This window comes from Podarcis vaucheri (assembly GCF_965113315.1).
Source record: "Podarcis vaucheri genome assembly, chromosome: 5".
NCBI classification, from domain to species: Eukaryota; Metazoa; Chordata; class Lepidosauria; order Squamata; family Lacertidae; genus Podarcis; species Podarcis vaucheri.
This window is the reverse complement of record NC_138763.1, coordinates 26,319,572-26,383,916: the sequence shown is the minus strand read 5'-3', so window position 1 is coordinate 26,383,916 and position 64,345 is coordinate 26,319,572. Positions and strand designations below refer to the sequence as shown.

Below are 64,345 nucleotides of genomic sequence, written 5' to 3'. Positions count from 1 at the left end.
CTTGCCATACATCAGGAAAATTCCTGACACATCCTGGTTTTCGGAAACAGCAGCTTAAAATCACTACTTTAACCATTTGGGTTAAAAAGCTCAACAACTTTGCAGGTGTTGCAAGTTAAGATTCCTTAGACTGAAATCTCACCAAACTATTGTATCACAGAATCTTGTAAAGATAAGAGTTTAGGATTTATCAATTTTCATTTCATGAAATTATATTAGAGGTCTATTGAAATCCTGCTTTTTATTTTTTATTCACATTTTAAAAAAAATGAATAGTATAATTGGGGGAAAAACTTGAAGTTCCAAACATTCAGTCCATCAGTAATTTAACTCTTCTCTTCTCCAAACCATTTAACCCTTCCTCAAAGAACTAGAGCTGCCTCTTAAATATCCTTCTACCCTCCAAGTATCTCAATCCCATGGAAGACAAAGTCTTGATTTATCAAAATACTCAGTCAGAATGCTAGCATTTCGCATTAAACCAGCAGAGGGCATCAACACATCAGAGTGATGCTCTGACTGGGGGGGGAGCATTAATCTCATGGCAAGCTGCCTATGGCTATGCATCAGGATATGCAGAATGGCTGTTTCAGAAAGTGTGGATTTGGTATGTTTGTCTTTAAATGTGAGCTGCATCGAATTCATCCCCAGTTCCTGAGAGAGAGAGAGAGAGAGAGAGAGAGAGAGAGAGAGAGAGAGAGAGATCCTTTCTTTTTTCTGAAAAAGACAGAGGAAAGACTTTCAAATCATAGAATCATAGAATCATAGAATCATAGAATCATAGAATCATAGAGTTGGAAGAGACCACAAGGGCCATCGAGGCCAACCCCCTGCCAAGCAGGAAACACCATCAGAGCACTCCTGACATATGGTTGTCAAGCCTCTGCTTAAAGACCTCCAAAGTAGGAGACTCCACCACACTCCTTGGCAGCAAATTCCACTGTCAAACAGCTCTTACTGTCAGGAAGTTCTTCCTAATGTTTAGGTGGAATCTTCTTTCTTGTAGTTTGGATCCATTGCTCCGTGTCCGCTTCTCTGGAGCAGCAGAAAACAACCTTTCTCCCTCCTCTATGTGACATCCTTTTATATATTTGAACATGGCTATCATATCACCCCTTAACCTCCTCTTCTCCAGGCTAAACATGCCCAGCTCCCTTAGCCGTTTCTCATAAGGCATCGTTTCCAGGCCTTTGACCATTTTGGTTGCCCTCCTCTGGACACGTTCCAGTTTGTCAGTGTCCTTCTTGAATTGTGGTGCCCAGAACTGGACACAGTACTCCAGGTGAGGTCTGACCAGAGCAGAATACAGTGGCACTATTACTTCCCTTGATCTAGATGCTATACTCCTATTGATGCAGCCCAGAATTGCATTGGCTTTTTTAGCTGCCGCGTCACACTGTTGGCTCATGTCAAGTTTGTGGTCAACCAAGACTCCTAGATCCTTTTCACATGTACTGCTCTCAAGCCAGGTGTCACCCATCTTGTATTTGTGCCTCTCATTTTTTTTGCCCAAGTGCAATACTTTACATTTCTCCCTGTTAAAATTCATCTTGTTTGTTTTTGCCCAGTTCTCTAATCTGTCAAGGTCGTTTTGAAGTGTGATCCTGTCCTCTGGGGTGTTAGCCACCCCTCCCAGTTTGGTGTCATCTGCAAATTTGATCAGGATGCCCTTGAGTCCATCATCCAAGTCGTTGATAAAGATGTTGAATAAGACCGGGCCCAAGACAGAACCCTGTGGCACCCCACTAGTCACTCTTCTCCAGGATGAAGAGGAACCATTGATGAGCACCCTTTGGGTTCGGTCAGTCAGCCAGTTACAAATCCACTGAGTGGTAGCATAGTCAAGACCGCATTTTACCAGCTTCTTTACAAGAATATCATGGGGCACCTTGTCAAATGCCTTGCTGAAATCAAGGTAGGCTACATCCACTGCGTTCCCTTCATCTACCAGGCTTGTAATTCTGTCAAAAAAAATCGAACCTCGATACACTCCACTGTTGTAAACAAGTTTTCTCTGGGCCCAGGTCTGATACTAGAAGTAAGGCAGGCAGGGTGGGGTGCAGAGTCTATTCTGATATTTTCAACAGATACTTGCAACTTATGAATTTACACCAGGCATTTCTTAGACTATAATACCATTCCCATCCAATGAAGTGATAAAGCAGATCAACAAGGTGAGACTGGTACCCAGGAGTTATTTACAACACTGCAGAGTAGACCTACAAGAGAAAAATCACTCCATTATACAGTGGTACCTCAGGTTAAGAACTTAATTTGTTCCGTAGGTCTGTACTTAACCTGAAACTGTTCTTAACCTGAAGCACCACTTTAGCTAATGGGGCCTCCTTACTGCTGCTGTGCTGCCGCTGCACGATTTCTGTTCTCATCCTGAAGCAAAGTTCTTAACTCAAGGTAATATTTCTTCGTTAGCGGAGTCTGTAACCTGAAGCGTATGTAACCTGAAGCGTATGTAACCCGAGGTACCACTGTATTATCAATAATCCACAGCCCATCCTGGACAATGTTTTATTACTTCCCGCTCATAGACTTTGAGTGGTAGGCCTGTCTTTGCTTACAGATACCTACTCGGTAGCAACAGCAGGTCACCTAACAGTAGCACAAAGGCAGACTCTTTCTGCAACAAAACCCAGGTGCTAACTCTGTCCCCATATCTACTAGGCAACACTATTAGAGGAACTAGTAATGTCAGCCCCAACACCAAGCATTCCTTCACCAGCTCATCTTCCACTATCTATGAGATGTATTATCATCCACCAGCCATGCTCTTCCACATTACACATAGAACAAACAAGTCAGTCTCCATACAAAAGATTAAACACACCACCAGTGTGGTGTAGTGGTTAAGAGTGGTAGACTCGTAATCTGGTGAACTGGGTTCACATCTCCGCTCCTCCACATGCAGCTGCTGGGTGACCTTGGGCCAGTCACACTTCTTTGAAGTCTCTCAGCCCCACTCACCTCACAGAGTGTTTGTTGTGGGGGAGGAAGGGAAAGGAGAATGTTAGCCACTTTGAGACTCCTGGGTAGTGATAAAGCAGGATATCAAATCCAAACTCCTCCTCCTCCTCCTCCTCCTCCTCCTCTTCTTCTTCTTCTTCTTCTTCTTCTTCTTCTTCTTCTCTGACCTCAGAAAGGGAGATATTCAGAAATCAATGGGATAACATTTCAGCCTGTGAAGACACTCTGCTGCTGATTTTAAGGGGGTTGTTCTTGATCAAGGGAACTTCAAAGGGAGACTCCAGCTTGAAATGACTCAGTAATAAGGTATAAAGTTCAGTTCTATCATCTGCGACCTCAATCACGATAAGATCCTTTTATCACACTGCATATAGACTCCTAATGCCTGGCTGTTTGTGGGACTGAAACTGCCTTGGTTGCGCTGGTTGATGATCTCCGGTGGGCTAGGGACAAAGGTGAGAGCTGTTTCCTAGTTCTGCTGGATCTCTCAGCAGCCTTTGACCCCATCGACCATAACATCCTTCTGGACCGTCTAGAGGGGCTGGGAGCTGGGGGCACTGTTATACAGTGGTTCCGCTCCTTCCTCCTGGGCCATGTCCAGAAAGTGGGGGGGATGAGTGTTCAGACCCCTGGGCTCTCACTTGTGGGGTGCCTCAGGGTTCTGTCCTCTCCCCCATGCTTTTTAATATCTATATGAAGCCGCTGGGAGAGATCATCAGGGGGTTTGGACTGGGTGTTCATCAGTATGCAGATGACACCCAGCTCTACCTCTCCTTTAAATCAGAACCAGTGAAGGCGGTGAAGGTCCTGTGTGAGTGCCTGGAGGCGGTTGGAGGATGGATGGCGGCTAACAGATTGAGGTTGAATCCTGACAAGATAGAAGTACTGTTTTTGGGGGACAGGGAGCGGGTTGGTGTGGGGGATTCCCTGGTCTTAAATGGGGTAACTGTGCCCCTGAAGGACCAGGTGTGCAGCCTGGGAGTCATTTTGGACTCACAGCTGTCCATGGAGGTGCAGGTTAACTCTGTGTCCAGGGCAGCTGTCTACCAGCTCCACCTGGTACGCAGGCTAAGACCCTACCTGCCCGCGAACTGTCTCACCAGAGTGGTGCATGCTCTGGTTATCTCACGCTTGGACTACTGCAACGCGCTCTACGTGGGGCTACCTTTGAAGGTGACTCGGAAACTGCAATTAATCCAGAATGCGGCAGCTAGACTGGTGACTGGGAATGGCCGCCGGGACCACATAACACCGGTTCTGAGAGATCTGCATTGGCTCCCAGTACATTTCCGAGCACGATTCAAAGTGTTGGTGCTGACCTTTAAAGCCCTAAACGGCCTCGGTCCTGTTACCTGAATGAGCGTCTCCACCCCCATCATTCAGCCCGGACACTGAGATCCAGCACTGAGGGCCTTCTGGCATTCCCCTCATTGCAAGAAGTGAGGCTACAGGGAACCAGACAGAGGGCCTTCTTGGTAGTGGCGACCGCCCTGTGGAACGCCCTCCCATCAGGTGTCAAAAAGATAAATAATTACCTGACATTCAAGAAGACATCTTAAGGCAGCCCTGTTCAGGGAAGTTTTTAATATGTAACGCTGTACTGTTTTTAACACTGATTGGGAGCCGCCCAGAGTGGCTGGGGAAACTCAGCCAGATGGGCGGGGTATAAATAATAAATTATTATTATTATTATTATTATTATTATTATTATTATTATTATTATACTTTTGGAATGTGAATGCCGCTATATATATATATATATATATATATATATATATATATATATATGCAGGTTTTGGTGTCCTCGGGTGTCTTCCCGTGTAAGAGTCGGGGTGTCTGTGCGACGTTTCGACGAGGTCTCACTCGTCATCTTCAGGCTGGTGCTTTCGGCTTCTTGTTACTGGAACAGAGCAGAATCTGGTGTTTGAGTTCCTATAAATACTGTTGAGGGGTGTGGTGTATAGCCTCCAACGTTCTGGGCAGAGAGGAAGTTCCTAGATTAGTGTGCCTTTTCTTCTTTTGTTCCTTAATTACTTGAGGGATATCTTGAGTGATTTCATGAGTGATATTCTGAATACCACTGGGTGGGTCATTAAGTGTAGATTAGTTGCTAAAGCTTTCGTGTCTTGACCTCTTGAGCTTGTGAAGAGTTTTTCTGAGAAGATGGCTGTGCTGCATTTAGTTGTGCTCTGGCTTGGCTTCGTGTATAGGGGCGAGCTGTGGTTTTGTAAGAAAAACTAGATAGCTTCCTCACACATCTCAACAGCCTACACCCCAAAATACAATTCACTATGGAAATAGAAGACAACAACCAACTCCCCTTTCTTGACGTCCTAATCTACAAAAAACCTGATGGCTCCCTAGGACACACTATCTACCGGAAAAAAACACACACCAACCGCTACTTACATGCACAATCACACCACCACCCTGCACAAATAAACTCCGTAGCCAAGACTCTCATCTCCAGAACCAAACGCCTGGCTGACAAAGACCACTTGACAACTGAGTTACAGAATCTCTCAAATGTGTTAATCGCCAATGGATACCAGAAAAACAGGGTTACGAAGCTAATCCAAAAAGAAACACCCCCCAAAAACCAAGACACAGAAGAAAACAATGGCATGGCCCTCCTTCCTTATATCAAGGGCACTACAGACAAAATCAGCAAAATCCTCCATAAACACAATATCAAAACAGCCTTCTGCACCAACCAAAAAATAGCCAATATCCTCAGAAACCCAAAAGACAAAATCCAGCTGGAAAACCAAGGGGTCTATGAAATACCCTGCAAAGTCTGCCCAGCCACGTACATTGGACAAACAAACAGACGAATAAATGCACGTATCGCAGAACACAAGAATGCCGTCAAAAAAGAAGAAAAAACTTCCTCTCTTTTCCAACACATGAAAGAAACAGGACACGAAATTAATTTTGCAGATTCCAAATTGCTCTTTAACATGGAACATCACCACAAGAGAATAATCATGGAAGCCATCGAGATAGAGAAACACCCTCACAACATGAACAAGCGTGACGACACGTCCCGCCTGCCAGACATCTGGAAATTAGCCCTCCCCACAAAAACCGACACCAGAACCAGAGGCACACAGAACGCCGTCACCAATCAACCACACCAGACCCAAACCCAGACCCTCTCCACAGACATATTACAGACTCCATCCAGTAGCCAAACTATAGTGGCACCTCCGGATGCTGCACCCCCCTGCAATCCCTACACAGATCTGGCTGGCACAAAGCACAAAACCACAGCTCGCCCCTATACACGAAGCCAAGCCAGAGCACAACTAAATGCAGCACAGCCATCTTCTCAGAAAAACTCTTCACAAGCTCAAGAGGTCAAGACACGAAAGCTTTAGCAACTAATCTACACTTAATGACCCACCCAGTGGTATTCAGAATATCACTCATGAAATCACTCAAGATATCCCTCAAGTAATTAAGGAACAAAAGAAGAAAAGGCACACTAATCTAGGAACTTCCTCTCTGCCCAGAACGTTGGAGGCTATACACCACACCCCTCAACAGTATTTATAGGAACTCAAACACCAGATTCTGCTCTGTTCCAGTAACAAGAAGCCGAAAGCACCAGCCTGAAGATGACGAGTGAGACCTCGTCGAAACGTCGCACAGACACCCCGACTCTTACACGGGAAGACACCCGAGGACACCAAAACCTGCATTCCTGTACCCGTGAAAATCTACGAAAGCAAATATATATATATATATATATATATATATATATATATATATATATATATATGCAGGTTTTGGTGTCTTCGGGTGTCTTCCCGTGTAAGAGTCGGGGTGTCTGTGCGACGTTTCGACGAGGTCTCACTCGTCATCTTCAGGCTGGTGCTTTCGGCTTCTTGTTACTGGAACAGAGCAGAGTCTGGTGTTTGAGTTCCTATAAATACTGTTGAGGGGTGTGGTGTATAGCCTCCAACGTTCTGGGCAGAGAGGAAGTTCCTAGATTAGTGTGCCTTTTCTTCTTTTGTTCCTTAATTACTTGAGGGATATCTTGGGTGATTTCATGAGTGATATTCTGAATACCACTGGGTGGGTCATTAAGTGTAGATTAGTTGCTAAAGCTTTCGTGTCTTGACCTCTTGAGCTTGTGAAGAGTTTTTCTGAGAAGATGGCTGTGCTGCATTTAGTTGTGCTCTGGAACAAAAGAAAGAAAAGGCACACTAAGGAACAAAAGAAGAAAAGGCACACTAATCTAGGAACTTCCTCTCTGCCCAGAACGTTGGAGGCTATACACCACACCCCTCAACAGTATTTATAGGAACTCAAACACCAGATTCTGCTCTGTTCCAGTAACAAGAAGCCGAAAGCACCAGCCTGAAGATGACGAGTGAGACCTCGTCGAAACGTCGCACAGACACCCCGACTCTTACACGGGAAGACACCCGAAGACACCAAAACCTGCATTCCTGTACCCGTGAAAATCTACGAAAGCATATATATACACACACACACACACACACACACATGTATTTAACCTTTAACATAGGGACGCGGGTGGCGCTGTGGGTAAAACCACAGTGCCTAGGACTTGCCGATCGTATGGTCGGCGGTTCAAATCCCCGCAGCGGGGTGAGCTCCCGTCTTTCAGTCCCAGCTCCTGCCCACCTAGCAGTTCGAAAGCACCCTTAAAAAAGTGCAAGTAGATAAATAGGTACCGCTTTATAGCGGGAAGGTAAACAGCGTTCCGTGTGCTGCGCTGGTGCTGGCTCGCCAGAGCAGCGATGTCACACTGGCCACATGACCCGGAAGTGTCTGTGGGCGGCGCCGGCTCCCGGCCTCTAGAGTGAGATGAGCGCACAACCCTAGAGTCTGACAAGACTGGCCCGTACGAGCAGGGGTACCTTTTACCTTTTTTTTATAATCATATTTATTAAAATTTCCAACAACAACAGAATAAGAAAAATAGAAAAGACAAAGAAAGAAAGAAAAAGAAAGACAAATTTAAACCCTTATTTTCATAACCTTCTTTCTGGGACTCCCTCCTTCCCCACCCGATTGTATTCCCCTTTCCCTAAGTTGGTTCCACAAGCTCTCATTCCCAAATTAAACCTAGTATATTTTACTCATAAACCAATTTAAAATTACACAATCTTAACATCACTCCTCATCTTATTAAAGAACAAGCTTTTCCCCCCAAGATCAGCTCTCATTTCCTTCCACGAGTTCCCCCTTTCTTAGAAAAAGAAAAAACAAAAACATATAAGATCAAAGTTGTAAAGAGTATAAGATAGAAAATATAGAAAAGTTCAAAAAGTTGGTTACATAGCCTTTGGATTCTAAGATTCCCCCTCCCTTCCCCGGTTTAGATTCCCTATGTCCATCTGTCTGTATGTTGTCGGCCTGGAGATCTTAAGTCCACAGCCAAATTTTTCTCAGTCCATCTTGCCGATTTCTTTAGATTTGGTTGTTTTAATAATATTTAACTTCAAAAATCCAGTCTAGTTAGAGGCCTTTAATTTTCCTTAATCGTTTGTTGCTCCTCCCGTTGTTCTTTCCGTGTCGTAGTTAGTTCTTTGCTCTTTTATTTCTTACTTTCTCAGGTTTCCATCTTGTTCAGCTGTTCAACCATTCTTGTTCCAAAGTTTAGTGTCTCTACAGAGGTTTGTTATTCAGGGACAAAGACTTACGTCCAGTTCCTTCCTTACTTCAATAGAAAATTCTATTGTATTATGGTCACCTCTGTAGACAAAATAATATTTCAGTTTTACAGCTTTCCCAGGAGATAAGACCTGTACACATCCCAGAGTAGTTTTCCACATACGACACTTGTAATGTCCCGAAACCCCTCTAGGGGGATTGCAGTAACTTTGTATCCTCTAATCCAAAAGTCAAATTGTTATTTCTTTTTCCCTCGACAGTTTATATCCATATTTGTATCAAATTGTAACAAAATTGATCAGCAAAATACTTGTAACAAAGTCCTCTTTATATTCTCTAGCTTTGACAGCTCTTTTGACAGCTGTCAAATTCTCCGTTTCTCTTCACCAGGCTCTCCGAATCACCCCGGTTCCCAGGGGGGGGTTGCCCTTTCCTCTCACCCTCTTCTCCTCCAGCACAATTCTTGTAGTTTCCCATCGTGGAGTTGATAGTTTTGTCATCAATAAACTTCTGGATCGATCTTGGTTTCCCAGTCCTTGTTTTAGCATGTTTACAATCAGGGGGGGACTGACTTCCTTTTTTGGATCCCCCCCACTCGTACCAAACCCAAAAAAAAAATTCCTTTTTTTTCCTCCTTTTGTACCCGGTTACCCAATTACTCACGGGTTGTCGCCAATTGTCCAAATTTCCAAAGGAAGAAGCCAGCGCTCTCCGTCGAATGGCATGCGGCTGCGCTCGGCAGGGGAAGCAGAGGACTCACAGCACCACGCCGCTCCCCGGCACCCGATCCGTAGCCTTTAAAAAGGCTCCTTCACAAGTCGGGAGGGCGCTAACGGTGCCAGCCGAGTCACCATGTCCACGGGCTCCGTGCCCGTGGTTTTTAAGGGTCCCCGCGTCGCCGGCGCGGTAGGACCCAGCCCCTGCCGAGCCGACTCCCTCCGGAGCTCGGAGGGAGTCCGCCATTCGGTGATGGCGCTAACCCGCTAACCTTTTTAACCCTTAACATAATTATCAGAGTCAGGATTATCTATCTATCTATCTATCTATCTATCTATCTATCTATCTCTATTTTATTCCCCTGTGACCTCACTGCTTTTAATCTTGCCCCCACTACCATACAACCATGTGATAGTGCAACTTTGGATAACCATGCATATGATGAAATGAACTCTAGTCCACAAAAGCCATACCATAATAAAAAATTAAGGTGCCACAAATCTCTAATTTTTGCAGCAACAAACGAACATGAATATCCCCTGGAAAATCTTTATTTTGCCATATTTTATAAAGCTCTTACCCAAGGATGAGGAATCTATGGCCCTCCATGTGTTGCTGGATTCCAGCTACCATAATTCTGGACCCTTAACCCCACTGGCTAGGGTAGATGGAAGTTGACCAGCATCTAGGGCCTACAGATTCCCCATCCTTGCTTTAACTATTTCTGAGAGTATGGGGACTTCCACACTGTCAGGTGCGATGCAATCCCATCCCAGCAAATTGACACTATGCTAATATACTGAGTTGGGAGGTCTTATACAGCAACCCAAAAGATCTGACTTTTTGCATTAAGTGATTGTGAAATGCATAGGAAAATAGTCTAGAATAACACTTGCTTGGACACAATGCTCTCTAAAAAGGTAAAGGTAAAGGGACCCCTGACCATTAGGTCCAGTTGTGACCGACTCTGGGGTTGCGGCGCTCATCTCACTTTATTGGCCGAGGAAGCCGGCGTACAGCTTCCGGGTCATGTGGCCAGCATGACTAAGCCGCTTCTGGCGAGCCAGAGCAGCGCACGGAAACACCATTTACCTTCCCACCAGAGTGGTACCTATTTATCTACTTGCACTTTGACGTGCTTTCGAGCTGCTAGGTTGGCAGGAGCAGGGACCAAGCAATGGGAGCTCACCCCGTCGCGGGGATTCAAACAACCGACCTGATCAGCAAGCCCTAGGCTCTGTGGTTTAACCCACAGTGCCACACATGTCCCACAATGCTCTCTAGCCTCCCCTAAAATCAAATCAGGATGAATGCTCAATAAAAAAGTCATCTTGAAGCACATCATGTCTGTGAATCCCTTTCTGCTGTGTGACACCAGCTTGTGAGGGATCAATTTATGTGGCAAAACACATCTTCCACAAACTACTCTCCAAGGAAATTATTGAGTGGCTTCTGAGAATACAGAGGTTGTCCATTCCTGCTCTAAAGGATGGCAATTCCTCTTCAGACTTCCGACAAAACTATCTGTTCCAAACTATATTGTATAAACTGCTGGACTAAGTCCAGTTCCCATCAGTAGATGCAAGGAATGGATGCCACTTAGCATATAGCCTGATGGTCTGTCTCCAGAATGACTGAACAGCTTTCTCCAACAATTGCATGACTCCAGAATTGTGGCTACCAGGAGACAAGACTCCTGAAAGCTCGCAGATACTTAAAAGCAAAACAACTTTGCACAGCATTGCCATAAATTTCAGCAACTTTGTGGAGATCGATGGAAGTGTCTTCCATAATGATGGATCCATATTAATTTGGGGTTTATCTAAAGTGTGTTCAAGGGGTGGTGGCCACAACTACAGGAGCATTCACACATTCTCATACTTCAGCATCTTCCAGGCACACATGATCCCTTAGCCTGGATTTAAATTTTGAGCCATGGCTGCTTCTCAGAAGCTTCTGCCAATGTCAAGGGAATGCAGAGTATTCTTTTTCTTTGTTTTATTCAGGCAGATCACTTACAAAGCTGGAAAAATAGTTTCAGTATCTAAGATGTTTATGATCTTAAGCCCCGGAATCAATTTCCGGGACTGGAATTGGGCCATGGAATCTGGGTCCTCCTTTTCTGTAGTAATCTTTTCCCCCACTGTGTGTTCAGGCTGGCTAGATGAAATTGCCATTTGAAGTTGCAGCTACACAGAGAGAGAAAGAAGAAGAAGAAGAGTTTGGATTTGATATCCCGCCTTTCACTCCCCTTCAGGAGTCTCAAAGCGGCTAACATTCTCCTTTCCCTTCCTCCCCCACAACAAACACTCTGTGAGGTGAGTGGGGCTGAGAGACTTCAAAGAAGCGTGACTGGCCCAAGGTCACCCAGCAGCTGCATGTGGAGCAGCGGAGACGCGAACCCGGTTACCCAGATTACGTGACTACCGCTCTTAACCACTACACCACACTGGCTGGAGCGGAGACACGCCTGTGCTTGTAACTACAGTGGTACCTCAGGTTACATACGCTTCAGGTTACATACGCTTCAGGTTACAGACTCCGCTAGCCCAGAAATATTACCCCAAGTTAAGAACTTTGCTTCAGGATAAGAACAGAAACTGTGCTCTGGCGGTGCGGTGGCAGCAGGAGGCCCCATTAACTAAAGTGGTGCTTCAGGTTAAGAACAGTTTCAGGTTAAGAACAGACCTATGGAACAAATTCAGTACTTAACCCGAGGTACCACTGTAATGCAGAAATTTAGCTGGTGAAGTTTTTCCCATAAGAAATAAAGCATTAGTGAAACTTCCATCTGATAGATTTTGACCTGCGATGCAGCCATGCAGTTCACAATACCCTACGTTTTGCTGCCTCTGCACCTAATTACAAACCTAAAGTCACCTCCCAAGGTATTCTTGGTGGCTGCTGCTCAGCTATCAAAATCCCTTCGGAGACTTTTCAGGTAAAAACATATGGCTTCTCACAGGGCCTTTTTCAGCTGGAACTCACCAGAACTCAGTTCCGGCACCTCTCAGGTGGACACCGTTGCCTTTATAAGTGAACAAGGCAGGCATTCATGGTGAATTTGGGCACCTCTTTTTCTAGAAAAATAGCAGTGGCTTCTCATGGCAAGAGCTAAATTGGTATTATAAAACAGCTTAATCTTTGTTAAATTTTAGACTGCCCCCCATCCCACTTACCTGGGTGTAAGCCATAAGAGATTTACTTCCAAGTAAACATGCAAACAATAGTGCTGCACATCTGTTAATTTTTTACTCTTTCAATGTGTGCTTTAATAAACTGTTACCTGTCCTGAGTCTCCAGAAGAAGGATTGAAGCTTTTGGGCAAAACTGTTTGGCACCTCAGTGCTGAAAGCTTCTGTTTGGGAATAAATCCCATTTCTCTCTGTGGAAATAAAATGGACTCAACTTCCACTGCTCATAACAGTGTGGAAAATCTTAAAAGCAGCCTGCTCCTTTAATCATAAGCTTCCAGAAACCCAAGACCAAAGTCCATTTGTCAAAAGGATTTATTGATCCTCATAATGTTACTACAAATGAGATGGACGAAACCTAGACACTCAGGGTTGAAGCCTTAGGATATGAAGGTTCGTGTGCTGCCAGCCTTGCTGTTTCTCTCACTCATGGCTGCTCTGCATGGATGACTTTCCAAAAAAGCGCAAACACCCATGGGCAGCTTTAACTGGAATAAGAGCACTTTTGTCCCAAACAGTCCTGAAGCAATCCTCAGTTCCTTTTGAGAATGACCTCTATTCATCCACTATGAGTTGCTGGGTGAAGTGGATGAAATCTAATCTGAGCTCGTAGTCAGGAAGTGGTGGGAAGGAGAGAGTTATTAAAAAGCTCAACTGAACCAACCTGTAGTGAAGCTCAGCAAGAAATGTGTAATATAGGAATAAGGTAGACATCATGGTTGGGTCTGAGCCCATATATCTCCTCTGGACCTCCTTTAATATTTTTGGATCTAAGTTCCTAGGGAAACACATTTCCAGGCTATTAACACTCTTTTGCCAAGTCCAGGTATTGCCTCATTGTTTTGCCACACGGATAGATCTTCTCACAGAAATCTTATTGGAAACCTGTAACAGTATGTATTCTAGGGCTGGATGATATATCAGTATATAGTCTAAAACCAGTCTGAAGTGCATATCATGATATAGGTTTCATAGCTTTTGACATGGCAATATATCGCTAATCATGATGAATGTTAGGACTGGGCAATCGATATATATTGTCCAAAGCCAGTTTCAAGTGCATATCATGATATTGGTTTCTTAATTTTTGACCTGGCAATATATTGTAACCATGGTGCGCGCGTGCGCGCGCGTGCACGCTATGCAAAAATCACAATGTGGGGAAAACTGTGAAGCCAGCCAATGCCTCCATCCTCATTTCAGACATTGTGATATATCATTATATTGCAAAGTTAGCTGGTTTTCACAATGTTGAAAACCAGATATCACCACTGTATTCATTTATTTCATTATGCGGCCTGTTCTGTACTGAACACTCGGATTACGCAAAATAAATTTGGGCACAGAAGATGACAAAAGGAATGATCGTGCTGAAGGCTCATGATGCAGAAATCATGGAAGAAGACTTGTGGAAAAGCAAACTGTATGGATAAAAACGCTTAAACTGTGCGTAGTCAAATGATGCAGACAGGGCTCCTTCAGATAACCCATGTCATTCAGCAACCTTTTCCTGATATGCTTGCACAAAGCTTATGTGAAGGTTTGACAATGCCAGGTCATTTTTGAGCATCCATTCTGATTTGTCTGAGAGGTGGTTATGAGACAATGAACATTTGTTCTGACTTGATTGTTGGCTTTTTATACATCTTCCGATTCGTCATTTGACCATCCCATACTTTTCAGCGCCTTACCCTGTCGCTTTGCTAATCACAAAACTTCCATTGTTGTTTTGTAAAGTGGATTTGTTGCACTGGGGTGACAGGGCAATTTAATCCACTTGAATTGTGCAAGCCCAATTTACCCATATGTGCTTGAATCCATTCCGCAAGAGCAACAGTGTGCAGAAACAAATAGTTTCATTTAGAAATGGGAAAGGCATGGGGATTCAAGGACCGTCCAGTGGCTGCCATGATCCAGGACTGAGATCTCTCAGAGAGCAGCCTAACACACTTTTGCAGAGCTGACTGGAAGACGTGGGTGGAGGTAATTAACCAATGGTGAGAGGAAGACTGAACTGAGGTTTGAAGCACTGTTGTAGAACCTACTACCCTTCCAAGGAACAAGCTCTCAATTGCCAGCTCCTTCAAACCACACGTAGAACTACAGAGACACATTGTCGAAGGGGCTGGAACCATGATTTAGGATCTGCAAACAAGTTCTTCGAAAACCTCTGTGGCTGTTGTTGGTTTTTCCTGCCCAGTTAGAATACTTGCTGGCCTGGCACACCCTGCAAGCATGTCAGGTAGTTTGCAGAAACAAATCGTGTGCTGCTAGTTAGATCTGGATGGACAAATAGGAACGGGATTCTATTGCTTCAGGAATGTCTCACACCCATCTGGATTCTTCAGTATCGATAGCTGCCTGCAGAGTAAATGTACAGCTTGCTTAGCATTTGGATAGCACTTTCTTAAAAAAATATATATATTAAGCAATTTCAGCATAAAAAATTATCAAACCATATAATCACATACTGTACATTATTTTCCCCCTTTTCCCCCACCCCCACTTCCATCCCTCCCCCCCTCCCCCAGGGACTTCCCTCAACTCCTCTCTCTGATTTCTCTGCACATCTTATTCTCTGCATGTTATAACATTATACATATCCTTGCCTTGTCTATCTATCATGTTATCAACCAATAAATTTGTGTATGTTTATTCAAAACCTGCCCAGGAGTCCAGTTCATTTTGTTGTCTTTTTAGATAATTTGTAAAAAGCTCCCATTCTTCCTTAAAGTCACAGTTGTCCTTGTCCCGCAGTTTGTATGTCAATTTAGCCAAAGCATTTGGACAGCACTTTCAAAACAACAACTGTCCTTTTGCAGTGTTTATGGAGTTTGTGCTCAAAGTGCCTCCATAAGGTGGGATGTTTTTGTCCCCGTTATACAGATTAGGGCTGGCTTCCCTTTTGCAGAGGCCCTGGGCAAAGCATCCTTTAGCAGGCCCCCTCCTTTTTCTGCATGCCCTGGAAAGCTTATCTAGTTGCAGTGGCGGCATTCTGAGCGGCTCCAGGTGGCTGCAGCTGCCACTGTTTTTAATTCCTCACAATTCCCCATACCAGTAGAGAGGGTCTCTGAGAAATTGAAAGTATGATCTTGCTGGCTAACTCAGAATGCAGGGACAGAAGGAATATTTAACGGGGGGGAGGGCAGGGCAGGGCAGGCCTCAGCAGTGGGCCCTGGCAGCTGCCCAGAGATACCAGGTGCTGATGCCGGTTCTGCCACAGAGACTAAACTGAGCACCTCACCAGATGATGCCTGCATTGCACACCCAGCAAAACATCCATCATTATTTGAGATGAGAATAGATTTTTGCCCCGTATAATTTATATCTGTGGTTGCAGGAGTCACAAAGAACTAAATGAGAGCCACTGTGAACCAAATCTACTCTTCTCAGCAGCAGATTCTTCCTCTTCTGTTTGCATAGCCTTATTCCACTTCCCATTTCTTGTTGGTGCTAGACAGAACCTTGGAAACTGGGTTATTTATGTCTAGAGAAGATAAATGCGCACCTGTTATATAGTCATTGCAGGACTGAGACCGTGTTATGGGTTGTGGGGAAATTGCAATTTCACAGTGTTCAAACTGTAAATATTTTTCAAATACCAACATGGCTATCTCTTCTCCTTGCTGCAATGCCCCCTGCCACTTCAAAGTCTTCCTTTCACTTTGAATTCTTATGTATTAAGGTGGCAAGCAGGCAATGGCTTTGTGTAGCCCAGTTGTTCTTTCCTGCAGCAAAGCTAACCCCACAAGGCATAGTACAGCATATGTACTAGCAGTCAAGAGGATAAATGTCCCTCAGCACAAGTTTGCATGTAGTCTCTCCATCCCAACCAATGTGAACATGCTCACTTTGGTGAACAAAACGACGACAATAAACATCAAATGCATCATTTGCGGGTATTTGCGGGTTCATTTTGTCAAACCATCCTTCTATGAACTGCAAACTACTTTGACTGATCAGACCTGAAAAGAAGATAATGAACTGGACACAAATTAGTGTTCTGTATGCCACAGTGATGGTAAAAGGAAAGCTAGCAATGTTGTTGTTGTTTGACTTATTAGTCGGTTGTTACCTCAGCTATGAACCTCAAATGTGAACCGCACTGAGACCTTTTGATGAAGGGTGGTATATAAATTTAATAAATAGTGAATAAGAATAAGAATAAATATCTCCAAGTTACTTACATTTTAAAAACATAAATAGAAATACATTATGCAATAGAAAAATTCACATAAAACATTAACGTTTTCATACAATTCATACACACACACACACATACACAAAAGCCCAGTATGAGCAGCCAAAGTACTAAAATACAATTTTCAACATATCTGGTATATCCACAACCAGTGTAAATCCAGCAAGGTTCAAATAGTGATTCAGGCTCCACAGAGGTGTGTCATTATTTCAGATTTATAATAGGGGTTCTATGTGGCTACCAGGCAGGGTTTTTAATGAAGAACTGCAGCAGGGTTTCTCCTGGACAAATGTAGAAAAGCAGGAGACGCCTCCAGGTAGGGGTATATTTAATGAGAAAGTACACAATTCATTTACTGTGCCTGAAAACAACATGATACCCACTTTGAAACGGTGCATTCGCGTGTGCCCCAATCCCAAATGTAGGCTGTTATTCTAGCACAAGCCCTATTTATTCTGTCTAGCATATAAGAAGACGTATCTATGTAAGAAGACATATTTGTGAAGATCAGTGAGGTCATGAATACATTTTCACCCACAAAACCCATATTCGCCTTGCGTATAATTCCCTGTTTGACTCTAAACAGCAAGTCACAAAGGAAATATAAATATCTTTATAAAAATAAAAAATTGGCACCAGCAAACTGTCACAACCCAAGAATCACTTTCTATAAACTCTGCAAGTATACACACTGTAACTGCTGCATCAATGACATCTTTAATCCCTCCAAGAAAAACATTATTCAAGTAAAAAATATCTACTTATTTTTATATGTTTTTCTAAAAGGACAGAGAGGCACTGAGTTAACCTCTTGGGAAGAATATGCCTCATTGCTCCACCCTTCAGCCAATAGCGGATGCCTTCTCCCTTATGCTGCATGAAGAATTTGCGCCCCACATGAATGATTTATATGCATCGTTTTGACATTTTCTACGCATGAATCCTCCTTGTGTGTCAGGACTGCTGGCCTTTTTCAGCTGATGGAAATTCTATGCATGGGAGGTGGGGTATATTTGGAACATCAGCAAGTCTCGATACTTCTGGGCCCACATAGAAAGTGACAGAACAACTTCCATCTGGTTTCAGGATTTGATGGCAAGGCAAGGCTGGAATTGCTGTCAGGCAAATTGAGAATTGTATTTGCTTTCGGTTACAGTGTTTTTCACACAGTCCTAGGCACACATGGTGAGGATGGAGTCATTCTTCATGGTCATACCCAGATCTCTACAATTTCTGAACAGAGTTTTGGGGCATCAGACTGCAGGCATGTGGCCTCTCTTCACTCGAGCATGATCCTCACATGGGGGAAGTTTGGAAGGGGAGAAAAGTGGCTGAACACATGTAGGATGTCCCTACGAGCCACAACCCTGATCATGCATCTTTACAGCTCATGGGGACAACCCATGTGTCTTCACTAGGCTTCCACGGTTCAGACATTCCCCTAATATGTAGACAACATGGGAGCAGAGCTGACATGGGATTCAAAAGCAGAATGGGGCTAAGAGTGTTGCACAGTGTTACTAGTGAGGAGATGAAAATGCCTGGATGGTGCAAATAAATCCAAAATATACAAGGCTGGATTTAGAATAAGTTAGTTGCAATTAGTTTCCACTGAAATCAATGGGACAAGTTAGTCACATCTTAATTTAAATCCCATTGACTTCAGTGTGAACTAAGGGCATCTAACAGGCTGTGGTATCTGAGGCATAGCTGTCAATGTTTCCCTTTTTAAAAGGGAAATTCCCTTATTCCAAATAGGATTCCTCGCAAGAAAAGGGAAAAGTTGACAGCTATGATCTGAGGTGAACCACAAAATGGCACCCTGCTCCCCACCAGGGAGAAGAGGGTGAGTACAGATCTACATCAGGATCTGCTGCCCCCGTGAATTTTGCTGCCTGAAGCAGTCGCCTCGCTTTGTCTCATGAGTGAGCCGTCCCTGACGTCAGTACCACTCAATCCCTAGCGGGGGGGATTTGCCAACAAGTTACAATGTAGCATAATAAATTGTCAGTGACCTTGTGCTGCTACCATTTAGGTCAGGCATCCCCAAACTCGGCCCTCCAGATGTTTTGGGACTACAACTCCCATCATCCCTAGCTAACAGGACCAGTGGTCAGGGATGATGGGAATTGTAGTCCCAAAACATCTGGAGGGCCAAGTTTGGGGATGCCTGATTTAGGTTCTTGCGCTCTTATCAACAATCATTACCCTTCGTTCAGTTCAACAGAATGAGGTGTACCAATTGCTGCAGTGGCACAACAAGACCTCTTGGCTGATTTAGGGAAAGAACCAGGCATATGTGAGTGTTTGGACATTAAGGTGATACCAAGAAGTCTACTTTCCAAATTCTAGGCTCAACCTGACAGGATTCAGCTGGGAGAGAGGGAAGAAGAGGCAGTGCCTCTTCCCAGCAGTGAGTGTGACTCAGGACAGGTCTTGAGACAAGCTTGACTGGGGAAGGGGGCATCACACCTGAGTTCTAACATAAGACTAGTTTACATTTGTCCTGAATACTGTTGTACCTTGGAAGTCAAACAGAATCCATTCCGGAAGTCCGTTTGACTTCCAAAATGTTTGGAAACCAAAGCATGGCTTCTGATTGGCTGTAGGAAGCTCCTGCAGCCAATTGGAAGCCACACCGGACGTTCAGCTTCTGAAAATTGTTTGAAAACCGAAACACTCAATTCTGGATTTCAATCATTCAGGAGCTGATTTGTTCAGGAGCCAAGGCATTTGAGATCCAAGGTACGGCTGTACTACTGTGAATATATACAGGGTTCAGGGTGTGGGGGGATTTTCAGCCCCACGCCCCACATTCCCTTCTTTTTTTAAAAAAAATATTTTTTATTAACAGGCCAATCAAATCACATTAATTCCAAATCACATTAGTTCCAAATTATACAGCCAAATTTTTAAACTTTTGTTGGGGGTACCCATACTTCGAGCTTCGAAAGGGATCCAAACATCATTCTTGCTGCTGCTTTAATTACACAGTTCTGTCCAGTTCTGTCCAGATAGTCTCTTTGTTATTTTCCTCATCTTCTTGTTGTTATCATATATTCCTTTCTTTGTGATCTCTGATAATCTTCACAAGTGGATTAAAAACAAACATATCCTGTGTAGGTTTTATACACTCCAAGAGTCATATCACATGAAGGACAGATGCCATTTCCACACCTCCGTAAAGAACATTCCCACAGTCTGTCCGTTGATTTCCACAGGCTTGCCAATCTATATCTCAGGGGGCCCTGCCAGGTCAAGATCACATTCCGATAACCATACATTCATATTCCGATGACCCTGGCCTCCTCCCCCTCGTCCTCCTGTGGGCAGGCCTGTCTTAACGAAACTCCATTTGTAACTGTGTCACAAAGCTTTCTTTCCATTCCCCGATGTTTCCACCAGTCCTCTCTTTGATCAGTAATTCATTTCCACACAGTTCTTAATGTCCTGCTTGTGATTAGTAATTTGCAACCATTCTTCTCTCTGGAGGGGAGGATTATTGGGTACTCGCATAAAACAAAAAAAGAAAAGTTTTTTCCTCCCCCCCCTTTCCATTTCACTCCAACATACCGATCTTTTAATGATGAATCTTCACTTGATTTATTGTCCAGCCCGTCGCTCCGCTCACAGAGATCCTATTAATCAGAAGTCTTTACTCCCGATCTTCACTTGAAGTATGTGCATTTGCTTCCTTTTCCAATTATATATTTCAAGCTGATGCAAACCAGTGCGTGATTAGAGACAGCGTCAGGGAGAGCCAACCTCACCCGAGGGCTTCGTGCCAAGTGCCCTCACCCCCTTCTTTTGAATCCGGGGGTGAATTATGGACACAGCTGGCAAGGCAGTCCCCCCCCCCATTTCCTTGGGGGGGCAAGGGAGGCTGCATATCAGCCTCTTAATTACCTTGTGTGGGTCGGAGAGATGTTATTGTCGGCCATCTTCCAATGCGCCCCTGGTGCCCCCCCCCCCATATTCCCTTCTTGGCAATTTTCTGGGACCACATTCCAGTACTGGTTGAGCCCAGTGGCCAAAGTGAGCTGAGCAACAAATGTAAATTTTACCTTTGTATAATAGGATTTTTCTCCACACACTGCTCTATTCCCCATCCAGCCAAGCTAAAGGCATTATCAGAGTTTCAGGAGACATGCCATCCAGGCAAAACACTCAAGGTGGATGTGAACCAGGATCCGTAAAAAGTGTGGCTACCCAGAGAAGGTTGTGGCCTTCAGACAGTCCTGAGGGCCAGACAGGGAAATTTGGAGGGCCACATCTCAGAGGCAGATTTGGAGAGTGAGACTGGTTTGCCTGCACTGGGTGCTGAGCCGAGAGGACGCCACAACAATGAGGAACAATGGAAGGTGAGAGGGGGGCACAGAGTTGTGGTGTTGTTCAGGGAGCCACCCAAAGCCCGCCGCTGCACATCTGGCTCCTGGACCTAAGATTCCCTACCCATGGTGGACTGGAAAGCCTTTGGTTCAAATCCTATCTTAGCCATCATGAGCTAGATGCAGCCCCTGAGGCTAACTTACTTCATAGGCTTGTTGTGAGGATAGAATGGGGATAATCTTGTGTGTACCATTTTCAGTTATTTTGGAGAATGGGTAGAACACTAGTGAGATAAATATTAATACATTTCAGCAAAGCTGTGCAATTTGTTGTTGTTGTTTATTCGTTTAGTCATGTCCAACTCTTCATGACCTTACGGACCAGAGCACGCCAGGTACTCCTGTCTTCCACTGCCTCCCGCAGTTTGGTCAAACTCATGCTGGTAGCTTTGAGAACACTGTCCAACCATCTCGTCCTCTGTCGTCCCCTTCTCCTTGTGCCCTCCATCTTTCCCAACATCAGAGTCTTTCCCAGGGAGTCTTCTCTTCTCATGAGGTGGCCAAAGAATTGGAGCCTCAGCTTCAGGATCTGTCCTTCCAGTGAGCACTCAGGGCTGATTTCCTTCAGAATGGATAGGTTTGATCTTCTTGCAGTCCATGGGACTCTCAAGAGTCTCCTCCAGCACCATAATTCAAAAGCATCAATTCTTCGGCGATCAGCCTTCTTTATGGTCCAGCTTTCACTTAGCTTGCACCAAAATAAAGAGGCATTCTTCTTCAGAACAGTTATTTGCATTGGTGAATGAGTCTCTCCTCCCTGTTTACTCTTCAAAGAGCAAAAAGCTCCCCTCCTCTGATGGTCCCGTAAGCAATGCTCTGGGGGTAGTTCTACCTACCCAAATGGCCTTCCTGAATATAAGCCATATCGGCATTAAGTGCTTAATACAATATAGGCTGGAATCTATGCTCTCTTAACAGGTCTATTACATTCATTAACATTTCATGAAGCAATTTTAACATTATCTTTAAGTGTTTGCTATCTTGCTTTTCAAACTACACTAGAGATATAGACATTATCCAGTCATTATCCAGTATAGAAACACTACACACACACACACACACACACACACACACACACACAGCACAACAAAAGCATTAAAGTCCAGAATTTCCTAAGAAGGCCCACGACTTCAAGATATATTATCATGTTGGCTTTGTTTGTCTACCTTGCAAGCAAGGCTGGTCCAAGGTTCTATGGAAACCTTTGCAAACATCATCAATACAAGGGATTTGCCCACTTAGGAAGATTATTTGTGCTTAAGCCTGGAGACAGGCAATCACATTTAAGGGAATTGAAGCTCTTGTGACTTGTGACAGAGGTATCATTTCTGTAGCCCACTGTCAAACTCAGCCAACTCTGACTTTTGAAACAATATAAAAATTTGAAAAGCCTCTGAACAGAGGTAATGGGATTTGAGCATGCAAATGATGTCTCAATCATGTCACCTCCTATTCTCTAATAGGGTGGCCAAATGCAAAAGTCCAGCACCTTTAATAGTAGCATGTATTTGTAGCATTTATTTGAGCAGGTGTGGCTTGTCATACAATCTGCAGCTGTTGAATTTTTTCCCCCTACACAATTTTTAAAGGTGCGGGAGCCCAGCTGCCTCTTGCATCTGGCCACCCGACTCCTTGATAATAATATTATCTGTTTCCACTAAGGTGCGGGTTCCTATCTTTCACGATGTTGGCTTGCAGCAGGGAGGAATCTGCCACTATAATTGTCAGTTTTCTGTGTTGCATTAGTGTGAGCAGAGGGGTGACCTCTGAATGATGCTTTCATGTTGCGGGAGTGAAATCACAACTGAAAATTTAAACACAGGCATTTTCTGCTGAGATTGATATGCACAGCATTCATGCATCAAAACCAGGCCTTGTGCCTCAGCCGTGATTTAAATTAAGATCTACCTTTTTCTGAAAAGAACCCAGCCACTTGCAGGTGAGCTAGCATGCTATGGAGGTGTTTGATGAACAGCCTTGATGAAACTAAGCAGATTTGCATCTGCTCAGTACCTGGATAGGACTCCTCAAGTATCCTCAAAGATGTTGTTGTAGCATGAAAGAACCTAGTGGTTAATGTAGGGAAAGAATCACATACAGACCTTGTATATGCACATCACTGCAGATCTTAGAACTGGCATCACACCAGCTATAATGTTTTCTTTAATGGGGCAAACAGCAACAAGGGCTACAATTTTTATTGACAAAATGGCGTTGGGGCAGGGTGGAGGGGAATAGAACTGCAGTACTGTCCAGCATTTTTTTATAGCTTTGCTGTGAAATAAGAGGCGAAAAATCTGAAGTGCTGATTTATTTTCCTTCCGTCCATTAAATACCTGCCTTTTTCCCACCATGGAACCCAGGCATGGAACTTCCAGATGGCTACCCACCAGACTCAAAGCAGGCTCAAACCTGCTTAGCTTTGACAAAATTTTCATCGCATGAGTTGTCAGCCCATATTTGGGGACTTCAAATGTTGCAAATTTAAACATGAGCAACTGTAAATGCCGCAAAGTGTGCACTATGAAAAGTTGTAATAATTTTCATGTCTTTGCGCAAAGTAAAAGCAACAACACCCTAGATGCTGTTTGCAAATCCTTGGCGTTATGTCTGGTCCATGATGATGATTCTTAGGGAAGGAGCATTTCAGAAATAACTGTGTGTTTCTTAACTTAATTCACACTTTTTGAAAGTCTTTGCATAATTCCCAAAGGGATCTAGATATGGATCATGAGCAGTTGTATGCTGAAAGAACGAATGTTTGAGGCTGAGGCGAGGTGGCAATTCAAGTATTTTAAAATAATAAAGAAAAAAATATGAAGAATAATGGAAAGGGTATTTACAGTGAGGAAGACACAATACTGAAAATATTTAGCATTGCTGTCTGAAAGCTGTAAAAGTTAATAGCTAGGAATTTGCTTCCAATACATAAATGGTAAAAATCCCATTCAAGTCACCAATCTGATTTAGGAAAGAAACCTTTGCTTCCCTATCTTCCCTCTGGGGCCACCTCCACCTCCCATATGTTTTTCGGTGTTCTGTTTACTTTTAGATCATAAACTCAGAACACTGGGAAGGTTTATGTCAGGCAGAATATAAAAGCAGGTTGTGTAACAGACTCTCATTTACGCTACTACGCCAGGGCTGCAGTGGTGACAACAAGGATTCCTCTGCTTCCCGGTCATGGACTATGATTAACAGCTGCCCTCACACAAGCCTATTCTGTGCAGAACTCAACCTTAAGCATGTATTCAATGATCTCTTTTCATAAGTAACAGAAGCAGTAGACAGAGTGAAGGGTCAGCCCACATATCTTTTAAGGAATCAAAAAGGGAAACCAGCTGAGCTACATTTACTGTGTGACCCAGAGAAAAATGTGTTCATTGTATCCTAGAATCACATGGTTGCGTCCCCAGGGGTCATCTAGTCCAACCCCCTGCAATGCAGGAATATTTTGGCCCAAGTGGGGCTTGAACCCACAACCCTGCTCTACTGACTGAGCTATCCTGTAGGCCAGGGGTCAGCAACCTTTTTCAGCCGTGGGCCGGTCCACCATCCCTCAGACCATGTAGGGGGCAGGACTATATTTGGAGAGGGAATGAACGAATTCCTATGCCCCACAAATAACCCAGAGATGCATTTTAAATAAAAGGGCACATTCTACTCATGTAAAAACACGCTGATTCCTGGACTGTCCACAGGCTGGATTTAGAAGGTGATTGGGCTGCATCTGGCCCCCGGGCCTTAGGTTGCCTACGCCTGCTGTAGGCTGTCTCCAAGATCACTTCATATATACTTCTCATAGCGTGACTCAGCCTACTAGATAAACCCACAGAAGCTGTAGTATTGGGTCGCTTTCCCTCTGCTTTTGAGAATCTTCTCCCATTTCAATGTACTCAGTTGCTTCATTTCCGACTCTCGGGTACAAAGCCACCTGGAGCAAAGGAATTTCATAGGGAGGCTCCGATTTGAAACTGCTGGATTACGACTAATCAGCAAGTTCAATTCTATCCGTTTGAGCCTGAACACAGAAAGTAGTTTCCTGCCCCACCACCACAGATGTAAATCAATTCAGTATTCCTAAACTGATTGTGTTGGCAATCTCTGCTTTTCTGAAGGGTTGCCATGCAGATTCTACATACATTCAGGTTGCTGCTGTTGTTACTTCAGTTTAATGCCCCATCCTTTACCATCAGGCCCAAGATGGATTGCAACAATTTATAATTTGATATTAAAAACAGAACAAATTCAATTGTTGCTGACTGCGCTTTTGGCACTTCGTTTTCATCTGCCCTCATTGCTAACAGTTCCAGGTGCATACACCTACACAAAAGCTGTCTTATACTCAGACTATTGGTCCATCTCCCTTAGTATTAGTAGCTTTCCAGGATTTCAGGCAGGGGTCTCTCTCAGCCCTACCTGAAGATGCCAGGGATTGAATTTAGGATTGACCTTCTGCATGTAAAGCAGATGCTCTACCTCTGGACTATAAAATTCTATGCATCCAAATTTTATCCAAAGAAGCTTATGCCATACAAATGTGTTGGGGTTTAAAGTGCCACAAGACCTTTTGTTGTATTTGCTGCAACACAGATTGATCCTCTGGAAACTCCATTAAAATCACATACAAAACAGGGTGGTTTCCCACACACTGCCTGACCTCTTCCGGCAGACCAACAAGAAGAACGTACATTCCATTAAGCTCATCTTAATGGAAATAAATATTCTCAAATTCTGGGTGTGTCCTTGTCAGGCTCTTTACATCGGATGAGATCAATGCATTAGTCTATGCATTGGAACAATGAATACTTGGAGCCAATGAACATTGGCCATGATCCAAAGGTCCATGCAACTAATTCTATGCACCCAACTAATTCTTTGCACCCATAGTTGCTTCCCCATCACCACCTCTGGCCATGACAAACTGAGAGGAGGCTGTTTTCATTGAAAAGTGACAATGGTATTGATTTATTATTTTAGTAGTAGTAGTAATGTCATTATATTTATTTATGCCCCACCTTTTTCCCCAGGCCAGGACTCAAGGTGTCTTTTACACAAATTAAAACAACACGGATAAAATACAAACAGCATACAAAAGATAATTAAAAAGCAATTAAAGGACAACAGAATTAAAAAAAACCCCGCAAATCTATTAAAATACAGAGAGTTAAAAACACCTTGGCAGGATTAAAAGCCTTCTTCTTGAGAAAACAGTTGCCAAAAGCCTGTTGGAATAAAACAGTCTTCACCCGCTGGCAGAAGGTGTCTGCTGCCAGTCCAGCTTCTCTGGGGAGGGAGTTCCAAAGTGGGTGCAGCCGCCAAGGTGGCATGCGTTATTCTTTCTGCCCTTTTATAACAACCTTATGCGGTAGGGTAGGTTACTCAGTGAGCTTCATGGCTGAGCAAAGATCTGAAACTTCCTTGCTCTTGTTCCACACAACCCTGGGAGAATCGGTGCATTTCACAAAGTCCAGAATAGCCAGTAGGCCCAGTCTGGGCTACCAGCCCATAATAATGGGGGTGGGGGTGGAATTGAGGCCAAATCCCTGAATATGTGGCTGATTTCCCATATCTAATCAGCAATGTAATAACAGAAGCCATTGTCCGGAATGGGAAGTCGTTGGTCCAATAATCCTCTACTATTGTGAGAGAGGAAGATGAAACGCTTGTATAAGTTTCACCCGGGGCCAAAAAAATATCTGGCTAGCCCCCACCCCCGTAGCTACGGCTCTGCCTCAAGCGTTTGTCTTTAGCAGGGTACTCCAAAAAATAAAATAAAATAAAATAAAATAAAATAAAAAAGGCTGACGCTAGTCAGGCGAAGAGCTTCTCGCGCTATAGTTCTGCCTGAGCGAGGAGACGCTTCACCTGACGAACATCTGCCCGGCTTCCTCCGCGAGAGACAGGAGCGCGCCCGTCAGATTTTGAAGGTTGCGCGCTTCCGTGGACCATTCCGTCCACGTCACTCACGCACGCTCCCTCCTCCTGCCCCCGCCCCTCTGTGGCCGTTCCCGTTTTGGTCATCCCTTGAAGCCCCGCCCCTCCTGCCGGGCCCCGCCTGCCCGTATATAAGGCGTGGGGCTGGCGACAGAGAGCGAAGGTAGTTGTAGCAGCAGTATCTGCGCAGCGGGTCTGTGGACTGGAGCGCCATGGCAGGTAAGGCTCTTGCCCTGGAACGGGCTCGAGGCGCTTCCTTCCTCCTGCTTGCGCGCCGTCAGCCCCGGGGGGAGGCTCTCGCGGCTGCCTGTGCGCTTCCTGCCCGGGGGCTTTCCGCGCCCCGTCGCCTCGGGCCAGGCGTTCCCTTCCAGCCCAGGGTGCCTGAGGAGCAGCGCCAGCCTCTTCCGCGTTGTGCGCGCTGCCCGAGCCGGGAGGGCTCCTTCACTGGGAAGCGCAAGCGGCGCTTGGCGGCCCAGTCAGCGCGCGCGCTCGCACTGTCCGGGGAGACCCCAGCTGCTCCCTTTTGGTCATGGCGGCTCCTATTTTTAGGCTGGCTCGTGAACGGGGCTGGCGCGTGAGGTAGGGGGGCTCGAATGCCTGCGGACGCTTTGCCCTCCCTTGTTCTGGACGCCCTCCCCCCCCCTCTCGCCCCTGCAGTGGCTGGTGGGCTCTGAATGGTAAAGGTCACCATGTGGAAAATTGATTCCTCTTAATCATCTCTCCACCCCCGCTCTAATTAGCAGGTGATACTGGCTTCCCTCGTCCGTTTCTTGCTCATTCCAAGGGGGGGGGGAGAGAGAGAGAGCCTCCTTGTTTGCATCCCCCCCCCCAACAACAACATACACACAGACTTCCTTTACCACAGAGAGGGCCTGCTGCCTAACATGACTTTCTCTTGTCCTGCTTACCGCTGAAACCTATTGGTATCTGTCTCGGGTTGCAACTGATGCTGTTAACTTAGCCAGAATGATCCCCAAACGGGTCAGATGTCTGTCTGGATCAGGTGCTAGCGAGTTGAAAGCTTCTTCACTTGTGTAACCCGGAAGCTTTTGTGTAACCCGAAAGCTTGCTGCACTTTTAAAACAGAGGGATCTACTACAGTGGTACCTTGGGTTACATACGCTTCAGGTTACAGACTCCGATAACCCAGAAACAGCGCTTCAGGTTAAGAACTTTGCTTCAGGACGAGAACAGAAATCGGGCTCCGGCGGCGTGGCAGCAGGAGGAGGTCCCATTAGCTAAAGTGGTGCTTCAGGTTAAGAACAGTTTCAGGTTAAGTACGGACCTCTGGAACGAATTAAGTACTTAACCCAAGGTAGCACTGTACTGGATACTAGCGAATGCAATCAATGGCTCTTGTAACTCCCTGTCCTTAAAACCTGTGTTGCAACTCTTCCTGTATCTTTCAATCTGTGGCCTGTTTGGGGTTTTTTTAAGCCCCCCCCCAATTGATAATGACTTGGAACACGCTGAGCAGCTTAATTTATCTGAATATTAGAAAAGTTGGCCCCTTGCGCATGGCAGTGGAGCCCAACATGAGTGGAGTAGGAACCTGCAGCTGCAGGTAAATATTAGGTCAATGTGATCTCTTCCTACATGCAATAACCACCTCCAGACAACTATAGGCAGATGCTAACCAGGGTACTTCCATTGTGGGCCCTTGTGAAAAAGACAGTTGCTTCTTCCCACCCCATTTACTTTGATTGTATACCAATATCCAATTACATACACTCCCTCCGAATTTAAAATGTAGCATATATATTTTCAGAATGCATATAAATTATAGGTCCATTTTATACAGAATACTAATTCCACATGTCCTCTATGGCAACCACTGATGCTAATCCAATTCCAGCATGATTTTGGATTATTTTATTTCCTGGACTCGGCTAGCACTCAACTGCAAACCATCCCTTCTATGCTTCCTGTGGTTGCCTTAGGGATGGCAGAGCTAATTCCTCCTCCAGAGGAGAAACACAATGGAAGACCTTCTTGTGCAGATATGTGTGCACGCACTAAAGTTTAGCTGCTGAAGGGTCACATGTAGGTTCATTCTGCCATGGGCACCTGGTTTTGAGACTTCACAGCCATGGTTCTTATAAAACTATTGCTGCCGCCACCGCCACTGCTCCACGCCAGATGACATTGAGAGGGAAGAGGAATCACTTCTGTCACTTCACATAAAAATTGTTGTGATGGATGAGCAGATAATGCAGTTTTATCTGAATGTACTGATTGTAGAGGTTCGCACCACTTACGGGTCAGTTCTTAAAATGGGGAAAGCAACTGATATTGGTAAGTGTTTGTTAAGACAGGAATCACTGATGTGGTTTCCTATTTCAGCTCTTTGTGCTTTTCAGAGCTTGGATGGGGTCTACTAAATCTGACAAAATCCAGATTCCCTTGGAAAAGTGAAATGTGTGTGCATTTCCTCTGTGTGTCTTGGGACCACAGCATCCTGTCAAATGTAAATCCGCCCATGGGCTAGGTTGAAACCCTAACACCTGGGAGTAACTTACTCAATCTGCAATGTCCTCTGTCTTGAAAGTGAATATGCAGACAGACCTCAAGACTGCAGCATTCTTTTAGCCTGGATCTTTGTACTTTTTTTTCCTAGTCTCCCCAATGACTTGCTTTGTGTAACCTAGTAAAGAGAACTTGAACTCAAAAGCTTACTGCAATTTTGTCACTCTGGTGACATTTTGGTTGGTCCTAATAAATATATTGCCCAGTTCTTATGCGCAAAACAAAGCTACCTTTCCTTTTATAAGCAAAACATAACCCTAAATATGGGCTTTCTGCTTCTACCCATCTTCCTCAAACTTGTTGCCATTTATGGAAAATTGCTTTCTTTTTTTAAGCTCACTACCCTAATAAGAGTTGTAATTGTAAGTAGCTTATATATGATGCCATGAACCTTGAATTTCATGGAGGAGTATTCTAGTCCATGTTTTCTTATATGTATGTATTGATGAGCTTGTTAATAATTATAGTAATAATAATTAATAACAATAATTAATAATAATTAATAATATATTATTTGTATCCCACCCAACTGACTGGGTTGCCCCAGCCAATCTGGGTGGCTTCCAGCATATATAAAAACCTTAAGCTTCTCTATACAGGGCTGCCTTTCAGCAATCAGTTGAAACCATATCTCTTCAGATAGGAAGATGGTGCTTCTATCAAGTTTTCTTCTTAGAGAAAATCTAGCTGGGTTGGAAAGGACAGAACTGGCAGCAAAGCTGCTTAGATCTCTGTAATTTGAAGAAGCTGTTGGACAATGGTTCCTTCAAGTAATTTATAAGGAGTCTGACAGGGTTTGGTAGGGATGCCCAATTCAGAAATATAAGACTCTGTCAAGGATACAGCATCCTGCTTTCCATAATACTGAGCTTGATGCCTTCTAGAAGCTGAGAAGGGGGGCATGAAAACAACAGCATTTTTGTACCACTGTCTTCCAGCAGCTGGAATTCAGTAGTATGCAGCTGCTGAATAAGGATGTCCCTTTTAGTCATTAAACTGCCATCCTCTCCTGAATTTATCTCACTCCTTGTTAAAGCCATCTACGTTATTGACCATTACCATATGTTTTGGTAGCAAATCCATAAATCAGAGATGGAGAAGTTGTTGGTCTCCAGGTATTGTAGGACCACATCTCCTTCATCCATGACCTTCAACCATGTTGGCTAGGGCTGATTAGCTTGGAGTCCCAACAACATCTGGAGGACCACAGGTTCCTCATCCCTAAGCTATATCAGTACTTCCTTTTGCCTCTGTTAAACCTACTGCAGTCTGTGTTGGCTAAGTGACCTTGAGTGCCAGTACTTTTGACAGCTACTTTTTCCATACCATACAATTATGTAAGTATCTAGTAGTTCTCCTTGGTCACTTTAAAACAACAACAACAACAACAACAATACACCCTAAGAATTCCTAAATCTTTTGCATTTCATTGTGGAGTTATTTCTGACCCTCTGTTCATCTAGATGGCTTTTTGTAAACCTTCCAGTTCTAAGGTTACCCCCCTTTTTTTTTTACTGAGGTGGAGCTATTGGAAATGCACTGAATAATCCAAATGTGACTATGCCGCAGATGCACATGCAAAGCATTACAACAGTCTCAATTCCTTTTAGGAAAGGGACTGGAAATAATCTCTAGCATGGAATTTCTTTTTCCACATTGCTGCACAGAAAGTTGTTTTGATTGAGCTGCCCACCGTGACCTCAAGACATTTTCTGATTAGTCACTGTCAATTCAGATCCCAGCTATTCTCATTCAGCAGCTGTAGTCTTGATCAACTACTCCATTTGAATTTATCATATGAACCTGAGGTGTGAGGCTTTTCTTGCCATAATAGTCTGGTAGTTATATGTAGCCCTTCATAATATAGCCTGTCTGAAGACTTTGGAATCAATGGGGATTTTGTTTTTATACATGTGTAATAATATGAATGGTCAACAGCCTACTGAAGCATAAACCTTACCAGATATCTATACAGAAGCATTTTTCTAATAGCATTTTATGGGAAAACGCATTCCTGCCATGACACAGGTATAGTTTTAATTGACACATGCAACCACCTTATAGATGTACAGCAAGATTTATTCAGTTCCAAAACTCAAGCTTTAGGCATGTTAAGAGTCAGGAATTATAAGCACTGCTTGATATGTTTTTGACAGTATTGTTTCCTGCCCTTAAGCATATTCATCTTGGACTGGTAGAGACACACCTTTGAATCTTGTCTCTTCATGTTACTCACATGTATTTCTGGGAAGCATAGCCCTAGCAGAAACACCTCAGTTTAGTTTCCCAAAAGAATATAGATGGTTGAATGTGGAATAACGCTAACATATAACATGGTTCGCAATCTCTTTGTTCTATACCTGGTCAGAGGCGCTCTAGAGGAAATAATGGCTGCAGTTCAGAATGCAATGTAACGAAACAGGGCCATATTATATATGCCCCCCATCAGGTGTTTGTAACTTCTTTTCTGTTGTGTAGCAAGTTTCAAAATTACCCCATAGTTTGGTAAGCCTGAGGTTTGAATTACATGTGTTGATGGCAAAAGACATGCACACGCACTTGACATTTCATATTCTAGATTAAAGGTGCATCATTGCTTGAAAAGCAGCTAATATGTATGCAAGCAGGGTGTGGTTATTTGAAGGAAGGATGCATTAAAGACTGAGCATCCTGTGTGGCCTGTTCAAGCATGTTATGTCAAATGGTCACACCATGGACATTTTTTTAGTCTACTTTTCCCACAGCGGCTTGGCTTTAGACATGCATGCATTCTACATCTACGAAGCAATGCCACCCTATAAGGTCTGTTCTGGGACCAATGTTTCCCAATAGTCCTTGATTTGATAGTTCATTTCTGAAGGTACTTGCCTGCAGCTGCAAGATGAAAATGGTAGGTTTGCCCATTTTGCAACCCAAGGCAAGTGAGCATTTTTTAACATACCTGTTCTGGCTTAAATATACTGGTGTAGAATAGTGAAACCCTATTAAAACCCTAATTAAACATGAGTTCTCCAACTTGGACAAAACAGGAGAGCAGCTTCTGCTTCTGTTCTGCTGTTGCCTCCCCCGCCCCATCTAACCTGCCTGCTTCAGGTGCATCTTTGCCATGCCCAGAATTACTGACAGGTGATCCTACCTATTGATGCAGCTTAGAATTCCAGGCACAGCAATACATCCAGGAGCATTCTTGCAAGCCTGGTGATGAGGGGATCATGAAATGCATCACTGATGATGTCCCAGTGTTTCCTCTTCTTGTCATAGAGCCATCATGAGCTTTGGTTGGCTGGCCTTCAACTGTCTGCCATTGTGACGAAAGATCCTGGTGTGTTTTTGCACATCATGGTAAGCTAAACAATGAATTACCATGAATGAGCCAGTGTGCTGGTACCCAGAAAGAAGATTACATCCACTTCACTGCTCCCCTGGCACTGCTGCTGCAGTAGCTGGAGCTAAGCCATGGTTTGGCTTGGCTACTAAGACTCAAGATTTCTAGACTTTATTATCCAGCCCATCACCTTTGTGTATGTTTTGCTTAGAAGCCCCCTCCCAAATAGCAAAGGAGAGAGAAGACTTGATTAACTTTGTGTGACAGTCCTAGGATTGTGATGAGCAGCTACCTTACTCATGACATCTCAGGAACAAACAGAGCTACTCGAAGTAGTTACATTGTCAATACCTTCCAAACAACAGTATCAAAGGCTACAGAAAACTCTTCACAGAAGGAATGAGGGTACAATTGCACTTAGGAAGAATTCAGTACAGTCATACCTCTGGTTGAAGTAGCTTCGGGATAAGTATTTTCGGGTTGCACACTGTGGTGACCCAGAAGTAACGGAGCATGTTAGTTCCGGGTTTCGCTGCTCGCGCATGCACACAGTCAAAATGATGTCATGCGCAGGAGCGGCGGAACGCGCACATGCGTGGACACGGGTGGTGTTCGCTTCTGGATGTGAACGGGGCTCCGGAACGGATCCCATTCGCATCCAGAGGTACCACTGTAATCAAAACCACAAATGATGTATGTGCTGAACTTGAACTCAGATTCGCAGTAGCTCAAGAACATTATCCAGGTGTGCTTACAGACACTTGGTAGCCACAGCGTTTAATTATTCTCCAACTGAGAAAGTTGAAGTAAGGGCAGTAGCTAGTTGATAACTGGCATACGGGTTAAAGCTGTTTTCTTCCTTAACATGGGTTTTTGAGGCCAGAAGACGCTGAGCCTTGCATGAACTTAACAACCATGGATGTAGTGTTACTTGATTCTTCTAGCAGCCAGGATAAATATGGGCAACTTGCAAATTGAGCTCATGCTCAAGGACAGGGGGGACTGTTAGCAGTGGCAGTAGGCCAGTCATGAGTGCCTGGGGTAGGACTGGGGAACCTGTTGTCCTTCAGAGGTTCTTGGACTCCAACTCCCACCAGCCTTTTCCAGCATGGCCAATGGTCAGGGATTGGAATGGGAGTTGGAGTCTAGTAACATCTGGAGGACCACAGGCTCTCCATCTCTGCTGTAATGCCACAAAATTCTGGCTAGGTCTTAAAGCTGAAAGGACAAGAATTGCATCACCAAGAGAAACAGTACCAGTTACGAAGAACTATCATTTCTGTGTTTAAGCATCCTACCTCCACTCCAGATGCTACTACATGCACTTAAAACATTGCCAAAGTTGCATGTATCATCTGCAGCACTCTATTCCTTGGTTTATAGGTGGTATATATGTTTTTGAAATAAAACTAAAAACATGTTTGTAATAATAATAATAATAATAATAATAATAATAATAATAATAATAAAATCACTCCAGTGCTAGTATTGAGTGTACCATAGCTCAATCTCCAGGTGGCTAAACTTGAGCCTCCAGGTATAGCACTGCACAGAATAGCTCTTTTAGATGCATATGAAACATAACTGGTAAATTCTCTTCACCATAGCATTAACAATTTAACTTTAGCCTAGCCAAATATTTGAGGCAACAACATTGATTATAAAAACTTGTAATTCAAGATTATGTAATTAATAACCATAATTAGCCCTCCATTATACAGCCTATTAGGCTTAGATGGAAAATTATCAGCTTATGTTTCCTTGAAGGATTTGACTTCATGTAGCATTCCTAGGTCTGGGAAATTCATGATGCCTATGGCTGATTACCAAAGTATGAACCGCCTTCACTGAAGCTGATGCAACTTGAAGCGTGAGAGATTGTGTCTTAATGCTCTTAGCTCAATAGCAAAATTATACGTTCATACATGTCAGATTTCTTACCTAAATCTAACATTTCTATTCATGGTGGGAAGCTTCAGCTGGGACATTGTATCTATTTATAATTTGGGCCTGACTAGTCTTAAGGGTTGTTTGTTTTTCATTTTTCTGAAAGGAAACTAGCTTAATTCTAGCAGCAAAAACATATTTGCACATTTTGCTTCAGAGGGAGGACAACCCTGTCTGGATCAAGTATACTTCTCAGTTCCCAGACTCAAAGCCATCCCACTCACTTTACCAGGATTCAGCGTCAGTTTGTTGGCCCTCATCCAGTCCCTCGCAGCATCCATACCATGGTCCATGGCTACACCTGGTTCAGATTTTGTAGAGCTGGGTGTTATCAGTGAACTGATGACCTAGTGTTCCAAATTGCCCAATGGCTCCTCTTGGTGGTTTCAAATAGATGTTGAAAAGCATTGAGTACAAAATAGTGTCATGTGGCTCCCCACAGCATGATTGGCACTTGGCAGAGCAACAGCCACCCAATGCTATTCTCTGGAATTTACCTCCCAGCTTGGTACAAAACCATTGCAACCCTTTGCCTCCATCCCATCCTCTCAGAATAAAGACAGCCATTAGGTCTGATTCAGTTCCAAATCTGGGCCTGAACCCAAACTGGAATGGGTCTAGATTGTCAACCTTTTGGGCACATTTGCAAACCAGAGAACTTGATATGGGCAAGAGCTTCTAAAGCTTTAAATACTCAAGTCACAGCTATAGATCTTTAGACTCTGAAATACCTCCAGACTGCATCAGTCTGCCTGCATCCAGCTAAATGGAATATTATATATGCCTTTATTATACATAAAGGGAGTTGCACTGCTCTCCCTTACTTAAGCAGGAAGTACCATGCGTTCAAGAAAATTAGTACAGCTCAGAGTTTGTCTTCCGTTAGCTATTCTGGTGTGACTTACACAATCTGAATTGCTGCACAGGTTTCCTAGTAATCATGCAGACTTAAGGGTTCCCCTTTTGCAGACAGAATTAAGCTGGTTTGCAACAAGCTGCAAAGATTTCAATTCAAAACATTGCTATGCATTGAAACCCAGTGTTGCACAAGCAGACTTCATTTCAGCCACTGGGACTTTGTAATTCCTCTCCACCCCTGTGCAGGCCCCCATGTGCCCCCAAAATCTTTTGCTTAGGCTGGGGGGCCCTTAAACACATTTGGGGGGGTGCATCGAGGGCTACAGAGTGAGCTATTGTCCATTCCACTTGTGCATGCACAGCACAAGATACAACCCAGCAGCTTAAAGAGTGGGTGTGTATCTATTAACATACTGGTATGCAAACTGATTTGCTCCTCAGTTCAAGGCTCTATTTTATAGCCTGGTCCTATAGCAGCCCAATTTTTTTTTTTTTATAACATTTTATTGGTTTTCCCAAAAAAAACAAATTGACTTCCTTCCAATCCCTTCCTTGGTTCTATTATTTATCAAGATACTGTGTGTCCATAATTAAGTTTGTATCATATTTAAATCACTGATTATCCATTCATAATAAAATTACAAGTAATCTTAAAACCCTGCTAACGTATTAACCTGTGTACATTGCTTCTGTATATATGCAATAGTTTTTTCATTCTTCCTTAAATTCATTATCGTCTCCTCTTCTTAATTTAATTGCCATTTTTGCCATTTTTGAATATTCCATTAGTTTAACTTGCCAACAGCCCAAATTGTTACAGTAAAGGTGGTGAAGATAGGTTGTTCAGCTGGTATACAGAGAACTCTAAGCAGTATGGCTAGTAGCAGTAGTAGTTTAAAAATTGAAATTTGGACCCGCTTAATAGGCAAAGCATTCCAGCTTCCACAGCCAGAAGCTTAAACGTACTCTGTGTAAGATGTAAATATTTAAAACTTTGGCAACACACTGTGCATATTGTAACAGCAATTAAACACTGAGTAAGGATGAATAGCTAAAGCTGCTAAAAAGATGGAATGTCAGCTATTGCCCAACTGAGACTGTAGAGAACAGTGATTTATTACTGGGACGAAGTTACTAAGATCATGCTATGCTCAAGCATAAGAATTCATCCTTTAGTAAGTAGGAATGTTAGTCTACATATTCCACCCGACTCCAGAGATTAATACGTGTTTTCTAATTTGTGGTCAAATGGTATAAATGAAAACATCAGATGCATTTGACAAAGGCTGGTAACAACTAGAACTCTGTAAGTTACAAGTCTGCAAACTGAGCTGCTAGAAGTCTGTGGAGGATCTAGTTAAATTGTGTCTTCTTTGTTGCAAAATAATTCAAATATAAAGCACACAAAAGGAATATTTTTGGCAAACTGGGGTTAACTTCCACTCACTGTATGGGATACGTCCCATGAACTCCCATATCCTAAATGTCCAAGCTGAACATTAGTATATAAATGGAATGAAAGCGTCTTGCATTATGCATGTGAAATAAAGTAAACTTAAAAGCCTTGCTGGAGCAGGCAAGGGTCTGTCCCATATTCTGTTCCCACTTGGCCAGGCTGATGAAGGAGGATGAAGGCACCAGCCCTCCCTGTTGTCTTCCAGAAACCATTATTTAGATACATGCTGCTCCTGAGATTTGGAGGTTTCAGTTAGTCTGAGAATGAGATCCTTTGTGCTGAACTCAAGAACATATAATGAACCCTAACTCCTCCAGTACTTGCTACTAATGTGACTTAATGTGTCTTTTTTCTCTCCTTAAGACCAGTCTTTTGTGACACTCGCCACAAACGATTCATATGTGAAAGGAGCACTTGTACTGGGGTCCTCACTGCGAAACCACAGAACAACAAAGAAGCTGACGGTACTGATCACTCCCCATGTCTCGGATCCCATGAGGTAAGGTGTATAACATACAATACTTGACTAGTCATGCCACTAAAATAAGAAGCTGGGGTCAGTCTCTGCCTAGTACAGTGGAACCTCTACTCAAAACCACAATCTGTTCCGGAGGCCCCTCCTTATGGTGAAATGGGTTGCAGAAGTGCTGTTGTGCGCAGGTGCAGACGGCGGACTTCTGCGCATGTGCAGGTGGCCGCTTCTGCGCATGTGCAGGCAGTGGCAGCCACTTCTGCGTGTGCGCAAATCACAGCAAACCCAGTGTTTACTTCCGGGTTTGCCGCAGTTGCAACTTGGAACTGGCATAAGTAGAGCGGAACGTAAGTAGAGGTTCTACTGTAGAGGGAAACTGAACTAGGTGAACTCTCTTTAGGAGCATTTTTTGGACTGATTTTATTTTAGCTAGACAAATGGAAATATCTGTTAACACAGTGGCATATCCTTTACAATTTTTTTACTGAAAGGAAACAAAACTGTGACTTATTTCTCCCTCCCCAATAAAATCCCTATTAATTCTAATTGGAAGAGAAATTCCCATTCAAGTCAAAAAACTGAAGCTGTACTGAGATAGTTTACTCCCCCCTCCACCAGCAGTTAAACAATAAAGCCAGTCTTCATGGCTTGTTTCTCCTAGGCATTTCCTTCCAAAGTTGTTGCCACCACCAATAACAGTGCACCCTGTTTCTTCATTCTGGTATAAGGCAGCCGCTGTATCGTGGGAGGACTGCCTAGAAATTTATTCTAATCAAGTGAATTTGTAGCCTGGTGTTGGCACTAGTTTTCCCTCACATCTGGAGGACCAGTGTGCTTCTGATCATATAGTCCAAAAGAAATAATGCATGTACAGATGTCTGCTTCACAAGATCTAGTCAATCTGCCCACGGATGTTGGAAATACTGTAATACAAAGACCTATGCAATTATTGGATCTCCAGGTACAGGTTGGAACAGAAAGTAGATAACTAATAAACTATTTCCTTCCAGTAGCACCTTAAAGACCAACACTGTTGGTCTTTAAGGTGCTACTGGAATGATTTTTTTTATTTTGACTATGGCAGACCAACACGGCTACCTATCTATAACTAATAAACTATTTGATCTCTTGGGGGCAGAATTGGGATTGTATATGGAAAATCTAGTTAAAAGGAATGATTTGATTAATTGAACTACATCCTCTTCCTGTGAAAACTACTCCGACTTCTAAATGGTATGCCAAACATGAAAGAAACTTGACAGCACAGCAGTTGTCACAACTGGATTGCTTTACCTACATGTGAATTATTTCCACTATCTGTGGCCTGAACTGGTGCACCAAAATTGCATGTCATAGAAGCTGTAGTTCCTTGGTTAAAATGTGGTGTCAAGTGCATGAAACATCATACAAGAGCATTTCTTTTTCTAGAGTTTGTAAATGGTTTAAACTCTAGAAATTTGGTCTACCATTCACTTGGGATGGACTTAGTTACTGCTGCAGAAGCTGCAGAGGAAAAGAGTGGTGGAGACAGAAGTTTGAAAAGCTGCAAAAAGATTGGAACTATTGAAAGTTGTTGGACACTGCAGCAAAGGGAACCAAAAGAGGCCCATCACGAGAGTTAGCAGCTGACCTTAGGGATGCAATTTGATAAGTATTGTCTTGGTTAAGGAAAAGATCTAGAACATCTATTTTTAATTCAGACTGTAAAATTACTTTTTTTCTAAAATAATTTCCTCAAGCCATTCAGACATTTTGCTTTACCAAACTTTACAACATATTTGGGCAAAAGATCCCTGCATTGCAGGATCCTCACAGTCCTTTCCAACTCTATAATTCTATGATTCTGTTTTGTTGGGGGTGGGAATTGATCTGTGCAATTGACCCATGCCTTAAGTGCCATGTCGCTCCACCTGGTATTGGGAGTTGGTTGAGCTGGTTAAAGGGCTTTTTGGTAGAAACAAAGAAAAATAATATCCACTTGGTGGCAGTGATGAAGTGGGGGCTGGTTTAGCTGGCTGCCTGGCTTGTCTCCCTCCTCTCCCACAGTGCAAGTTACAACCTGTACACTATCCCAGTGATAACATCCCACACTGCAGCTCCTCCACACACCAGCACCATTTCTCCTAGAAGCTGGGGTAATACTAGCGTGGGGAGGGATTGCTACAATAATCATCTTCTCTGTGGTCTGAGGATTCTGAAACTACTTTTGTAGTTACAGGTAGGTAGTCGTAAAAAATAAATCCTTCCAGTAGCACTTTAGGGACCAACTAAGTTTGTTATCCCCTTCATGGATCACTGCCTTGCCGTGGCGAAGGGGCTTGAAGAACTCAGAGAAGCTATGAACTACGCCGAGCAGGGCACCCAAGATGAACAGGTCATAGTGGAGAGTTTTGACCAAACGTGATCCACCTGGAGTAGGAACCGGCAAGCCACTCCAGTATCCCTGCCAAGAAAACTCCATGGACAAAGACAACAGGCATATAAAAGTTATGACGCTGGAAGATGAGCCCCTCAGGTTGGAAGGTGTCCAACATGCTACTGGGGAAGAGCGGAGGACAAGTACAAGTAGATCCAGAGCTGATGAAGCGGCTGGGCCAAAGCCGAAAGGACGCTCAGTTGTGGATATGCATGGAAGCGAAAGGAAAGTCCAATGCTGTAAAGAAAAATATTGCATAGGAACCTGGAATGTAAGAACCATGAACCTGGGTAAGTTGGATGTGGTCAAAAATGAGATGGCAAGAATAAATATTGACATCCTGGGCATCAGTGAGCTAAAATGGACGGGAATGGGCGAATTCAGTTCGGATGACTATCATATCTACTACTGTGGGCAAGAAACCCGTAAGAGAAATGGAGTGGCCCTCATAGTCAACAAAAGAGTGGCGAAAGCTGTACTGGGATGCAGTCTCAAAAATGATAGAATGATCTCGATACGAATCCAAGGCAGACCTTTTAACATCACAGTAATCCAAGTTTATGCACCAACTACTGGTGCTGAAGAAACTGAAATTGACCAATTCTATGAAGACTTACAAGACCTTATAGAAGTGACACCAAAGAAGGATGTTCTGCTCATTATAGGGGATTGGAATGCTAAAGTAGGGAATCAAGAAATAAAAGGAACAACTGGCAAGTTTGGCCTTGGAGATCAAAACGAAGCAGGGCAAAGGCTAATAGAGTTCTGTCAAGAGAACAAGCTGGTCATCACAAACACACTTTTCCAACAACACAAGAGACGACTCTACACATGGACATCCCCAGATGGGCAACATCGAAATCAGATTGATTATATTCTCTGCAGCCAAAGATGGAGAAGCTCTATACAGTCAGCAAAACAAGACCTGGAGCTGACTGTGGCTCAGATCATCAGCTCCTTATAGCAAAATTCAAGCTTAAACTGAAGAAAGTAGGAAAAACCACTGGACAGGTAAGATACAATCTAAACCAAATCCCTTATGAATACACAGTGGAAGTGAGGAACAGGTTTAAGGATTTAGATTTGCTGGACAGAGTGCCTGAAGAACTATGGGTGGAGGCTCGCAACATTATACAGGAGGTAGCAACTAAAACCATCCCAATGAAAAAGAAATGCAAGAAAGCAAAGTGGCTGTCCAACGAGGCCTTACAAATAGCGGGGGAGAGAAGGCAAGCAAAATGCGAGGGAGATAGTGAAAGATACAGGAAATTGAATGCAGATTTCCAAAGAATAGCAAGGAGAGACAAGAAGGCCTTCTTAAACGAGCAATGCAAAGAAATAGAGGAAAGCAACAGAATGGGAAGAACCAGAGATCTGTTCAAGAAAATCGGAAATATGAAAGGAACATTTCGTACAAAGATTACCATAATAAAGGACAAAAGTGGTAAAGATCTAACTGAAGCAGAAGACATCAAGAAGAGGTGGCAAGAAAACACAGAGGAATTATACCAGAAAGATATGGATGTCTCGTACACCTCAGGTAGTGTGGTTGCTGACCTTGAGCCAGACATCCTGGATAGTGAAGTCAAATGGGCCTTAGAAAGCACTGCAAATAACAAGGCCAGTGGAAGTGATGGCATTCCAGCTGAACTGTTTAAAATTTTAAAAGATGATGCTGTTAAGGTGCTACACTCAATATGCCAGCAAGTTTGGAAAACTCAGCAGTGGCCAGAGGATTGGAGAAGATCAGTCTACATCCCAATCCCAAAGAAAGGCAGTGCCAAAGAATGCTCCAACTACCGCACAATTTCACTCATTTCACATGCTAGCAAGGTTATGCTTAAAATTCTACAAGGAAGGCTCAAGCAGTATGTGGACCGAGAACTCCCAGAAGTGCAAGCTGGATTTAGAAGAGGCAGAGGAACCAGAGACCAAATTGCAAACATGCGCTGGATTATGGAGAAAGCTAGAGAGTTCCAGAAAGACATCTACTTCTGCTTCATTGACTATGCAAAAGCCTTTGACTGTGTTGACCACAGCAAACTATGGCAAGTTCTTAAAGAAATGGGAGTGCCTGATCACCTCATCTGCCTCCTGCGAAATCTCTATGTGGGACAAGAAGCTACAGTTAGAACTGGATATGGAACAACTGATTGGTTCCAAATTGGGAAAGGAGTACGGCAAGGCTGTATATTGTCTCCCTGCTTATTTAACTTATATGCAGAATTCATCATGCGAAAGGCTGGGCTGGATGAATCTCAAGCCGGAATTAAGATTGCCGGAAGAAACATCAACAACCTCAGATATGCAGATGACACAACCTTGATGGCAGAAAGTGAAGAGGAATTAAAGAACCTTTTAATGAGGGTGAAAGAGGAGAGCGCAAAATATGGTCTGAAGCTCAACATCAAAAAAACGAAGATCATGGCCACTGGGCCCATCACCTCCTGGCAAATAGATGGGGAAGAAATGGAGGCAGTGAGAGATTTTACTTTCTTGGGCTCCATGATCAGTGCAGATGGTGACAGCAGTCACGAAATTAAAAGACGCCTGCTCCTTGGGAGAAAGGCGATGGCAAACCTAGACAACATCTTAAAAAGCAGAGACATCACCTTGTCAACAAAGGTCCGTATAGTAAAAGCCATGGTTTTCCCAGTAGTGATGTATGGAAGTGAGAGCTGGACCATAAAGAAGGCTGATCGCCGAAGAATTGATGCTTTTGAATTATGGTGCTGGAGGAGACTCTTGAGAGTCCCATGGACTGCAAGAAGATCAAAACTATCCATTCTGAAGGAAATCAGCCCTGAGCGCTCACTGGAAGGACAGATCGTGAAGCTGAGGCTCCAATACTTTGGCCACCTCATGAGAAGAGAAGACTCCCTGGAAAAGACCCTGATGTTGGGAAAGATGGAGGGCACAAGGAGAAGGGGACGACAGAGAATGAGATGGTTGGATGGTGTTCTTGAAGCTACTAGCATGAGTTGATCAAACTGCGGGAGGCAGTGGAGGACAGAAGTGCTTGGCGTGCTCTGGTCCATGGGGTCACGAAGAGTCGGACACGACTAAACGACTAAACAACAACAACAAAGTTTGTTATTGGTATACCATCTTAAGAAGTGTGCATGCACATGAAAGCTCATACCAATAACAAACTTAGTTGGTCCCTAAGGTGCTACTGGAAGGATTTTTTTTTTTTTACTTTTGTAGTGAGGAATAGAGCAGCAGAAGATAACGCGAGAAACATCCTCAATATTCTACTGCTTGCAGTATTATGGTTTTTTTATAAGCTCTGAATTTGAAGAAGCAATTTAAGCTTCTGACATCAAAGAACTACAAAACCAAGCCTTGTCTTGATTGGTCTTCAGTTACAGTTTTTGGCGAAGAGTTCCCCTGTCTTACCCAAAGTTGACTCTGCACAGTAGAAATACAAATGTTCAGATATTGTCTCAATACTCTTCAAATGTAGAGTTGTAGGATGCTTTCCTGTTTATTAATGGCATAGTTGCTTCTGCATTTAACCCTTTTGTGCATGCAGCAGTTTATCACTCAAATATATTTATGTATCATGTTTTAGTAGCTGCTTTTTACATGCAATGTAAGTGGTGTGTTTACTATGCATACATAATAAAAAGTGTTACATAAGCATTTCCATAAAACCTAATCTTTAGAAGTCCCTCTCTAAAATGTCATATGGATTTAGAGGGAACTGAAGGAATTACACAAATTGTAAGTGCACTGCAGCAAGGTCCAGTGTCCAAATGAAACAGTCGTTGCTACAACATAATAGCGCAGAATCAAAATATCGTAGGAGCTTCATTTTTTAAATTTTATTGGTGTTCCAACAGTGCTGATGTAAAGTGTATTCTGTAACCAAATTGGATATTGTATGAATATCTCAGCTGCTGCCCAGAAGTCTTTGCACAGTCTCTAAAAGCTCCTTCCTCAGCTCCTGCAGCTTAAAATAGCCAGCTGTCTTATCAAGTGTGTTCCTAGATCTTTCAGACCCATATGTCTTTGTGGGTTTATGCAGGTCCTATATATGCTGACAGTCCTTCTATGCTACCAATTCACGGCCTTTCAAGAGCATTACCTGAAGGTGTGCTCTTTAGAAAGTTGCCACATGGCTAAGCAAATTCCTAAAGATGTGTTCTTGAGCGGAAGTGGAATGAAGCAATCTCCTTTCTCAAAAGATCTGTGGAGAGGTGGGAGTTAATATGGTTGAGAGCAAGCACTGAATTATGACCATTCGTTTCAATAGGAAAGTATTGGAAAAAGTTTTTGATGAAGTAAAGCCAGTGGATGTCTTGGACAGCGGAGACTCAGCCCATCTTGCACTGTTGAAAAGGCCCGAGCTTGGTATTACATTGACAAAACTCCATTGCTGGGAACTAATACAGTACTCAAAATGCGTTTTCATGGATGCAGACACGATGGTATGTACTACCTGTCTAAGAACACATTTGTTTGCTGGATCTCTTAAAGTTTTAGGTGGATATTTATGCAGCAACTTGAGTCGTGTGCGTATTATTAAAACAAACTGTTTTGCCATGCTTGACTTGAGACCTGTGTGCTCGCCAGCATGCTACAAGAGAAGCTAAACTTAACCCACAGCATTGAATGCACCCAGCTCTTTTGTGCCAGCAGCATCTCCTTCCTCTGCCAGTATATGGGCAGTGATGTCATCCTAAGAACAGAAGCTAGGTTGCATGAGAAATTCCTAATGTAAGCTGTGGGACAACCTCACAGAATCCCAGAAGTGTCTGCATTGTCTAGAAAGCAGTTTCTTCTCACGATTGCAAAGCTTGGGCAAGTAAGGGCAACATGGTTTGTCTGCAGTTGCAAGGAAGAAGTTCTTGGAGCTTGACTGCATAGAGTGAAATGTACCGTATTTTTCGCTCTATAGGATGCACTTTTTCCCCTCCAAAAATTAAGGGGAAATGTGTGTGCGTCCTATGGAGCGAATGCAGGCTCCTTGACTTCAGCGATAGCAATGCGAAGCCTCCAAAGCACAGAGGGAGCGCTCCGGAGGCTTCGGGTTGCTTTCGTTGAAGCCGGGAGAGCAAGACTCTCCGGGCTTCAGCAGAGAGGGAGAGCTGCGCAGCGCCCCTTCAGCCAAGTCGGAGGAGAAATGGAAGGGTCTCCATTTCTCCTGCCGCTTCGCTGAAAGGGCGCTGAGCAGAGAGGGGGAGATTTTTTTTCTCTTGTTCTCCCCCTCTAAAACAAGGTGTGTCCTATGGTTGGGTGCATCCTATAGAGCGAAAAATACGGTACTTTTCCCCAGGGAAAAACTATGCCCAGGTATCAAGTGCAGTACTCTGAGAAAGGGGACTTATATCATTGCATTCACAACCGGAATACTAAATTTGTACCCCCAAACTTTCTTCCTGTCTACTAGGTTTTGTCAAATATTGATGAACTTTTTGAAAGAGAAGAGCTTTCAGCAGCGCCAGATCCAGGCTGGCCAGACTGTTTCAATTCAGGAGTTTTTGTCTATCGGCCTTCCATTGAAACATTCAATCAGCTGTTACAACTTGCAACAGAGAAAGGCAGCTTTGATGGTATGTGCCTAACTGGTTCTGAGCAGTTGTGGGAAGAGCTTTCTTTAAAAAAATACTTTGTGAATGTTGTACTGTGACTCAAAAAAAACCACTATGTAGGAAATATTTAATGCTTGAACGACACTGTGCTTTTTGAAAGCTTTCTATAGATTGGGGTTTTAGTTCAATGGATATATGAAACATTAATAAGATTTCCTTAAATTGACTGAAGTGCAGTCAGAGGGAAGTAGGTAATCTGTCGATAAATCGGCTGTCTGTATTTGATTGAAATAACTACAAGGAGAGAATCTTTCAAAGCTTCAGATTTTTCCTTTAACTGCCAAGAGCTTTCATATATCTGATAGTGGTCCTTGTGGTTCTGTTCCATGTAAAACCAACTGCTTTATTTCCTAGTTCTGCCAGCTTTCTTACTGGACACGGAACCCAAGTCATGGCGTGAGCCAACAAGTAAATAATTAAAACAGGAAAATTGATATTTTAAAGCATGGCTACTTTTGGATGGCTTTAATGTATAAAACACGGGACACGGGTGGCGCTGTGGGCTAAAGCCTCAACGCCTAGGGCTTGCCGATCGAAAGGTCGGCGGTTCGAATCCCCGCGGCGGGGTGCGCTCCCGCTGCTCGGTCCCAGCGCCTGCCCACCTAGCAGTTCGAAAGCACCCCCGGGGGCAAGTAGATAAATAGGTACCGCTTACCAGCGGGAAGGTAAACGGCGTTCCGTGTGCGGCTCTGGCTCGCCAGAGCAGCGATGTCACGCTGGCCACGTGACCCGGAAGTGTCCCCGGACCGCGCTGGCCCCCGGCCAATAGATGTGAGATGGGCGCACAAACCCCACAGTCTGTCAAGACTGGCCCGTTCGGGCAGGGGTACCTTTACCTTTACCTTTAATGTATAAAAAGTCAGTTGCTCAATGGTCAAATAGGAAGTGTTGCAGATGCTTTGGAGAACAGAAGTAGAAGGGAAATCTCACTGGTTGCTCCTTTGCTGTACAAGTGCCATTATATATCTGCTGGGAGAATGGCCTAATCAAGGGAACCCTCTTTTGACCATCATAGAACAGTGTGGAAAAACCAGTTCCAAAACTAGCATGTAGAGAGCTGGGAGTTCCGTAGTGCCTTTTCCATAATGCACCCATAGCAGGAAGTGGGGTACCACATTTTCAAACCCTCTATAGTCACCCAGAATACATTCAGGGGGGAAAGTATTTGATCCCCTGCTAAATTTGCCCGTTTGCCCTCTGAGGAAGAAATGGCCAGTCTATAATTTTAATGGTAGGTTTATTGTAGCTATGAGAGACAGAATAACAACTGGAAACCCCCAGGAAACCCAGAAGACAAAAGCCAGAGATTGATGTGCACTATAATGAGTGAAATAAGTATTTGATCCCCTATCAACCAGCCAGATGTCAGGCTACTTGGTATCTTCACTATGTAACGAGCTGAGATTAGAAGCACCTGCTGTAAGCAAGAGGTCTTACCTGTAATCCCAGCTCATTACAGTACCTGTACAAAAGACACCTGTCGACAGAAGCAATCAGTCCAGCAGATTCCAAAGTAGCCACCATGACCAAGACCAAAGAGCTGTCCAAGGATGTCAGGGACAAGATTGTAGACCTGCACAAGGCTGGACCGGGCTACAAGACTATTGCCAAGCAGCTTGGTGAGAAGGTGACAACAGTTGGTGCAATAATTCGCAGATGGAAGAAACACAAAATAACTGTCAACCTCCCTCTGTCTGGGGCTCCATGCAAGATCTCATCTCATGGAGTTGCAATTATCAGGAGAACGGTGATGAAGCAGCCCAGAACTACACGGGGGGAACTTGTCAATGATCTCAGGAGAGCTGGGACCATAGTCACCATGAAAACAGTTGGTAACTGTGCCGTGAAAGACTGAGAGCCCGCAAGGTCCCTTTGCTCAATTCAGCACATGTGCAGGCCTGTCTGCAGTTTGCCAATGCACATCTGAATGACCCAGAGAACTGGGTGAAAGTGTTGTGGTCAGATGAGACCAAAATCTTTGGCATCAACTCAATTCGCCGTGCTTGGAGGAGAAGGAATGCTGCCTATGACCCCAAGAACACCATCTCCACCGTCAAACATGGAGGGGGACATGTTATGCTTTGGGGGTGTTTTTCTGCTAAGAGGACAGGACACCTTCACCACATCGAAGGGACGGTGGACGGGACCATGTATCGTCAAATCTTGGGTGAGCACCTCCTTCCCTCAGCCAGGGCATTGAAAATGGGTCCAGCATGACAATGACCCAAAACACACGGCCAAGGCAACAAAGGAGTGGCTCAAGAAGAAGCACATTAAGGTCTTAGAGTGGCCTAGCCAGACTCCAGACCTTCATTCCATCGAAAATCTGTGGAGGGAGCTGAAGGTTTGAGTAGCTACACATCAGCCTCGAAATCTTACTGACTTGGAGAGAATCTGCAAAGAGGAGTGAGACAAATCACCTCCTGAGATGTGTTCAAACCTGGTGGCTACCCACAAGAAATGTCTGACCTCTGTAATTGCCAACAAGGGTTTTGCCACCAAGTAGTAAGTCATATTTTGCAAAGGGATCAAATACTTATTTCACTCATTATAATGCACATCAATCTCTTTTGTCTTCTGGGTTTCTGGGGGTTTTCCTGTTATTCTGTCTCTCACAGCTACAATAAACCTACCATTAAAATTATGGACTGGTCATTTCTTTGTCAAAAGGCAAACAGGCAAATTTAGCAGGGGATCAAATACTTTCCCCCCCTCACTGTACCTGCTCATGGAGTTCTTTGCAGTGAATTGTCAGATTAAGGCTGGAAGGCATTTATGCCAGGCTTCCTCAAACTCAGCCCTCCAGATGTTTTTGGCCTACAACTCCCATGATTCCTAGCTGGCAGGACCAGTGGTCAGACATGATGGGAACTGTAGTCTCAAAACATCTGGAGGGCCGAGGTTGAGGAAGCCTGATTTACGCCTTCCTTATCTCCAAAGATGCAGATAAGGAGAAAGATGCAGCTGCCTTATCAATGGAAGTTGAGCACTGCTGCCTGCAGCTACAACTCAGAGGGGTAGAGCTATGTTATATATAGCTTCAGACAGCTTATTTGAGCAGGGGGAGGTTGCGTTTCAAGTTCACTCCTGCCTTTTGAATACTTGCCCCCTCGTCCCTGGCTAATACATCTAACAAATCACCCGGGATTGACTTGTTGAATCCTGTTGCGGGAATAATATTTCACCATTATAAATACGTCAGCCAAGCTTTTAAACAAAATGTTAAAATAGTTTCTGTTATGTGTTTATATCTCCCTTCTCATCATATTGCATGATATCCCATTTTCCTCCAAGAGATTCAAGGTAGCAAACATTGTCCCCACTCCCTATTTTTTTATCTTTACAACAAACCTGTTAAGTACATTAGCCTGTGGGAAGGTGATGGGCCCAAGGAATCGCAACCAGCTTCCTGGGTGAGTGGAGATATGAACCATGGTCTCCACTGTCGTACTAAATCCCACTAACTCTCAGTGTACATAGTAAGAAGGTTAAAATAATATGCCAGGTCTTCAAAATGCTTTTAAAGGCTTCAGTCATTTATTTATTTATTTTGGAACCAATTCAATCCCTGGCAGAGAAGAGTGGTAGAGATGAAAATTTCCCATTCAGACCACTCTAAAACAAATACCTTCAGCCATGCTACTTAACACAAGGGTTCAAACATCTATTATAGGATTGGATGGACCAAAAGGTAATTACTGCTTCTAAGAGTGAACTTGGGTAGAGGAATGACTGGAGATAATGGGAAACAAGAGAGGAAAGTTACTATTTGTGTTGCCAAGTCAAACATTTGCACACTCCAGCCTTTTCCAGGCAGGTTGTGTTCCAGCTTGAAGTTGCCTTGTAGGCAGCATCTACTGTAAGAGCTGATGGGGAAGGAAGCATAGTAGTAGCTCAAGCAAAGATGTTTGGAGCACCTTCAGGCAGCAGTGACCAAGCAGAAAAGGCTGTCGGGGAAGATCAGCTGCCAGTTTCCAGCTCCCAGCTGCCTTGGTTCTGCAACCTTCCTCCCAGCTTTGGACATGGGGAGGTGACCAGGATCACCAAGCAATTGCTAGGACCATCCTTGCTAACTTCCACATCGTAAAGATTGGGTGGGGAGAGGTTTGTTGTTCATCATGCTTGCCTGATGGTGGCTTCACAATTGCTGTGGTGAACAGAATTATTGTAGAAGGGCAACCCTGACATTTGCAAAAGTTAAAAAGAATGGGGGACCCCCAACAAAAGTCCAACGTGGACTGAGTATGCTCAGAAAGTATGGGATATTGAGTATTTGTTGGAAAAAAGAGAACCTGAACTTGGGGAAGCAGAAGGCTAGCTTAATGTGAAGGTGCACTAGGCTTGCTAGAACCTTGAAGGGAAACCCTTTTGCTAGGAGATAGGCTTATAAATAAATGCATCCTTTTCTAGGAGATAGGCTTATTAATAAATGCATCCTTTTCTTACTTAGGCTGGCCACTTGCATGGGCACACCCAACAGGGCCATAATGTATTGCAAGCAAGATAGTGCAGTAGGAAAGAGCCCCCAGAGCTCAAGAAGTCACATAAATTAGACATTCCACATTGGGTGACACCCCTGAGCTTGCTTGCTTGTTTGTATAGCATCATTTTCATTGTTAACAAGGCTAAACTCTGCTGCTTGTGATGGAATGCTTTTGTTTTTTAACAAAATTCTCTGTGTAGGTAATGGTGAAGATGATGGTTGTTCTTTGCTATTATATTGGATGGTTCAAGTACATGGGAACTCTGCCTAGGGAAAGGCTATTTACACTACTTAGAAGCAAAAGCTTTGCTTCTGTTCATAGCTGCACAGTTGAATTGACTTCAGTTTGCTATAAAATATACATGCAGACTAGATACTGACACCACCATGAATGGATTACCATGGGAATGCAATCCTAGCTAGTCTGGAGCAGGGGGGGAAAGCATTCTAGGGCTGCATTCTCATAGATTAAACTTGCTACTAAAGTAACTTTCTAACTTTCGGAATTGTTTGCATTGGTCAGTGGAAGCTAAGAGAAAGTCCTAAGAGGCAGTTCTTGTCCTGATTTCAGTTGCTTTCCACTAGATGCATTTGTTCCAGTGAATGAAAAATAACAGGGAGTGCAAAATAAAGTACCCATGTCAAATAGCAAGAGTTATTTGGGGCTATACTTTTGAATCACTTTACTGTCTGTGCTGTAACTTAAGCACTGGCACCAGTAGAGCTGGCATGGATACGAGAAGGCTTGTAGTAAGAAGAATAGTGATTTCATGGTGTTTTGTCTGGAACAAAACACAAGTAGAAGTGTTGTGTTCTTTCTGACTGTATTTCACTCATTTGGCTTTGGCATAATATAGTTTTGAATTTATCCGGGGGAGGGAGAGAGAGAGAGAAGCAAGTGTGTTGAATTTCATTCGAAGTGGAAACATTATAATGGGTAAACTCTGATGCTAACCATGGCACATTTGAAAGCAAACCTCGAGTGACATATTTCTGCTGTGGGAACTAGAAATAGAAATGAAGATGTTATTTCCTTAGAAATGTGTGCAGCATCTGGGGGCTTTTCTTCCTAGCTTTGTGAAATCCTTGCCAGCAAGTAGCCCTGAATCTAGATTACAAACTTGATACAGGAAAGACTGAACCAGAACTTCAGTAAGAATTTGATAACCTTGTATAAGTAGTAATCCTGAGTCTGCAGAAAGCAATCCTAGTATACTTCAATCTTCCTTTTTGAAAAGAAGCATATGGAAGGAATTCTGTTTCACAAATCTTTCTCCTGCTAATGAGAAAGAACAATGCAATGCACCTCTTTAGAGGAATAGTTCAGCTACATAAAAGGGCACTGGGCTTAAAACTTGAAACACCAAACAGTAGGATATGCTTGCTACTACAGAGTTCAGAAATGACATTATTTCCAGCAGGCATACAGTTGACAAAGTCAGAATTTGTTTAAGTGTCCAGAACCAATACATCCAATAACTTAAAGGTGGTGGTGGTTGTTCTTATTATTAAAAATTATATTCTGTCCTTCACCCAAGGATCACAAGGTGGTTTACAATATAAAAACACAAAAATATTTAGTAACAAACAAACAAAAAATACCCCCCACACACACACAGAGAGAGAAAGTGAGTTTAAAACAAGGATAGGCAACCTAAGGCCCGTGGGCCAGATGCGGCCCAATCGCCTTCTCAATCCAGCCCACAGATGGTCTGGGAATCAGCATGTTTTTACATGAGTAGAATGTGTGCTTTTATTTAAAATGCATCTCTGGGTTATTTATGGGGTGTAGGAATTTGTTCATTCCCCCCCCCCCAAAAAAAAAAATTCGTCCGGCCCCTAACATGGTCTGAGGGATGGTGGACTGGCCCACAGCTGGAAAAGGTTGCTGGCCCCTGGTTTAAAAGGTCATAGATTGTCTGATTAGCCTGGGAGAAGAGGAATGTTTTTGCCTGGTGCCTAAAGATATGTAGTGAAGGCGCCAAGGAAGCCTCCCTATGGAGAACATTCCACAAATGGGGAGCCATTGCAGAAAAGGCCCGTTCTTGTGTTGTCACCCTCCAGACCTCTCGTGAAGGAGGCACACGAAGAAGGGCCTCAGGTGATGATCACAAGGTTAGGTTGGTTCATATGGAGAGAGGCACTCCTTGAAGTATCGCAGTCCTGAGCTTCTAAGTAGTGTGGACAGTTTGTCTCTCCTTGTGTAAATGAAATGTTAAAAACTACTATCAGTCTTATGTAATAGTTCCTACATTTTAAAGGTAAAGGGAACCCTGACCGTTAGGTCCAGCGCTGCTCATCTCGCTTTACTAGCCGAGGGAGCCGGCGTTTGTCCGCTTCCGCAGATGGTTTTTCTGGGTCATGTGGCCAGCATGACTAAGCCTCTTCTGGCGAACCAGAGCAGCGCACAGAAACGCCATTTACCTTCCCGCCGGAGTGGTACCTATTTATCTACTTGCACTTTTGTGCTTTCGAACTGCTAGGTTGGCAGGAGCAGGGACTGAGCAACGGGAGCTCACCCCGTTGCAGGGATTCGAACTGCCGACCTTCCGATCGGCAAGTCCTAGGCTCTGTGGTTTAACCCACAGTGCCACCCACGTCCCAGTTCCTACATTTAGTTATTGTTAAATTCATGTTGAGAATGTATTGGCTTATCTGGAACTCCTGCTGCCTTAAACTGAAATGGATCTGAGCAGTTGTCATTTGATGTGGAGTGGGGAACCTGTGGCCCTCCATAAGTCATTAGATTACAACTTTCATCATCCCTGACCATTGACTAATAATAATAATAATAGAAGCTGTCTGCCAGTATATTATTGATCCAAATAGTAACAACTGTTGTAACAATTATGGATGCCTGAAGAGCCATGAACTTCATTTTTCCCAGGCTACACCTAAAACCCAGACGTTTCTGTCCTAGCTCTGTCTCAGGCATACAAAATCTGCTTGGGTCTGCCAAGTTTTGCTGTGGCTTTGGCTCTAGTTCTGAACACAGTCATTAATTGGGTCACTGGAGCAACTGCATTAAGTATTTGGGACCTGTTTACCTGAGGGACTGCTTGGTCCCATTTGTGCCTATCTGACAGCTTCTTTGATCTGTTGAACATGTGCTTTTTAGAAATGTCATATAATGCTCATTCTAAGTTTGCAAAGAGTTGAGCTTTCAGCATGGTAACACCTATGTTTTGGAACTCTCTGCTTAGTAACATTATGTAGACATCTCCAGGTGTTTTTTATGCCTGCTGGAATCTCTTTCCTTTCACCAGATCTCTGATTTAGTTTTGTATGTTTCTAAAAGTGTGTTTCTGACTTTTATCTGCTTTATTTTCTTACATACTCCTCTTAAGATAGTGTTTCAATTAAAAAAAGTTACAGATTTTTCTAACTAATTAAAAGTTGGTGTCCATAACTCTTGTACAGCAATATGTCATACATGGGGCTGCCTCTGAAGACGGTTTGGAAACTTCAGCTGGTGCAAAATGAAATGGCCAGATTGCTCACCAGAATAAGACGGTTTGAGCATATAGCACCAATCCTGACACAACTGCACTGGCTGCCAATTAGTTTCTGGACTCAATTCAAAGTGCTGGTGTTGAACTATAAAGCCTTACAGAGCTCAGGACCTCAATATCTTAAGGATCACCTTGCCTTGTATGAACTGACCCAGACCCTGCACTTGTCATCTGAGGCCCATCTCTATGTCCCCCAACCTAGAGAGGTTCAGAGGGATACAACAATGGAACTGGCCTTTTCTGTGGTGGCTCCCAGATTGTGGAATGCTCTCCCCAGAGAGACTCACCTGGTGCCATTACAACATGTCTTTATGTACCAGGCAAAAACATTCTCTTTACCCAGACTATTAAATAATCAATGGCCTGGGGGGGGGGGAGGACTGTTGTTATGACTATTTTATTATTAGACTGTCAATTTTTTATTATGCTTTTATCATTGATGTTCTGTAATGTGTTTATCAGAAGATCCCAGGGCGGTGTACAATATTATAAAGGGTGGCATATAAATTGAATGAATGAATACATAAATAAAACCCCTCACTTAAGGGCAATACACCACTTTGACAATACAGTGGTACCTTGGGTTACAAACACTTCAGGTTACAGACTCCGCTAACCTGGAAGTTGTACCTCAGGCTTTGCCCCAGGATGAGAGCAGAAATTGTGCGCCGGCGGGAGCGGGAGACCCCATTAGCTAAAGTGGTACCTCAGGTTAAGAACTGTTTCGGGTTAAGAACGGACCTCTGGAACCAATTAAGTTCATAACCAGAGGTACCACCCTATCATAGTTGCTGCCTTGCTTCTCTCCAGAATTGGCTAGGCTGAGTTGCACAACACACAAGGCCCTGTGACATCTATCTATTGCTTTCCACACTGCAAAATAATCTGAAGGCATACTGTATGACACACACAACCCCTTCTCAGGTCACTGAAGCAATTGCCTTGGGTAAAATGCCAGCAGTTTGGAGGCAAGAATACAAACTCATGAGTCACTGGTGCTTGCACACATCTTGATTAGACAAGGGGACAACTAGCACTTAGAGTTGTTGTTATTGGGTTGCTCAATTATGCATTGTCATGGCCCCTGTTAAACTCTTATCATGTCTCTCTTTCAGGCGGGGACCAGGGTTTATTAAACACTTTCTTCAGCAGCTGGGCAACTACAGACATCAGCAAGCACCTGCCATTTATTTATAACTTAAGCAGTATTTCGATCTACTCCTATCTCCCAGCATTTAAAGCGTAAGTGGACAAAATGTATAAAATCAACTTACATAGGTGGTTTCTCCTGTTCATGTTATGTGAAGGCTGTTTCCAAAGTGGAGACCAGTCTGGTCTGTGCTTGTTCTTGCAAGGTGCCACCAAGCAAGAGCAAATATAGTTGAAACAAGAGATTATGACCTGTTGATATGAAAGTGTTCATACCTCATTTAGGACAGGAAGTTATTCGTAAGTCTGACTTTGCTAGTAGACTTCAATCTGTTCTAAATTAAATACCTAAGCTATGTTGATTACAGCTGGGGGTGGATTGTGTGAGGTCTTTTCCACTCCTTTATCTTGCAACAGCCATCTGGGCCAACTGTGTTTACAACAAATATAATGTCTTAACTTTAAAGGCAGGACTGGGGAACCATTGGCCACAGCCAGCCTAGCCCAGTGGCCAGGAAGAACAGGAGTTGTAAGACGGCTTCACCTAACTTCCTGATCTTTGTTCTGAGCACTTGTCCTGACGTTCCTCCATAGCATGGAGGTCCTGCAGTGTGGCTACTTTACATCCATGACATGGAATGCTGAAACCCCTGGTCCATGTGGGAGGTGCCCATGATCCTGCTCCTTCCAAAGCTGCTAATACCCATCCTAAAACTGCATCCCCTGTGACCCAGGGATGGTCACCCCACCCATAGTATAGGAGCTCTCCTACCGTCGCAGTACAGAAAGGACCGCTAATGCAAGACATAAGCCGCTTTTGAATACTTCCCAATTGTCTGAAACCTCCACAAATGTAGTCCACATTTGCTTGAGAATGAGTGCCAACATGACTGTTGGAGAGGCCTGCTTTCAAACCCCCACCCCCACCCCAGCCACTGCTGGGAGAGAAATAGGCTAGAACAACAAATGGCTCTGTTCAGTTGCCACCTCTGATCGTGTGGGCAAGTGGGCATTGCAGTGTCCCTACAGAAATGCAATATGGGTACTCTGTAAAATCCTTTGGAAAAGGAATGAGAGTGCCTTCTTTAAAAGGTAATATTAAGATAGTCTAGGACTTCAGGAAATACAGTGGTACCTCTGGTTGCAGATGGGATCCATTCCAGAGCTCCAGTTGGATCCCGAGGTTTCCACAACCCACGGAACCGTTTCTGCGCATGCGCATGTGGCAAAACCTGGAAAAATACTTCTGGGTTTGCTGTGTTCACATCCTGAAGGATACGCAACCGGAGATGTTCGTATCCAGAGGTACCACTGTATTGTGAGCTGTTGGACACTGAGGTACTGTGTGTGTGTGTGTGTGTGTGTGTGTGTGTGTGTGTGTGTGTGTGTTTGTTTCCTTTGAGTAGACACGATGCACAATAGTCGCATCCTACATTTAAAACTTACAGTGCCAGCCTCTATGGGTCTATTCAGAAGTAAGCCCTGTTAGTTCAATTGATTTACTCTCAGGTAAATGAGTACAGGATTGTAGCCTTAAGTCCCTTTGACGAGAGCCACAGACCATACAGTCTTAGTCAAAAACATATACAGCATAGTGTATCTATTTCCCAACCCTGATGTAGCCTAAATTATTTCTTTATGATGCCAGGCGTCAAGAGTCCAGATTTAAATTCTCCCTGGAAATTGTAAGGTTTAAGTAAATATCTTAACCCATGCCACTCATATATCCAGAAGTTAATGAGCGATTTGTATGAGCAAGTCTCCAGGCAACATCAAGTAACTAGAGTTCTGTGGAGCAGCTAACGTAAGCAGTGTGTTCGGTGGCTCAGGTTCAAAATGTCTTGTGATCGCAGCATCATATGAAGCACTGTCAAGTTAAAATTAGAAGACTTATTCTTGGAAGTCCATGCAAACTGGAATGAATACATAGTACTGAGTGGATGGTAGAGAGAATATCTGGCTCAGTGTATGGTATTGTGGTGTTGTGTCTTTAAGCTGTTGACTTACTTGAATCATGTGATACCTGGTTCCTATGATTCACCTCCTTTCTGTTTTGAGGTCAAGTTTGTTGTCTCTGCTTTTGGTGGACCCAAGGCCATTCCTCTGCCCGTTCAAGTGACAGCTTGAAAGCCTGAGTCTCTGGGAAACTTGTGGCTTTCAGGGAGAATGAATCTAAACACAAGATGTCCCCACCCAGGGGATTCAAGCTGTGCCAAGCAGTTACAGCTCACAGAATGAATGACATTTTAAACCCTGTTATGATCACATCTAATCTGCTGGCTTTTTAGAATGGAAAAGGGGATTTATCAAAAACAGGTGCAAACCTCAGCCTCTTAAATAAAATCCTTCAAGCAGTGATGTCAGGGTTCCAAATAGGTTCAGGTAGCTAACTTAGCATTTTGCTCAGGCAGTGGCAGTGGACAAATGGGATCAAATTACTATACGGCAGGCCTAGAATGCATGTTAACTTGGCAAATGAGTTGCCCATTAGAATCCTACTAAGTTGACCTGATGTATACCTAACAGCTCATTCAATCTTCCCACATACCCCAAATAGGCTGCCTTTCTAGTTCGGCCTCTGCCCCTCCGTTGCTCTGAGCTTGACTTTGGCTAGTCAGTGTACACACAGAGAGACAGACAGACAGATTGTCCAAATCATTCTATAACTCTGCTAGAAGTCAACAAGGGAGGGGATAATAATTTCATCCAGAATCTACAACCAGCTGCAGGCCTAACTCCCTATAGTAAAATTATTCAAGTATCTCCTAGACCAGTGAACTATGAAAACTATAGAAATAACCCAGATGCAAACTGTCGTGTGAAACGACCAAAGCAACTTAGAGATGAGAAGTCAAAATTGAAAAGCCTTTTAAAATAACATTTCTTTTCTTCTTTTTCGGTACTTTAACCTGGAAATGGTGCCCTATATAGTACTGTACGGGGTTTGCAGAGGACATCTTTTCCCTTCCATCTAGCCTAAACCTTTCCTCATTATGCTTTAGAGCAAAAGCACTCAGGAACAAGCCTCTCAGCTTTTATTGTTGCTACATTGCTGAGGGAAAGAGTGTTAACCTTGGAATATGCATTCTTCTTCCCATGCTTGCCTCCCGTGATACTATAAGCAGTCATGGGCTCAAGTAGGCAAATTCCTTCCATTCTCTCTCCCCCTTTTTTTTTACGTTCAACCGAAAGCTTCAGCATTCAGTGGCTTAACTGCTCTTGACCCTAGACTTGACCTCCAGACTTACTCTGCCTGACTTCAGTTCCATTGAACATCTTGTTTCCTTCCCAAAGGGCAGGCATCGGGATAGGTATTTTTGTATTTTTCTGCTGCTAACTGCCGTAAGATCTTCAGACACAAATTTATATGGATAAATACATTTGCTCACAAAAAATAGTATTTTTCTTACCTCCATATCCTCAATATTCTGTAGATCTTGGAAACTCACCAAGCCCTATAAAACCTGTATTTTTGAACACCTAGGAAGCCATCTGATTTTATGTAGAAATCATCACCTCTTTTCTGGGTGGGCTTGTTTTGCTTCCAAGCAGGCAATTTACCCACCCAGCTTTGCTAGTAGAAAGGAAAAGTTGGGGACCTCCGTCAGATCATTGCAATAATAGCAGTGACCATTTTGCGTGGGGGGTCCATTATTCCGTGTTCTCCAAAAGGACCCATGTGTTGATGATCGTGTGTCAATGAGACACACCTAAAATTTCAGTCTGTAATGGGTGTTGCCTCTTTGGCCTGCAATAAAATAACAACATTTTAGAGGTCTCAGGTCGCAAGGTAGTTATATTGGTCTCAACTAGGGCCAGGGCCTTTTCAGTACTGGCCCCGACTTGATGGAACGCTCTGTCACAAGAGACTAGGGCCCTGCGGGACTTGACATCTTTCCGCAGGGCCTGCAAGACAGAGCTGTTCCGCCTGGTCTTTGCTTTGGACTCAGTCTGACCCTTATGTTTCCTTCCCCTTATGGTTTTGATCTATGGGCTACTTTTAAAATGAGGCTGCATTTTAAATTGCATTTTAACCTGTATTTTAAATTGGGGGTTTTTCCTATTATGTTTTTACTGTAATTTTACTGGTGTTAGCCGCCCTGAGCCCGGCTCTGGCCAGGGAGGGTGGGGTATAAATAAAAATTATTATTATTATTATTATTATTACTATTATTATTACTATTATTATTATTAACAATATTTAGAACTCATAGTGGATTGACAGGGAGAGACAAGACAGATCCATTCCCCCCCTCCCCAATCTTATATGAAGGCTTTGTCCTGTTGAGGACTTAGGTTTGGGACTGGCCGTCAGGATTTTGTATTACAGGCACAGGGGTTGTGTTCTGGGTCATTGCGCACTGCGGTGGTCACACGTAAGCCCGTTTCACCCAACTTCTGGAGTCAAAAGTGGCACGCGCATCTGCAGCCCCCCAGAAAATAGTTGTTCCCTCTATATTGAAACCGGGAGGTTTTGAGAAAGAGGAAAAATATGGTCTTCCTTCCTTCCCTCTGAAACTTTCCCATTTAGATGGGAGGTTTCCTAGCTTGGTGGCATACATTTGTCGCCCAGTGTCTCCCAAGATACTTGCCGTAAAATTGCTTGAGCAAGCCAGTTGTCCTTTCAGCTGACACCTTCAGCAGGGCAAAATTCTAAAATGCTTTAAACCTGCCAATAAATGCCAATGACTATCACGTACCCTCATATTGGAGGTTAGAGATGTGGCTAAACCTGGTTTGGATTTTTGCCCCCAAATCCACTTGTCAAGACTCTCTACCAGACCAAATTCAGCACTTGGTTGCATGCATGAGCTTTGTGCTATATTGGCTAGCATGCAGTAACTGCTGTGCTAAAATGCTACATTCCTCCATTGTTTTTGATGGGCAGCTCTCACTTCCAACTTAGGGGAGGGGGAAAAATAAGTCTATAGGGACCAGATATTGTCCACGTCCTTACAATGGGGCATACAGTGGTACCTCGGGTTACATACGCTTCAGGTTACACACTCCGCTAATCCAGAAAGTGCTTCAGGTTAAGAACTTTGCTTCAGGATAAGAACAGAAATTGGGCTCCAGCGGCGCGGCGGCAGCAGGAGGCCCCATTAGCTAAAGTGGTGCTTCAGGTTAAGAACAGACCTCTGGAATGAATTAAGTACTTAACCCGAGGTACCACTGTACTAGAATTCTCTCTAGCCTAAACCAAATGAAAATTGTGTTAAGTTCTGGAAGCTCAAAGATAGATCCTTGTTGGTCCCCTTACACTTTAGTGTCTTTGAACTACTTCTACCTAACTAGGGAGCCACAGACTTGCAAAAAAAAACCACCCAACCCATGTTATTTCAGGGTGTTTCAGTTTTGCTTATGAATAGATAAACTGTTAATCACTCATATATTTGTATATATGGTAAAGATGGAGTTCTATTGTGTAATGCTGTGAAAGCACAGGAACTGTGCAAAATTTGGCATAAAATCCAGCATTTTAGGGATTTAATGCTCTGGTTATTTAAAAAATGTTCTAGTCCTAAGGCTGCAAATCAGTATTGCCGTGCTATACGGTGTGAACACTAGCAAAATGTTTAGATGCTAGAATGGGGCCGATTGAAGGCTTGGTTGTCAGACGGAGCCCTAATGACTTGCATACCTCTTTGCTATTCACATGACAAATTGAAGCAGAATGAATTATGCAGACTAGGTGCTACTTAATACAGGCCATAGAACAGTGTTTCTATTGGCACTGAATTGTTGCCTCGGTGCAAAATTTCACGTTTCAAATGGTGATATGCAGCCTCTTGCTTCATATGGGGTTTCCTGCTGAGCAATTGCCCTAATACTTGTATGAAATCCCTGTAGTGCTGGCTTTCTGGTGTTCTTACAACAGCTACTATTGTTTGTTGTATTTAATGCATACAAAATGAAGTTCTAGTCTCGGTATACTTTTTTAAAAAAAATAAATCAGTTTAAAGCAGCTTACAAAGGTTAGTTGCTTTTTTGTAGAATGGATTAGGTATGCTTACTCCTGTGTGGAGGAGCCATGACAAAGTGCTCCCTTCTGCAGCTACCCATCAAGCAGAGCTTCTCCTGACAGGTGCCTTCCAACGCTTAAAATACTATGATTTTGTAGGTTTGGGACAAATGCTAAAGTGGTTCACTTCCTGGGAAGACTGAAACCGTGGAACTACGCGTATGACTCCAAAGCAAAAAGTGTCAAAGAAGATGCTCAAGATCCCACAGCGATTCATCCAGAGTTTCTCAATATGTGGTGGGACATCTTCGTCACAAACATCTTGCCATTGCTACATCAACATGGTGTCGTTAAAGATACAGCTACTGGTGTAAAGGCGGTAGGTCTCCTTAATGTATTTAACCTGCCTTAACTGGAGAATTGTGTTGTGGGGGGTAGGAGGATCACGTTCTTTGCGCTTGTGAGAAAGCCATTACTTGGCCTGAAACTAGCATGGTTGCTACAAAAACAGCTTGCAGTCCTGCAATAACAAGACTACTTAGGGATAATGACCTCAGCCAAAATGGGTTAGCTTTTTCCTTAATTAATGCAGCACACTGGCTTGGAGCTGCAACTGTTAACTAGTGGTTGGATACCAGAATAAGTTTAACACTTCTGGACTGTGCTAACGGGCAAACTAAACAGTAACTGGGCCAGGCCTAGCTATATTAAGAGATTAGTAACCAGATTCTTTAATAATACCCCTCCCCACCTTCTCACTATATAGAAGGGTCTGGCAGCTTCTGTTTCAGTGTATCTGAAGTGTGCATGCACACGAAAGCTCATACCAAGAACTAACTTAGTTGGTCTTTAAGGTGCTACTGGAAGGAATTTTTTTATTCAGATTCTTTAAACATTTCTCCCACACATCCCTAAAATGTATCACTAGATATTACAGTTGAATACTAGTTTTTGCTAACACGGTTGTTAAAGAAAAGGGGGTCAGGAAGCATGCACATAAAGTAGGATTGAATGTTAATATAGTAAGCCTTGAATCTTCAAAATTCAGCTGTATTATTTTTGGACTGTGTAGACAAATTGGTGTAGATCGGATGGCTGCAACCGCTGTCTTCACACTGCATTATTGCAATTTGGAGGGGTCTTATATGGTGACTGGCCTGAACCATATGAAATTCACTAGACTGAATTGTTTGGCATGGATCATTACAAAATGCTTACTGAAAACTCTGTTAATCATACATGCACAGTGCTTGGTGGTAATACTTTCTAACTGCTACTTAACATTCTGTAAGAAAGCGGTCCAGAGCACTATGGGTTATATCTAATTAGGTTGTACTCAATGGTAGACCCTTTGAAACAAATGGACCCAAGTTAAGTCATGGCCATTAATTTCAATAGGCATACCTGGAATGTGAATTATGGTGGATACAGCCCTGCATCTCCAGTAGTCATCATTTGATGCTGTATACCAATGGATTTTTCTCTTTAACTTCAGATCTAGCAGGTTTTCTGCCTCTTAACACTCATTTGTGTACTTTGGAAGTGAAATTAGTAGATACCCAAATTGCCATTTAAACATCCAGATTCGGCAAGATTCAAACTTAGATGGCTTAGGACTTGTGCGTGAAACCTCCAGACACTTCATGTTCTGTTTGCAGTGCTTGGCAGCACCACATATGCAAACTTGTCAAAAATTGATTTTCATGCGGATGTGCTTGCAATTTTTTATCAGCTCCCTTATGCGAACAGAAGTGGCAGTTGATCTGCTTATCTCTAATGGTGGGGTTGTACCTGCCATCTTGGATTTTTGTATTGTAAGAAAACTAGAAAGGTGTACCTACAGATTCTCGATAATGATAAGCCAGAACTGTCATGACTCTAGCCTTTCCCTGTCTTAGCTAGCCAAAACTACTTGGCTTTAGCTTCTCGTGCATGCAGTGCAGCTTTGAACACTTAAGCTTGGTATACAGAAAACAGTAGTTAAGTGCAGCACCTTTGGGTTGCAGAAAGATCTGTTCTTTAGCTATGCTTTCTGTTTCCCCTATTTCACCTTTCTAATGAACTGTTGCAGCTATCGGGCTTGGTCTATACACTGGCTTTCTCTTGTGGCTTCTGCAGAGAGGTATGAAGAACTTACACCTGTTGCTAAACTACCCATCTGCTGTCTCGTTGACTTGGATATGCCCTTCATTATTTTACAGCTCCTTCATTGTGTAAATGGTGCTTGCTGCTTTGCATGGGAATCTCTCGTTGGTTTTCCTACCCGCTGCTCTGTCGCTTTATGCCTTACCCCTTCGTACAACAATGCAGTGGTACCTCTCCCACTCATTCTTCTCTCTTTTCAGGAAGAGGTAGCGGAGGCCGTGTCCCACTTGTCACTTTCATCTGCAGCCGTGCCAAACTCGCCGCCGTCACCGCCAGCTATATCCTCAGAAGAGCGCAAAGAGAGATGGGAGCAGGGCCAGGCTGACTACATGGGAGCAGACAGCTTTGACAACATCAAGAAAAAACTTGACACCTACCTCCAGTAGAGACGCACTTGTATCTGCTCTACAGACAACAGCAATACAAGGACGTGTTTCACAGCTATAGCAACTAGGAAAGTCAGATAGGGTCAAATTAAACTTGCTAGCAGCTTTGCCCACTGCTCAGCTGAAGGCTGTTGGCAGTACCGCAGGTAAGAACTGAGCAAAAGCTGTTGTTCTAAGTATGAATCCTTATCCTTGTGCCAATCATGTGTCCAGTAGCCAGATCTTCTCCTCTTGCACAAAACCTGTAAAAGAACTTGTTGGGAACAGGACACTGGACTGGCGTGATACTCCAGGCTTACACCTATAGGACTGTTGTGCTTTACCTCTTCCTTTCACACACACCCCCCCAAAAAAAAACCCCAACCACCATGTTTTGCTTGCTATGTAAAAATAAAGACTAGAGGTTAAGGCAGCTACAGTGAAAGGGGCCTTACAGTAAGGACATCAAAATAACATGCAGCAGCAATCTGTGTAAAAACATTGCTTTTCTGTCGATTCCAGCCTTATGGAAGACTTCTGACCAGACTTCTATGCACAGTACCTATAGCATGGCAGATACTTTTGTTCAGTTCTGTGTACTTCTGGGACTAGCAAACCTTTGAACTGTTAACCTGTAAAATGGCACTGAACATGCACAATAAAAGAAATCATGGTAAAATCTATAGCACTACTCAACTTTTGTCAAGTGGCAGTAAAAACTGCCCCCTCAAGCCTACTGCTCAACATCTGCAGGCTGTGACATCAGCATAAGCTTTCAGAGCAGAGCCTGTGAAAGAGATTTGCTCACATATTACTGAAAAGCATCTGCTGTAGGGGCTGTTCTAGCATTACATTTTTGCTGGGCTAAAACTGGTTCTGTGTTCCACTTAAGTATGGTAAATAGTAATGGTAAGATCATAGGTGTGGCATATGATACGAAGGAGAATGGGAAATGTATGTGTCTTCGGGTTCCATTGGGTTCTCTTCTGTAGTTCATCTAAAACGGAACTAAATTTCTGGTTTAAGAAAACAATAGCTGCCATAAAGGTGTGGTCAAAGTGCTTACA

At 43.5% G+C, this 64,345-nt stretch overlaps 1 protein-coding gene across 5 annotated transcripts; it reads left to right on the top strand.

Annotated features, from left to right (window-relative positions):
• Positions 1-27,152: 27,152 nt before the first annotated feature.
• Positions 27,153-63,643, top strand: GYG1 (glycogenin 1). 5 transcript variants are annotated; one of them, XM_082224505.1, is made up of 9 exons: positions 27,153-27,284; positions 37,541-37,676; positions 44,324-44,498; positions 45,461-45,623; positions 46,017-46,070; positions 54,773-54,899; positions 60,928-61,147; positions 62,840-62,890; positions 63,114-63,643. In XM_082224505.1, exons 1-9 carry the CDS (start codon positions 27,278-27,280, stop codon positions 63,297-63,299), a joined length of 1,119 nt encoding a protein of 372 aa, XP_082080631.1. In that variant the 5' UTR covers positions 27,153-27,277; the 3' UTR covers positions 63,300-63,643. The 5 variants fall into 5 exon arrangements, with proteins under 5 accessions (XP_082080631.1, XP_082080628.1, XP_082080630.1 ...); XM_082224502.1 differs by lacking the exon at positions 27,153-27,284 and adding an exon at positions 32,991-33,321; XM_082224504.1 differs by lacking the exons at positions 27,153-27,284; positions 46,017-46,070 and adding an exon at positions 33,156-33,321.
• Positions 63,644-64,345: the final 702 nt, after the last annotated feature.

What these genes read in the sequence shown, in the direction of transcription:
- GYG1 (XM_082224502.1), top strand. Translation starts at nt 33,216, where the DNA reads ATGACATCTCAGGAACAAACAGAGCTACTCGAAGTAGTTACATTGTCA. An exon ending in GTCATGGCGTGAGCCAACAA is followed by an intron (nt 46,071 to 54,772) that starts GTAAATAATTAA and finishes TCTCTCTTTCAG; the next exon opens with GCGGGGACCAGGGTTTATTA. An exon ending in CTTGTGGCTTCTGCAGAGAG is followed by an intron (nt 62,891 to 63,113) that starts GTATGAAGAACT and finishes CTCTCTTTTCAG; the next exon opens with GAAGAGGTAGCGGAGGCCGT.